Below are 60,948 nucleotides of genomic sequence, written 5' to 3'. Positions count from 1 at the left end.
GAATTGTTCCAGTAAAGCAATTCCATATTGTTTAAAAGTTTTTATGAAATAAAAGAAAGAATTCTTAGGGCTGAGCCCAGAGAGCGCTGGTGAATGGTGCCACAGCCAGCCGGAGGCCAGTCACCAGTGGTGTCCCCCAGGGATCAGCGCTGGGCCCCACCCTCTTTAACATGTGCACTGATGATCTGGATGAGGGGATTGAGTCAGTCAGCAGCACAACAGTCAGCTCCACAACAACCCCATGCAGTGCTACAGGCTGGGGTCAGAGTGGCTGGAGAGCAGTCAGGCTGAGAGGGACCTGGGGGTGCTGGTTGATGGCAGACTGAACATGAGCCTGCAGTGTGCCCAGGCAGCTAAGAGGGCCAATGGCATCCTGGCCTGCATCAGGAACAGTGTCGCCAGCAGGAGCAGGGAGGTCATTCTGCCCCTGTACTCCGCACTGGTTAGGCCACACCTTGAGTACTGTGTCCAGTTCTGGGCCCCTCAGTTTAGGAAGGAGGTTGACTTGCTGGAACGAGTCCAGAGAAGAGCAACAAAGTTGGTGAGGGGTTTGGAACACAGCCCTACGAGGAGAGGCTGAGGGAGCTGGGGTTGCTTAGCCTGGAGAAGAGGAGACTCAGGGGTGACCTTATTACTCTCTATAACTACCTGAAGGGAGGTTGTAGACAGACGGATGTTGGTCTCTTCTCCCAGGCAGCCAGTACCAGAACAAGAGGACACAGTCTCAGGCTGCGCCAGGGGAGGTTCAGGCTAGATGTTAGGAAAAAGTTCTATACAGAAAGAGTGATTGCACATTGGAATGGCCTGCCTGGGGAGGTGGTGGAGTCGCCATCACTGGAGGTTTTCAGGAGAAGACTTGATGGGGTGCTTGGTGCCGTGGGTTAGTTGTTTGGGTGGTGTTGGATTGGTTGATGGGTTGGACGCGGTGATCTTGAAGGTCTCTTCCAACCTGGTTTATTCTATGTATTCTATTCTATGTAAATTTACAGATGCCACCAAGGTGGGAGCAGATGTTGGTCAGTTAGAGGGTGGAAGGGCTCTGCAGAGGGACCACGACCGACTGGACAGATGGGCAGTGTCCAATGGGATGGCATTCAACAAGTCCAAGTGCCAGGTGCTGCACTTTGGCCACGGCAACCCCATGCAGAGCTACAGGCTGGGGTCAGAGTGGCTGGAGAGCTGCCAAACAGAGAGGGACCTGGGGGTGCTGATTGACAGCTGCCTAAACATGAGCCAGCAGTGTGCCCAGGTGGCCAAGAGGGCCAATGGCATCCTGGCCTGCATTAGGAATAGTGTGGCCAGCAGGAGCAGGGAAGACCCTTGTGCCCCTCTACTCTGCATTGGTCAGGCCACACCTTGAGTCCTGTCTCCAGTTCTGGGCTCCTCAGTTTAAGAAGGACATCGAGACACTTGAGTGTGTCCAGAGAAGGGCAACAAGGCTAGGGAGGGGTCTGGAGCACAGCCCTGTGAGGAGAGGCTGAGGGAGCTGGGATTGTTTGACCTGGAGAAGAGGAGGCTCAGGGGTGACCGCATTGCCCTCTACAACTACCTGAAAGGTGCTTGTAGCCAGGAAGGGGTTGGTCTCTTCTCCCAGGCAACCAGCACCAGAACAAGGGGACACAGTCTCACGCTGTGCCAGGGGAAGTTTAGGCTGGAGGTGAGGAGAAAGTTCTTCACTGAGACAGGCATTAGTCATTGGAATGTGCTGCCCAGGGAGGTGGTGGACTCACCGTCCCTGAAGGTGTTCAAGAGGAGATTGGACGTGGCACTTGGTGCCGTGGTCTATCATGAGGTCTGTGGTGACAGGCTGGACTCGATGATCCTCGAGGTCTCTTCCAACCTTAGTGACACCGTGATACTGTGAGGGAATCTCCTCTGCTCCAGCTTGCACTCCTTGCCCCTTATCCTGGCATTGGAGACCAGTGAGCAGAGCCTGGCTCCGTGCTCCTGATACTGCCCTGCACATCTTGATCAAGATGAATGAAGTCACTCCTCAGGCTCTTCTTCTCCAAGCTAAAGAGCCCCAGCTGCCTCAGCCTTTCCTCAGAAGGTAGACATTTCACTGCCTTCAGCAGCTTTGTGCCTCTGCACTGGACTCTGCCAAGCAGTTCCCTCAAGGCCTTTCTTGTCATCAAAGGCTCGAAACTGTATTCCAAGGGTGGCCTCACCAGTTCTGAGGAGAGAGGGGAAAAGCACACCCCTTCACCTGCTGGCCACCCTAGTGCTAGCCCAAGCCAGGATGCCACCAGCCTTCTTGGCCACCTGAGCACACTGCTGCCTCACAGTCCTATGCAGGCCTTCAATCAACCCCCAGAGGTCCTTCTCTGCTGAGCATCTCTCCAGCCCCAGCCTTCCTCCCAAGGCTTGGAAGGGACCTCTGGAGACCATCTATTCCAACCTCTGCTATGCTTTTCTGGTGTCATCCAGGTACACTTGGATCTATCCATTTCTCTCATGATGCTTACAGATTTTACAGCACAGAAAGAGAAAGCGACTTGGGGAGGAGGGGAGGTGGGGAGGGAGCAAACCAGGAGAAAGGGAATACAGGGAGGCCTAGTCCACCCCATCAACCTGAAACTCATCTAGCCAGAGGGATAATTTTCATAACTGAAAATCCTTTCTTCGACATCAAGAGGAAGGTGGGAACATTGGATGATACATCCCTTGATACAGAAAGGATAAAAATGCAGAAGCAAAAAGAAAACCCAGGCCAGCACACATCTTAACGCCCTGGGGAAAAGCTCTGCGTGCCCAGATCCTCCCTATCCTAACAACCAAAGAGCAAAGCCCAAAGAAAACAAGCCTCAGCATTTCCCCCTGCAGACATTTGTTCTGGGTTTCACCTGTTACCACACAGGATCACTTTGGGGGTTGCTACCATTATGGGAGAGGAATGAAAAAAGCAGAATTCAACTCCTAACCCCACCACAGGCCATGGCCACAATTCACTTCTGTGCAAGGTGAGGAGATGGGGGTGCTTTCCCAGAAATCCACGTGGCCCAGGATCCCTTGGCCATGGGCCGGCAGAAGAAACCATCCAACGCTTTGGCCCTTCAGCTGGGTGCAGAAGGGAAAATCAAGTTTGATGTGATTGCTCGACGAGGGCAATGGAAGGACAAGGTCATTCACAGCAAACACGCTGACCTTGTGCCAAAGGAGGTCAGCAGCGTGGATGATGCTGAGCTGCAGAGACCAGACGAGGAGGCTATTGTGGAGATCACAGCCAAGACAAGAGCAGCCTTGGAGAAATCAGTCTGCCAAAAGCTGGCGGCAGCCATGCCGGTGCCAGCGGCCGGCAGAGCGGCTCCGGCACAGTACATTCGCTACACTCCGTCTCAGCAAGGGGCTGCCTTCAGCTGCGGAGCAAAACAGAGGCTCATTCGCATGGTGGAAGTGCAGAAGGACCCTCTGGAACCTCCCCGCTTCAAAAGGAACAAGAAGATTCCACGGGGACCACCTTCTCCTCCTGTGCCTATAATGCACTCTCCTACTAGAAAGGGAACTGTGAAAGAGCAGCAAGAGTGGAAGATTCCTCCGTGCCTGTCGAACTGGGAAAACACAAAGGGTTACACTGTGGCACTAGACAAGCGTCTGGCTGCCGGGGGCAGAGGACTGCAGGCTGTTCATATCAATGAAAACTTTGCCCAGCTTGCTGAGGCTCTCTACATAGCTGACAGAAAAGCTCGGGAGGCAGTAGAGATGCGTGCCCAGCTGGAGAGGAAGATGGCCCAGAAAGAAAAGGAAAAGCACGAGGCAAAGCTGCGAGCAATGGCTCAGAAAGCCAGGGAGAGCAGAGCAGGGCTCCAAAGCCATGCTGGAAAAGAGGCTGCAGAAGCCAGAGCCAGAGATGAAGCTCGACACGAGCGGCACCAAGAGAGGCAGCGTGACAGAAATCTTTCCAGGGCAGCCCCCGGGAAAAGGTCAAAGCTGCGAGGAAATGAGACCAGAGACATCAGTGAAGTGATTGCCCCAGGGGTACCCAAGCCCAGCACATCCCAAGAAATCCTGTACGACCAGAGGCTGTTCAACCAAAGCAAGGGGATGGAGAGTGGCTCTGCAGGAGGAGAGGATGCCATTTATAATGTTTATGACCAGCCCTGGAGAAGTGGCAAGGCTATGGCCCAAAGCATCGCCAGACCAACAGAAAACCTGGAGAAGGACATGGATGGGCATTATCTAGAGGCTCAAATGAAGACCAAGAGGGTTGCTGTGACCGTTTGAGGCTGTGCCTTTAAGGAAGGGGCACACTGGCTAAATGTTTATAAAATATTTTGTATTCTAAACGAATTTCATTGGTGGATGGACGAAATGCAACTTAAGTTATCGGGCAGCTGGGACTTTCCTTCAGTCTTCCTTTCTTCGCTGTCCCTTTCAGCTGGACTGCTTCTGGGCTTCTTGGCAAGAGACAAGAACTCACTAACTGCCTGTGCTTGGGCCTCTGTCTGCTGTGCTAAGTCCCCTCTTTTCTCTTTTTCTACCTCTTTGGGGGAGAAGGGAGGTAGGGGGGTGAAGGGGGCACAGGGGGAAGCCCCCTCTGTGGGGGGACTGGTTTCTGACTGTGTTTATTTGCTGTACATTTCTGTAGAGATTGTAAAATACCTGTTGTATTTGTTGTGTTACATATAATCTGTTTCCTTGTGAAATATAGTCTCATTTCTCCCACTGGGTTTTAGCCGCGGTTTCCTTCTCAGTGGGGGAGGGAAAGCAGAGCCTTTCCTTTCAACCTCCCACAGTTGTTCCTCAGAGAGAGTTTTCTAACTCAGGTATGAGAGGGAAGGGCAGAGATGGCCCAGTTCAGTTTGAAGAGGATCCCTTTGGTTTGGACAAGTTCCTGAAAGAAGCTAAGCAACGTGGTGCTTCTAAACGCCCATCAGAATGCAGCTGTCCAAAAGAGCATGGGAGCAAGAGGAGCAGGAAGGACTGAATGCCTCTGCCCCTTGAGAGGCAGAGAAATGGACTACAAGCTTGGGCTTGACACAAGAAGGCATTTTTAAGAGCAGGTTGTGGTACTTTGAGGCTGTGCCAGGGACAGAAAGTGACAGAATGTCAATTGCCATTGGATGTAGAAAGGAAACTAAGGTTGAAATATTCCCACTGGTCTGATCACCAACATCAAGGTAGTTGTATCCACTGACTACTTTTTCTGCACATACTAACTGCTGGCTTTGCTGACCTTGGCTGCATTGCTTTGTTGTGGCCAAGTACTAACAAGTGACTGTATGGTTTTGTCCAGGGGGCTTCTTGTGTTGTGTATAAATGGTAAGCACACAATAGTGTGTGTCTCTCTCTATATTTATATATTCATCCGTATTAACTGCATTCCATGTTTCCAGAGTGTAGTTTTGCTTCTCCATACAGCTTCATTTGCTTTCAACTGAGCTGGTCTGACAATTTTTTGTTGTGGGGGGAATTTCAACCCACCACACAGGTGAACCACAGCATGTTAGGGGTTGGAAGGGACCTCAAATGCTCATCCTGTGCAGGATCACCTAGAGCAGGTCACACAGGGAACACACCCAGCTGGGTCTTGAATATCTGCAGGGAGGGAGACTCCACACCCCCACAGGCAGCCTGTTCCAATGTTCTGTCACCCTCACAGATAAAACATTTTTCCTCATGTTTCCATGGAACTTCTTATGTCTCAGCTTCCACCCGTTGCCCCTGTCCTCTCTTTGGGCATCACTGAGAGCAGCCCTGAAGAACAGGACTTGGGGGTCCTGGGGGATGAGAAGCTCAACATGAGCCAGCAGTGTGCACTTGCAGCCCAGTAAGCCAACCTCATTGTGGGCTGCATCAAGAGGGAGGTGATTCTGCCCCTCCCCTCCACTCTGCCCCTCCACTCCACTCTGCTGAGACCCCACCTGGAGTACTGCGTCCAGTTCTCAATCCCCTCTTACAAGAAGGATCTGGAGTTGCTGGAAGCTGTCCAGGGAAGGGCCATGAGGATGAGCAGAGGGCTGGAGCTCCTCTGCTAGGAGGACAGACTGAAGGACTTGGGCTTGTTCAGTCTGGAGAAGAGAAGGCTCTGAGGAGACCTTCTTGTGTCCTTCCAGTATCTGAAGGGGGCTACAAGAAAGATGGAGAGTGGGGTTTTTTCAGGGTGTCAGGGAGTCACAGGACTGGGGGGAATGGGGAAAAAACCAAACCAACCAGCCTAGGAATGGGTAGATTCAGATTGGATGTCAGGAAGTTCTTCCCCACGAGGCTGGTGAGACACTGGCACAGGTTGCCCAGGGAGGTGCTGGAAGCCTCATCCCTGGAGGTTTGGAAGGCCAGGCTGGATGTGGCTCTGAGCAACCTGCTCTAGTGTGAGGTGTCCCTGTCCATGGCAAGGCCTTTGGAACTGGATGATCCTTAAGGTCCCTTCCAAACTTAACAATGCTATGATTGAGAAGAGCCTTCTCAATGATGCCCAGTGCACAGGACAGCTGAGCCTGGGGAGCAGAGGCAGAGAGAAGAGGAGCCAATGGAAAAGGTCTTACCGCGGGAAAACTTGTGTAAAACAGTGGGAAAGTCTGATGATGTTTTAAAGCAGATGCCCAACCGGCACATAAAGTCCCTGAAAAAGGCTCTGAGGGGAAAACCAAAACAAACCAAACCAAAACAACCCAGAAAAGCAGCAGAGGCAGCAAGAGAAAGCGACCGGAGCGGCAGCAGAAGCGGCGACACTCCCCCCGCAAAGCAGCTTCCCTCCGCTGCTTCTCCGAGCAAGAAAGTTAACCCTTTCACACCTCCTCGGCAGCCAGCTACAGACTGCACAAAAGACTAAATGCACAAAAGACTAACGGCGGTGGTGATTGCTCCGGGCCTCTCTCTCACCTCTTTGTTAAATTCATGTCAACAGCCTGATAATCCTCAGCCTTTGATTTGTTGATTCCAGTGGGACCCAGAAGAATTGCTGCTGGAGGTGAAGGGGTTCAATGGCTGTTGCATACCCCAAGATTACCCACGGGCAAATGGCCTTCTCAAAAGCGAGCGACTGGCCCAGGTGGCTTTTCCCCTCAACATCCCCTTCTTGAGTTTGCTACAACGACAGCTGTGGAGCTCCCACCCTGCTCGCTGGGGAAACTCTGGCTCGACTCGCTCAAAGCCTCCTTTGAAAGACTTCAAACAGAAATAATGGCACATTGAACCCTGACTTGCTTGTTCAGCCCTTGCTCTGCACACAGAGGTTTGCTTTGGTCATTATGCAGAAAGGGAAAAAGGGAAAAGGGAAAAAGGAAAAATAAAAAAAAAAAACAAAAAAAAGGAGAAAAATAAAAAAGGAAAAAGATAAAAATAGAGAAAAAAAAAGAGAAAAAAATAGAATAGAGAAAAAAGAGAAAAGAAAATTAAAGGATATTGTCTGCATTAAAAAGAACCAAAACCCAGCAATAAAATCTAATGCAAAGCCTAAACTTGTACAACTTTAGCAGCATTTTACAGTCCTTCATACAGTAAAACACCACGAATGAATTCCAAAGGACTGTCTTCACCCACCTCATTCTAATCAAATCCCAAACACCACGGGCAGATAATTGCTGGAGGCAGCACAGTTGTTGTAATCAGTAAAAAAGAGGAAAAAGGAAGACTTTGGGGTCGAGCACTGCCACAAATAGATCAGATTGAACTGCTCTGGTTTTGTTCCCCTGGCACAGTAAAACATTTACAACTCTTCTGTACAGCTTTTCGGGACTTAGAAAACGGTGGAGAGCTTAGGAAGTTGTGTAAGGCCAAGCCTGGAATTTAAAAAGACAAAACAATACAAAAAACCCCAAACCATAAAGAAGAAAATGAAAATGAAATGAAATGAAATGAAATTGAATGAAATAAATAAAGTAACATAGCATAACATAACATAAAATAAAATGACATAAAATAAAATTATATAAAATAAAATAAATAAAATAAAATAAACTAGAAGCACTTGTCCAACCACTTTGGAGACGCTTTGGCATGCCCAAAAGAAAATCAATGCCTTTTTGTTGTTGTTGTAGTTCGTTGAAATAGTTGTAAAAGCAGCAGCTAGAAAGCATCAGTGAGGCCAGGTGTCCTAGAGGCAACATAGGCAAGGTCTCTGCTGCTGTGTGTCTGATGGGAGCTCTTTGGTGAGCCAATATCCCAGATCATCCACTGTGATCTTTGTGTATAGAGGGTATTTGTCAGTCCTTAACACCTTGTAGGAGAGCGTGTTTAAGCCATCCGAGTTCATTGTCTCCCTCGTGTGAGCGATTCTGTCGAACCTGCAAAGGGGAAGGAAACATTCCCCCCCACCCCAAAAAGAAAGAAAAGGCCAACCGAAACAAAGGGAGAAGGAAAGAGAGAGGGAACAAAAAAAGAAACAAAAAAAGGAAAAATAAATCCAAACAAAGAAAGAAAGAAAGAGGGAAAAGGTTTAAACAAGCCAAAGTTGGCATGATGTTTTTATAACCTCTCAGCTGGCATCTGCACCTGAGAGTCCAGGTAAGCATCCAGGCAAGTCTCCATCTCCGGAGTCATTCCAGTCTCACCTGGATGCAATCCTGGGCAACCTGCTCTGGCAAGGGGGGTTGGATGGGAGGATCCCCAAAGGTCCCTTCCAGCCCCCACCAGTCTGTGATTCGCTGCCATCTCTGCCACAGTCTAAGAACAACCTGAGTGTCAGTAAAGGTCCCATAACCCCCCAGACCTGAGCAGCAAGCCAAGGCTATGGGCTCAGATTGGAGCCAGGAAACAGCAGCCAAGCTTTTCCACCACCAGGCTTGGTTTTCTACCCCAAGGACAGGCTGGAAGCAATTGCCTGGACCTCACTTTGCTGCATTACACCCAAACAGGTGAGAGCTGCTCAGGCCATAGTGGTATTTTTTAAGGGGGTGAGGGGAAATAAAAGGGCAGCAAAGCTGGTGAAGGGTCTTGAGATTAAGCCTCCTGAAGAGTGGCTGAGAGAACTGGGGTTGTTCAGCCTGGGGAAGAGGAGGCTGAGGGGAGACCTCCTTGCTCTCTCCAACTGCCTGAAAGGAGGTCAGAGTGAGGAGGGTGTTGGATTCTAGTGTTAGATGGCAGAAGAGGAAATGGCCTGAAATTGTGCCAGGGGGAGGCTTAGGTTGGGCATTAGGAAAAATTTCTTTCTGCAAGAGTGGTCAGGCATGGGAAGAGGCTGTCCAGGGAGGTGGTGGAGTCACCGTCTCTGGAGCTGTGCAAGAAACCTGTGGCCATGGCACTTTGGCAGATGGTTTAGTGGGCATGGTGGTGCTGGGTTGATGGTTGGAGTTCATCTGAAGAGGTCTTTTCCAACCCAAACAATTCAGTGATTTCTATGGTTCTGTGCAAGGTTCATGATGAGAATAGAATAGAATTAAGCATGTTGGGAAAGACCTTTGAGATCATCAAGTCCAACCTATCATCCAACACCATCTAATCAACTAAACCATGGCACCAAGCACCCCATCCAGTCTCTTCCTAAACACCTCCAGTGATGGTGACTCCACCACCTCCCTGGGCAGCACATTCCAATGGCCAATCTCTCTTTCTATGAAGAACTTCTTCCTAACATCCAGCCTAACCCTTCCCTGGAACAGCTTGAGTCTGTGTCCTCTTGTTCTGGTGCTGGTTGCCGGGGAGAAGAGAGCAACCCCCAGCTGGCTACAACCTCCTTTCAGGTAGTTGTAGACAGCAAGAAGGTCTTCTCTGAGCTTCCTCTTCTCCAGGCTAAGCAACCCCAGCTCCCTCAGCCTCTCCTCACCGGGCTGTGCTCCAAACCCCTCCCCAGTTTTGTTGCCCTTCTCTGGACACGTTCAGGCAGAAAGGGACCTGGGGGTACTGGCTGACATCTGGCTGAACATGAGCCAGCAGTGTGCCCAGGTGGCCAAGAAGGCCAATGGCATCCTGGTCTGCATCAGGAAGAGTGTGGCCAGCAGCAGCAGGGAGGTCATTGTGCTCCTGTGCTCAGCACTGCTTAGGCCACACCTTAAGTCCTGTGTCCAGTTCTGGGCCCCTCAGGTTAGGAAAGATGTCGAGATGTCGATGAGGTAACAACCTGGCAGCTCTTGGGAAGAGAGAGGTAGGCAAGGGTGGAGGCGGCTGCAGGCGGTGCACAGCCGGGCCCTTTGGCACAGCAAGGAGAGCACCCAGCAGCGGAGCGCCAAGGGCAGGAGGCTGCCCCCCGGCGGTGCTGCAGGGCAGTGGGGCAGACTCACCTCTCGGGGTTGGGCTCGTTCTTGCGATCCCGGGAGTGCCGAATCATCCTGCACTTCCCGACCACAGCGTCCGGGCGGGAGATCCCCATGCCTTTGAACACCAGCCTGTGGAGGGCAAGCACATCAAACACCCCTCACAGCTGAGCGGCGTGGGACGGTCTTCCCACACCTCCCACCAACGGCCACTGCTTTTGGGAGCCCAGCGGTAGGGCTAGGGGGAAGGGATCCCAGCTAGAGGAGGGGAGACTGAGATTAGACGTCAGGAAGTTCTTCCCCAGGAGGGTGGTGAGACCCTGGAACAGGTTGCCCAGGGAGCTGGTGGAAGCCCCAGCCCTGGAAGTTTTTAAGGGCAGGCTGAACTCGTGGCTCTGGGCAACCTGATCTAGTGGAGGGTGTCCCTGCCCCATGGCTGGGGGGTTGGAAGTAGATGATTCTTGAGGTCCTTTCCAAGCCTGACAGTTCTGTGATCCTGCAATCCCAAATGCGTTTGCAGGCTTGTCAGCACCAAGCTGGGGGAAAGCCAGTCCTTTCCCAAGCAGGCACATCAGCATGGGGAAGAGGAGATGTGCCCCTGCTAACACCAAGGATCTGCTCATTCACCACACCCTCACCAGCACCACCAGTTCCTCCAACACCCCCAGCAGCCTCGCTCCAGGCTGCAGGCTGGAATCTGAATGGGAGGCAGCTAGCTTTTAACCCATCTGGAACGGAGCCAGAAGAGCATTCATTTGGGGGGAATGTGAAGGAAGGAGTGCTGGTAGAAACTGGAGTGAATGGTGGTGAAGAAGTATGGGGGAGGGGGGCTGCATGGTCAGAGCCACAATGGTCTCAGCTGGGAGCCACTGGGCAAGGGGCAGTCTGTCTTTGCATGCTCCCTGCAAGGCACCTTACAGCTGGAAAAGTGTCTGGTTTCACCCTCCTTGTGTCTCCCTTTTCATTCCTATTGAGCACTTTCTGCTCCTCAGAGCCTGAGATCCCCCAAAAGAGCAGGCCACCACCTTGCTCTGAATGCTCTGCCCCACCAGAAGGTTGTCCCCTGTTTGATGTATTAAACAGAAATGCTGAACCTCAGGGATGTTCTCAGGAAGACCCTTCCTGAAGCACAGAAGGACTTGGGAAGCCCAAAGAGAAGACCATGCAAAGTGCTTTATTTCCACTGAGAAACATGAAGAGGACTTTCCAAATCTGGCCTCTCCTCAATGATTTCTGACAGCAGCTGCCCAGGGGGATGCAAAGCTGTGATGTAGCACAACCCCACATCCACCCCCGGCCCTGGGTCTTCAGCCTGTCTCCTGCAGCACCCTCCTCCTCTCCTGCAGTTCTGAGCCTCGCTCAGCTTCCTCCCAGGCAGGAACCCACGGCTCGTGATTTGGAGCCACTGACAAACGAAGCTCTCCTGGGAACAAAGGGCTCCACTACCAGGTTGCAGACTCAGGCAAGACTCATGTGCTCTGGGGCTAGGGGGGTCAAAGCCTTCTCCACCCTGCCATGAGCCCCAAATCCCCTCCCTCTGGGTGAAAGACGAAGGACAGTGCTGCTCCAAGCTCTGCACCCATGTAGGTGTTTGTAAGGCTGCAGAGCCAACAAGTGATGTGCAGCTGGGGCAGGGGTTGGACTTTGCCAGCCAGACCCACTCCCCGGCACACCCCGGGGGCCAGCACCCAGCTAGGAAGTCACCCACACCTCACCTCTGCCTCCCAGCCAGAGGGGAGGCCTCCAGAGCCAGGGTGAAAAGACCCCCCGTGCCTCCCCCAAGACCCAGGTGAGAGCAGCAGGTCTGTGCTCATCCCCACCCTGGAGGCACTCCAGGTGCCAAGGAGCAGGGCAGTCTTTACTTACCTGTTGTAAATGTCGTCATCTTCACCACCCCAGCCCCAGTAGTTGTTTGGGAACCCGTTGATCTTTGTGAACTGCTCTTTACTCAAGGCAGACACACCTCCAAAATACTGATTGTAAGGCAGCCTGGGAAGCAGGGAGAAGAAAAGGCATCAGAGAAGGAGAGGTGCTAGCCAAAGAACAGCCTGCCCACACCAACAGGGCTTGGCAATGGCCTTCACCCCAGCCCATGGCAAACCAGTACCTGCCACAAGTCACCTGCCTGTACTCTGGCGCCTAGGACTTGGCTGAGGTGCAGGGAGCTGCCAGGCTCAGGCCCAAGTACTGCTAGGAGGCATTCTGCAAATGGCAACAGGGGCAGCCTTTCCCCAGGGAGGGCACTGTCCTGCAAGGACAGGCCAGTGAGATGCACAGCACCTTGCCAAAGGGTGGAGGGCTGACACGCATGTCCCAGGGGCAGCAAGAGCCTTCTCCTCCAGCGCCTCCACCACTCGCCTCCACATTCCCCAGTGCTCCAAAAGACAGCTTAAAACTCAAAACTGAGCTGGCAGCACGACCCTGCATGCTGAGAGCCAACCACCTCCTGCTCAGAACAGGGAGACATCTGGAGACAGCACGGGCAGAAAACCAAGGCAGGCATCACCAGGATCTACCACAGACCTTTGGCTCTGCTTCAACAAGCAGAAGAAAAACCTGGAGGCTGCATTTCTGCTCTAAGCTTCACCTAGCTGCAAGAAGGAAAATAAAACTGCAGCTGACAGGGTGCCAGTGCCAGTCCTGCTCCAGGCCTGGCTTGGCTCTGGAGCAGAGACCTGCAGGGGTGCCACCACCAACACCACTGCCCTGTCTTCAGCACTCCTGGCCACCACGGGTGGCTACAAACGTGGTCACAAATGGCCTTCAGTTTATAGATGAGCTTTTAAACTGTCCCTTGGGGATCTGGGATAGAAAAACAAAGAAGAAAGAGGGGGGAAAGAAAGCAAAGCAAGACAAATGTCTGTGTGCAGCAGCATGCTGACCCCAAATGCACAGCGAGAGGCTTCTCGCCTTGTGCTGCTCTCAGACACCAGGGCAGGTCCCTCAAGTGGCCCGAACCCAAACAGCCCAAAATATTACACTGAGCTCTTAAAATAGTGCCTGAGGCAGTCTTTTCAAAGCTGCCCATAACTCTCACTGTGTGAGAGTGTCTCACTTTTCAGACTGGGTGGAAACACTAGCTGCCTTCCAGCTCCCAGCCTGAAGCACAAGAAAAGGGCAGGATGGGCACGGGTGGAGCTCTCAGTTTCCCCCCTCACCCTACCTTTCACTTTTCCAGAAGCTGTGAAGTTTAATACAGTGCTCAGCTCAGCCTTCTCCATCCTCCTCCCCCCCAGCCCATCCCTCTCCCTGCAGGGACTCAGAGGCCAAGGCAGGATTTTGCCAGAGACACTTTCCCATGCTCACAATGGATGGGTGGGGACGTGCAGCCCCGTGCCTCGGCAGCGTTTTAGGCTCAAAAGGCTCCCTGCAGAAGGGTGTCTCACCGAAATCCAAACTTATCCATGGATACAGAGAGGTGCCTTGGCTGGCTGTAACATTTGTAGGTGTTCCTGTCATCCATGGGGATGAGGTCTACGTCACTAAACACAAAGCAGTCGTAGTCATACTCTTTCAAGGCTTCTGTGAATCCTATATTCAGCAGCTTAGCTCGGTTAAATTCCTCTTCTCCATCCTAATTTAAAAACAAAGAAAAAGCAGTTAAGTGACTCAGATTCAACTGTTGGCATCCACAGCTTCTTACCTGTCACTGGACTTGAGCCCAAGCACTCCATCATCCCTGCAGCACTCATGGGATGTCCACAGCATGGTCCCCCTGGCATCCTGCCCATGGGATGGCCACAGTGTGTCCCTCACTGGCATGCTGCCCATGGGATGACCACAGTGTATTCCCCCTGGAATGTTGCCCATGGGATGTCCACAGTGTCCCCCCCCACCAGAATGTTACCCATGGGGTGACCACACTGTGTCCCCCCTGGAATGCTTCCCATGGGATGAAAGCATCCAAGCAAACCATGGGGGCAGGCAAAACAGCTGAGGAGAGGCTGGACCTCTCCTCTCTTGTTAGGAGGCTCCACGAGGGCAGGTTTGATACCCAGTGGTCCCCTCCATCCCAACCCCATGCACAGGCATTTCAGAGATGAATTTCTGTGACACAGTTGCTGAACCACCTGGGCAAGCAGCTGGCTACCTCCAGAGCAGCAGAGGACAGCAAAGAGAGATGAGGTCCCTCTGGAAGAAGGGACCCATGCTGTGGACAGAAGCCTGGGCACTGCTTTAGCTTACAAGCCTTTCTGTGGCCAAGGTTTTGGTACCCTCTCCTTAAGCTCTGCCACCAGGCAGCTGTGGGAGCATGGCACAGCCTCTGCTGTGCAGCACGTGCCAGACCCGGTTTGCAAAGCACAGGGTGACACCAGGAGCTCAAGTCTGACACTTTTCCCTGGCTCCTGCTCCTGTGCCAAGCCCTGAGCAGTCATGTAGGTACAGGGGCAGGATGCTCCCTGTGCCCTGGAAAGGGTGCTGCTCGTTTGGGACCTGGCTGTGACACACAGCCTTGCTTGGTGGGAGGCAGGCTGCTGCCAGCTGCATCCTGCAAGGGCTTCAGCTCACACACCAGGTGCCAACCTGTATGCCAAAAAATGTTTCCAATAAATGTCTATAAATATCTGAGGGCTGGGGGTCAAGAGGGGAGGGGACAGGCTCTGCTCAGCTGCACTCTGTGATAGGACAAGGGGCAATGGATATAAACTCTGGCACAGGAGGTTCCACCTCAACATGAGGAGGAACTTCTGCACTGTGAGGGTCACAGAGCACTGGAACAGGCTGCCCAGAGGGGTTGTGGAGTCTCCCTCCCTAGAGACTTTCAAGGCCCATCTGGATGTGTTCCTGTGTGACCTGTGCTAGAGTCTATGGTCCTGCTCTGGCAGGGGGGGTCGCACTCCATCTCCTGAGGTCACTTCCAACCCTAATATGAGCCTGTGGCCCTCTGCTGCAATGCACAACCTTGTCTTTGCTGCTCTGCTGCCAGCCAGAGGACAGCATGATCCCAGGGACCTCACTAAGAAAACAAAGCCAGGAGGGCTGTCACCATGATAGGGAAATTGCTGACTCCACAGCCAGGCACAGTTAATGAAGGGACCTGTAGGAGGGAAGGGACTTGCAAAGAGTGGGGCAGGAAACTCACAGGAAACTCACAATTTGAGTTGGAAGGGACCCTTGAAGGTCATCTAGTCCAGCTCCCCTGCAGTAAGCAGGGACATCTTCAACTAGATCTCTGCTCTCCTCCCTGGGCAGCAATGCACCTGAGGAGAATCAGTTTGGCCTCTCTCAAGCAGAAACGTTTCAAAAGCACATGTGGCTTTGGAGCACAAGCATGGGCTTGCAAATCTCTTGAGTGCTTGCACAAACCCAGCAGGATCACACCCACAAACTTAAGACTACCAGTGGTTTGAGCAGGGATTTCCAATCCAGGACCCACCTCTGCAGCAGCAGCAGCAGCTTCAAGTCCTAACCCTGTGCAGCAAGGGCAAGGCATGGGGGAAGGTACTCAGAGGGCACTGCTGAAGGAAGATGAAGGGGTTTTTTGACAGCCTGGAAACCAAGACTGCCAAATTCTCTCTCTCCTATCACTCCCCACCTCTCCCTCTCCATGTAGAGCTGAATTTCTCCCCCACTGTGCAAAGCCATCCCCCCCTGCTGCTGTGCCTGCACCCAGCGTGGGACACAAATCAAGGACAGCTAAAATACTGTGCCCAGGGAGCAGCAACATAAAAACAACACCTCCTCACAGACTGGTTAATAACTAATCAGTTTGGAAACGGTTTAACCCAGGCTGGCTAATGGATCTGAGGCTAGCAGAGCCAAAGCAGGCTCTTGAAACAGCCACAAGCATCTTCCAAAGGAAGGTTTTTAAAATGCAAGTGTCAAAGCAAGGTTTTCAGAAGCAGTCATCACCTGCCCCGGGGCATAAATGACTTCACAGGGAGGGGTGAGCTTTTGTGGAGGAGGAGCTGAGCAAATTCTTAGCACCCTCACCCAAAACAAAAGGGATCACCCAATAACTAAGGCGGTGGGAAGATGATCACCATCGGGCACAGGTAACAGCACTGAACACTCAAGTGCAGAAAAGGAAGGCAAGTCCAAAGAAGAAGACAGAGGCAGGGAGCAGCTGAGGCTATAGGATCAGAGGGTTTTCTTCTCCTGGTGAAGGGGGGCTGCCCAGCACTGCCTAGATGCCAAGCACTTCTCAGCTCCCATGGCACCAAACCCAGGCCTAGCTCCATAATCCCCAGTGCTGGTGCAAAAGGCTCCCGCCTCAAAGCACAGGCTGGCTCCAGTCGAGGGGACACAGTCTCCACACCCTTTGGTGGCTCTTTTCATAATGAAATTTGAAGGCCAAGGACACTTCAGATGGATTCTGCTACCAGCAGCACTACAGCTGTTATTAACCCACGCCTTCAGGTAGCCTCTGCCTCCTCTGGGTGACACTTGGGGATGAGCAGTGCTATGAGGAGCTGTGTTTTTAAGCTTCTCCCCAAAACATCCCAAAGCACAGCACAGTGACTCAACCACGAGCACCAGGACCCACCCCACTGCTTCACCCACCAGACCCCAGCAGAGCCCATGCTGGACCCCCGTGCATGGAGAGGAACCAGACACTTGGCCAACAGTCCCCATCCCAGATGGCCACACAGCTTCACTCTTCAAAGGCTTGGGGAATAAACCCCCCCACAATATCACAGCCAAAACCAAAAGAAAAGCCTCCCCCCAGCTCCAAGGCACTCTTTAGTAACTGCAGTGCTTTGGCAGGTAGCTCCTGCAGTAAACCCCTGCAATGCTGTTATCAGCTGCAGCTCTTCCAGCTGCAGGAGGTTGGTTTTATGTCCTAGGAGGTATGCAGAGCTTTGCAACAAGTAATGGAGGAGAAAAACAAAAGGCAGATAAATGCTGAGAAGAGGTTTTGCTTCTTGCAGAGAGCTCTGCTCCATTACCTAAGGCAGTGTGGAAGTGCTGTGCAGTCTCTGAGATTCCTATCTCCCAGAACTCTGAAGCGTGCTGCAGGCTTCCAGCTTTGACTGCTCCCCAGCTTTGTGAAAGGAAGCAACAAAAAGCCAGAGCTGGGACACCTTCTGTGCTGCTGCTCCTTTAAGGTCAGCACAGGGCACACCACCACAGGCAACTTGAGAGAGAACAGATAAAGCAGAACTGAAGAAACCTCCAGCCCTCACCTCTGCCTGGCAGCTCCTCAGCCCTTGGAGGCTCCCTGTTATTTGCTGCAAGGAAATGGATTTGTTGGGACTTGCTTGCATAAAGAGGAATCATCCTGAGGAGCAAGGCAGTGCACAGGGGACTGCTGCTTTAACAATGGAGGTGCAGCCTCCATGCTTACTTCCCAGGCTTTCAAACAGAAAGGATGTAGTCCTGCACTTTTTTTCTCCTCCTGACAATTTTCTCCCTATGTGCTCTTACCCTGAAACTCAACCCATGTCCAGGTTCAGTGCTGCTACCCAGCACCTGCTTCTGGCTCCTGATTTTACTCTCTCTGTCTCTCTCAGCATGTCCAAGTCCATCTCCTAGTCTGCAAGAGACTGGCTAAGGAGGAGCAACCTGCTGCCCCAGCCCTGCAGGGCCTGAAGCTGACTCCTCCTTACACCTGGAGATGATCAGCCTGAGCAAAAGAACATCCAGGCTTTTTCATTTCCTACCCTTAGCTCTGCTCAGCCAGACTTACCAAAGGAGCCAGGCAGATAAAATCATGCTTTTAGGAAGTGTCACTCAAGCTGAAGGGCTTGCAAACCAGCAAGAAGCCATCTGTCCAGCTTCCCTCCTGCCTCCCACTTCCATTAAGGGGGCAGCTCTGTGACCCCTCCTACGGAGAGCGCAGCAGTGCAGAGGACCTGTGGCTGCATGGATCCTAAACTTGCCAGGTCTCAGGCAGCTAAAGGTGAGGATACACGTTTCTGGCTGGCTAGGAGAGAGCCATCACCTCCAATGAGAGGTTGCTAGCTTAAGTCAGGGATCTACCAGCACAGCCTCAGCCACACACACACAAGGCCCATGTGAAAGTCCATGCTCCAGTGGACTTGAGCAGGTAGAGGCAGACTTCCAAGGCCACAGACAGAGACACCAGGAGACATCTCTGCAGGTTCTTTGTCAGAGGGTGTTTTGAGATGTCAGCACCATTACATGGGGCAGCAGGACAGAGCTACCACAGGGAAACCTGCTCTCTCATCAGTGTGAGGGGGAGCAGGAGCCAAGCACCATTTCCTCCTTCACCCACACACCTGCAGGAGCCCTGATACCCTCTGCAAAATGACATGAATAGGTGTGACACCCCAGCCACCCTGCACTCAACACACACACATGCTGGAAAGCTGCTGCTGAGGGCACTGCAGGCGATGCCAGGGGCCGGTGGCAAACATGTGGACAACTGCACCCTTCTCAGGGAGCCTGCTAAGGCTCCCCCATCCCAGACTTCAGCCTGGCTGCTTGCACAGGCTGAAGTGCAGCGAGGAGAAGGGCTGGGCTAGATGAGCTCCAAAGGTTCCCTTCCAAACCCTACCATGCTATGAGGAAACTCATTTCTAGACCTGAGCAGCCAGGAGGCAATGGCTGAAGGCCCCAGAGAGCATGGGGGCAGCGGCAGGAGCAAGCAGGACTGAAGAAGACAGACACACAAAGCCACTGCTACCTTCTCATTTCCTGAGCCAGGCTTGCACAGCCTCAAACAGGTGCTACAGGTGCCCAGACCCTGTCCTCAACTCAGACTCATCTGAAAGACTACTCCAAGCACCAAGGCTTGGGTCTTGCAGGGGATGGAGCTGCAGAGGAAGGGGAAGCATAACAGATGTTTCCCACTGGCTCCCCTTGTTAGACACCGGACACCTTACAAACATCACACCTCTTGGCTTCTGCCACATCCTGCTCTGAGGCACCCAGGCACACAGGGACAGCGTGGTGGAGACACAGAGGGACTCATGAGCTGAAAGGAAGAAGTTGGACATTACCAGTGCAGCAGTAGCAGGGCTCAGCGCTCCTCTTTCTTTCTATTGAGATGCAGAGCACAGAAGAGCACGTAGGCAGCGTGTAAGAACCAGATCACACAGGCATTCTCCTTGCTTCATTGAGTGATATAGACAGGATTAACAAGTAAAGGTAACATTTCCCCACTAGAAGGAAAAAAAATAAAATAACAAAACAGGGGAAAAAAAAGGAACAAAAAAAAAGGAGGGCAGAAGCAAAGGGAAGGACAGACAAGAGAAAGAGAAAAGCAATTGTCAAGACAGCAGAGAAATAAGACCATTTTCCTACTGTACTTCTGGCAGAACTAACACACACATTTTCTGGCAGCTCTCCCTCTGCCACATTCCCTCTCACCCTGGAGGGATGCATCCAGTGGGTCCCAACCCTGACCACTCTGCCTCTTCCAGCCACAGCTGGTGGGAGGAATGCAGAAGGAGAGGGTTTGTTTTACAAACCAAGCAGCCTTAACTGCTAGCCACATCTGAGTGCTGGCTGTGCCCTGTGTGCTGCGTGTCACTCTTGCTCCAACATTGCTCAAGGGATGAGGAAAAGAAGCACAAGACCCCAGCATCTCCTTTGGCACTTTCTGTGAGGGTTAACTTCAGAGCACACACACAGCCCTAGCACTGAAGGACAGGACCAGAGAAGAGAAGGAGCCAGCCAATGCAAGCCAGCCTTCAGGAGGCTGGAACATCAGCAAGTAAAAGATGGGAGAGTAAAAAGACAGCTGCAGAAGATAGAGATTTAACAGATGCAGAGTCTTGAAGGCTGCTGGTGAGAAATCATCTGTACTGCTCTGACCTCCAGTTAGCCAAATCAGTTCTAAAGGCAGCACAAAATGCTGCCCTGAGGGATGCAGCCAATGTGCAGGTCCCCAACAGCAGGGTCTACTCCCAACACGTCCAGGAGGCTGGCTGCTTCTGGGGCAGGCTTGATGTAAATCCTCTAGGTGACACAGTCATGGGAGTCAGTAAGAATATCAAAAAGCATAAAACCTGCATAGGCAGCTTCCAAATACAGAACAGCTACAGCAAGACAGACCTTTGTAAAGCCATGTGGATGAGAAAACCAACAACAAACCCAACAGGAACCTGCCACCCACTGCAGCCTGACAGTTCTTCCCAAGTTCACTTCCCCAAGCAGGGTGGAGGCTAAAGTCAAACCTGTACATGGAGGTTTTTCCACCTGGTCACCAGAGTCAGAGTGCCAGCTGTTAATTTTAAATCATTCTGACCAGAATTTGACTCCCTGGGTAGCAAACAGCCCCAAGGCTGTTGTCTCCCAAGGAAGCTGACTCAGGACATGATCTACTGATGCCCAGAAAGCGTGTGAAGTATGCTGCGAGTGCTGTCCCACCAGCCAAAACTCTATGCCCTCTCCATGTTTACTGGGAAAACTTTGCAGCCTGATAAGCTCCAGCTGAATCTTTCCTGCTTCTGTTCAAGGTGACTGCCTGACCTAGGTGGCTGCTGGAACATGGAACAACAGCCACCAAGGCTAGCCTGTGGTGGTGGTGGGGTCAGGTAGGACAGGACTGGGGGGAACCTCTTCCCCTGGAGCCTAGTACAGCAGAAGGTGGGAAGGAGAGCAGCTGGGCAGGTTGAGAGAGGTGATCCAGCAAGTCTGAATCACCCTCTGAAGCACTTCACTGGGGAAAAAACCCCAGCAAAATTCACTTGCACACTGACAGGTGGGTGCAAATCTCTGCTATTTAATTAACTGAGTGAGAATGAATGAAAAAGTAGGCAGCATGTGGGGGTGGAAAATCTCTCCCCAAAATCTCTCACTGCCATGCTCAGACAAACCTCCTGTGAAAAGAAAAGCTGGAAAAGAGAAGCAGAACTCACAGAAAGGGGGAGGAAAAAAAGAAAGAAACCCAAACCCAACCCAAACTCCTAAAACCCAACCAACAATCTCTCTTTGCAGGGGCCCAGCAGAAAAGGGAAGGGCTCACAGGCTGCACCGAGTCCAACCTGGCTGGGAAACAACAAACTCATCTCCACCCTGGAAAACGTGGGGGCAAATCTGTCCCCTCCCCACCCCCCCAACTCCAGGCTGTGGAGCAGGGCTCGTCCCAGCCCCCACAGCTACGTGGCAGCTGCAGGGCAGGCAGGTAGCTGCATCCCACAGCTCAGGGAAGCAAAGTGCTTCCTATCAAAATCAGCCAGAGCTCCGAGCCGTGCCAGCACCCACGCAGGCAGCACCAGCCAGGCTTCAGCTGGGGCTCAGCCCCGGGCTGGGGGGAGGGAACTGGGACTGGGGGAAGGGACAGCCCCATCACCCCCTGCCCAGCTGGGTCTCCCCGGCTTGGCATGTGATCTGCCAGCCAAACCGGCCACGTGGACAGCTCTGCCTCCTTGCAAACTGCTTGGCAGCTGCTGCCCCTTGCTGCCTGCAGCCCTCACACACAGAGCCACACAGCATCCCAGCATGGAGGGGGTTGGAAGGGACCTCTGCCATCATCCAGTCCAACGCCCCTGCTAAAGCAAGGTCACCCACAGCAGGTTGCACAGGATTGTGTCCAGGCAGGTTTGGAATCTCCCCAGAGGAGGAGACTCCGCAACCTCTCTGGGCAGCCTGCTCCAGGGCTCCAGCACCCTCACAGTGGAGAATTTTTTGCCCAGTTCCTAACAACCAAACAGCAAATCCCAAAGGATTTGCTCTGGCACCCTCAGGACAAAGAAGTTCTCCTCACACTCAGGTGGAAGCTTCTGTCCTCCAGTTTGTGTCCCTTGCTCTTTGTCCTGTCACTGTGTACCACTGAAAAGAGTCTGGGCCCATCCTCTTGACCCCCACCCTTTTTCTCCTGCTGAGCATTGATCAGATCCCCTCTCAGGCTGCTCTTCTCCAGGCCAAGCAGCCCCAGGGCTCTCAGCCTTTCCTCCTCACAGGTGCTCCAGGCCCCTCAGCAGCTTTGGAGCCTCCACTGGAATCTCTCCAGTAGTTCCTTGCCTCAAACTGGAGAGCCCAGAACTCCAGAAGCAGCCTCACTAGGGCAGAGCAGAACATTAGAAAACCATAAAAGAAATCCTTCAGTCTGGCTAGAAATATCCCAGTGAGGGAAAAAAACCAACCCAACAAACCTTTCCCAAGGACTAGGATAGGTGTGCTTTGGCTGCTCTACACTTGCAAAGTTGCATACCCCTAGCACAAGTCGGCTATGCTGATGTAAGGGTTCAGTCTGCTGTACCAGCTCGTGCCCTGTCTTGGCCAGGCTCACACAGTGCCTGGCACCTACAACTGTGGTGCCCCCAAGGGAGAAGAGGCTGAAAACAACCAAAACACACCCGAGGATGCATCACACTGCACTGGCAACACCAGGTCTGCTCCGTAGGAGGAGAGGTTTGCATGAATAACTGGGCAACTGCAGACAGGGAAGGAAATCTCCTGACCCACCCCCAAAGGCTGCCTATTCCAACACAGGGTCTCACACTAGCACATGGCATCCTAGACACCCCCAAAATGATACAGAAAAATCGGGGTTTGCACAGAAGGTGCTTCTGGGAGAGAAGCTGAGTCCTCACTGGTGGCTCAGGTCCAAGCAGCTTTGAACTGTCTCCCTCCGAGCTGGGCAATCTGCATGCAATTAGCCTTTCTCGCTGCCGCCCGCGAAATTCAAGTCCAGGTCCTCAAAGAGCAAGCTCAAAACAAACAAACAGAGAGGCCTGGAGCAGAAAAAGGAGGAGCTGCCCCCCACACCGGGAGCCTCCCCCACCCGCCCTGACAAGGGGGTGGGATGGCCACAAAGGAACTCTCCTAGGCTGAGGGGCATAGAGAAGCAGCCCCAAAATGCAAGGCAGACCCTGCCCTGCCCTGCCCCATCCCCATTCACCAACCCATCCCAAGTTATCCCATCCCACCCTCTGGATCCCAGCGCTGCTCCAGGGCAGCAGAGATGAGTGCAGGGTGTCAGTCAGGCAGGGGTTTGGCCAAAACTCAGCCAGGGCTTGCACACACACACCCCACCTCCCCTCCCCCCAGAACGCATGGGGTGCTACCAGCAGTGGGGAACACAACACAGGAGGCTGAGGCAGGAGCAGAGTGAGCTATGGCCAAGCAAACATCTGCTCCTGAGCAGTCAGGCTTGTGGAAACCCATGCCATGAGATCTTTACAGGGATCTTGTCAGCTTCAGCAAGACACATTTGCAGGTCAAGTGTCTTCCAGGCAAGTCCAGTGGCCTGGGGACTGGTGCTGGGGGAGGTGACACAAGCTGCCCTCTTTCAGACAAACATCTGCAGGGGCTTGGGGGCTGCCCTGGGCTCCTCCAGCAGCAGGAGGGAGACAGATGGAAGCACTGTTCGCTGCGGCCCAGCATCACTGGTGGCCACCACTTGCCCAGCCAGATGTCTTGATGCACACCTGGCTCACCCTGCCTTGCAGGCAGGGGCTCTAGACACCCATTGCACAAATGAAAACACTGTCCTGGTAGGGACTGCTGAGCAGCAACTCCCTCCCTAGCCCAGAGAGACAGGGGCAAGCCAGACACTGACACTTTGCCACCTGCACTGAAGAAAAAACACCCCAGATCTTTGCCCCCACCACTGCAGCACAGCTCCCTCCTCAAAAGTTCTGCAACCAAACCCCCTTCTGCACTGAGGAGGGAGAGAGGGAGGGAGGAGAGCAAGACTGCTTGCAAGATTGCTTGCAAGGCTGGAGGGGGGAGTCCCCCAGCAAGGAGGGGCAGCGAGTGGCAGAGTGCAGCAGCTCAGTGCCTTAAGCTTGCTCTTAGGGCCACCAGAAGACCCAGAGCAGCACAGCATGCTACTCTTTGGGGCTGGGGAGCCCCTCTGCACAACTGATCGTGCTGAGGAAATTCAGACTAAGGAGCTGAGGAGGAAAAGCCAAGAGCTTAACCCAGTCCCGCATCCAAGCGCCAGTCTGGGCAGCCCGCGAGCGTCTGTCTCTTTCCAAACCCAAACTTGGGTTGGGGTTGTGGTAGGGGATGGAGAATGGAAGCTGGTTTGGAAAGGTTAAAAAAACATAAACAAAACAAACAAAAGCCAACCAACAACAAAAGGCAAGTTGGACAACAGCGAGTCCAGGGAGGAGAGGGAGATGCTGTGTGCAAAGCAAACGTTTTTGCCTCTGCATGGTGTCCTAAGTGTTTCCAGAGGTTCAGCCCCCAGGTTCTGGGGCAGAACTGCCCCCATCCTCCCAAGGCCATGAGAACCCAGGACCACAGGTGGCTGAAGTGAGAGGAACCAGACTCCAGGCATGCCAGAGCTACCTAACCACTCCAGCACAGTCACCACCAGAAGCCCTCTTCCAAAAAGTCATGATGTTTTCAGCAAGCCTTAGCTGATCACTTTCTCTCCCCACATTACACTCCACTAGGATCCTGCCAGTGCTGAAGCATCCTCTACCCCTGCCCATGAAATGCCCACATATGCAGGGGCCTCAAACTAGTTATTTGTGAATTCACTGACCTCCCAGGCAGCACATAACCTCTAAACCCTCCTGGGACACAGGCACTAAGCATCACCACTGACTTGACAGGCTGCCTCCTGTCTCCTGCAAACAGACCTCAAAGCCTCACAACATCCTCAGCACTTATCTTCAGCACCTACAGCTTCGAGTGATTGCAGGCCTCAGAAACAACACACTTGAAGAGACATAGGTCCTGCTCTCCCCTGGCTGCTCAGCCACAAGCTGGCCAAAGGAGCTCCTTTCTCTCAACCCTTGTTTCCTCAAACATGCCTCACTAACAGTGGGGAGCAGCAGTTTCTAGCCAGGACTATGGCACCTCGAAGAAACCTTGAAGGAAAAAAGAGGGCCCTCCAAGGAAGCTGAGAAGAACTTTTTAGTAGAGGGAATTTTTAGTGATGGGATGAGAGGGAATGGATTGAAGCCAGAAGAAGGTAGATTTAGACTGGGTATTAAGAAGAAATCCTTTACAGTGGGGGTGGTGAGACACTGGAACAGGTTGCCCAGGGAAGCTGTAGATGTCCCCTCCCTGGAGCTGGTCAAGGCAAGGCTGGATGAGACCTTGAGCAACCTGGGCTAGTGGGAAGTGTCCCTGACAAAGGTAGCGGAGTTGGAACTGGATAATCTTGAAGGCCCTTCCAACCCAAGCTGATACATGATTCCACGAAACAGGTGCTTTCCTTGCAAGCCTCAGACCTCCCAAACCCCAGACACTTGGAAATGGCATTGTATTTTTAAACCAAAAGGGGGAAAAAAAAGGAGGAAGGGAAAAAAAAGAAAGAAGGTCTCTGATTTGAGAAGGCAGGAATCAGAGCAAGTTCCTTGGTGGTTCCTGCTTGTTACACTTGCAATGATAACAAGTTTTTGCAGCAAAAGGAAAAAAAAAAGAAAGAAGAATTCTAGTGAATTGTGGTGGGTGAATTACGCATCAGAAATAGCCACGGAGTGTACACTCCTCCATCCCCCACGCTGGCCTTGGGAGCAGCGAGCAAGGCAGGGAGCAAACAGCCCGCCCGATCCTTCCCGTGAGATTGCGCACGGGGAGTATTTTGGGTTAGAGTTCCCAGAGGAAATTACCCAACCTCGCCGGCAACCAGAAAGAAACCGAGCCGGACGGGGAGGGAGCACTCAGCGCCGGGCAGGGGGTCTCGGCTTGGCCGACGGCTCCTTCCTTGAGAGAGCATCCGTGCCTCGGCAGCCCCATCCACACCGAGCTCCCCGGCGATTCTCCCACAATCCCCGTCGGCACGCGTGGACAGCCACGCCGCTGTCACACCCGCCCCACGGGGACAGACACCTAACGAAGAGACATGGGGAGCTGCCCTCGGGGCGGGGGCCGCCCGCGATGTCCGCGTCCCTAAACCCGCGCCCCTAAATCCGCGCCCAGCCGCGGTGCTCGGCAGCGGCTGGCAGGAGAGGAAGCGGAGCGAGCCTTCCCCCCCGACTGAAAAACCGAACCCCGACGGGCTGGCACTCACCTAGCAGCGGGGAAGGCTCGGGGCAAAGGCCCGACGAGGAACCGACGAAGCGGGGCCGGGGGCGGGCGGCGCTCGGCAGCGGCGGGCGGGAGAACGGCAGCGAGAGGTTGGCGGGCGGAAGGCGGCGGGGAGGGGGCTCCGGGTTGCCCGGTGGCCCCAGGGCGCTGCCCGCCAGGTAGTAAAGCAGCGTGGCCGAGAGATGGAGGGCGCAAAAGGCGACCAGGAGGCGACAGGCCCGCTGCAGCGAGGTACCGGGCAGCGACGACTCCTTCAGGCCGCTTGCGCCGCCGGGCAGTGCCTCCGGGCAGCGACGACTCCTTCAGGCCGCTTGCGCCGCCGGGCAGTGCCTCCGGGCAGCGCCGCCCGCGCCGCGCCGCGCCGAGCTGAGCCGACGACGGGGAAGGGACGGGGGTGGGACAGGGGGCGGGGGCGGTTCCGCCCGCCCCGGGGGTGGGGATCTGCGTCCCGTGCCCCGCCCGCCGTTTCCCACCGACCCGCCCCGGCAGGGAGCACCGGCGGGACCGCCCTCGCCAGCCCGATCCAGCATCCCATCCCTCCCCGCCTCTTCCTCGGCATCCTGCCTCGGCATCCTCACCCCTGCCGCATCACAGCCCTCACGTCCCGGCAATTCCCCGGCCCCCCGGCATCCTGCCCCGGCAATTCCTCCATGACACCCCGCCCTGCCTTCCTGCCCCGGCATCCTGCCCCAGCATCAACCCCGTGTGACATCCTGCCCCAGCAACCCCCCCCACAGAATCCTGCCCCAGCATCCCCCCCATGACATCCTGCCCCAGCAACCCCTCCACTGAATCCTGCCCCAGCATCAACCCCGTGTGACATCCTGCCCCAGCAACCCCCTCACAGAATCCTGCCCCAGCATCAACCCCGTGTGACATCCTGCCCCAGCAACCCCCCCCACAGAATCCTGCCCCAGCATCCCCCCCATGACATCCTGCCCCAGCAACCCCTCCACTGAATCCTGCCCCAGCATCCCCCCCATGACATCCTGTCCCAGCAACCCCTCCACTGAATCCTGCCCCAGCATCAACCCCGTGTGACATCCTGCCCCAGCAACCCCTCCACAGAATCCTGCCCCAGCATCAACCCCGTGTGACATCCTGCCCCAGCAACCCCTCCACTGAATCCTGCCCCAGCATCAACCCCGTGTGACATCCTGCCCCAGCAACCCCTCCCGGGAAGCACCGGGATGTAAGTGAAAGCACCTAACAGCACACCTGCTTTGGGTGCAGAGGTAAGAGATGCCCTCTTGAACCTGGGAAAGAGGAAACAGAGGCACACAGGACCTGGAGGGGAAACGCAGGCGTGCACGCCCTCGGGCAGCGGCCGGCCGTGCGGCTTGCGCCTCAGCCCTCTCCAGTTTCTCACCGTTGCAATCCCCACCCCAGCCCGACCTGGGCAGAGTTCTTGGAGATCTCACTTTTCCACTCACACCTGAAGCAGTTTCCTTGTGGTGGTAGTGGTGGTGATGGTGTTCTTTGAAGCTGTTTTTAGCCCTTTTCCTCCCTTTACAGTAGTGTGACTGTACTGCTCTGCTGCACATGAATATGTCTGTCCCTCCACCATGCCTAATGACTTGGAAGTCTGATTTTAATCAAACCTGGCAGCTGGAAGAGATCATAAACCTCCAAAATAGTTGCTGAAACAAGCCATCAGGGTGTAGCAGAGTGAAAGTCCACCAGTCATGTGGCGAGACATTTACAGCTAGGCATCAAAGTGTGAGTGGGAAGAGGGAAGTCTTAAGCCCTGTACCCTTAGAAGAAAAGCAAAGTTCTCAAGGAGGATGACAGAATCCAGGAAAGGATGTGGCTATGTGCCAAATGTCTTACCCATGGAGGGAGCATCAACTCCTGCCAGGTGGCAACCACTCCATGAGGGGCAGCATGTGGTCACCACCAGCACTGTAGGGGATTATCCACGTGGAAATGCCCTCTCCCCTGGACCACAGCAAAACTGCCTCTCTGAGTGTGTAGCCTCGTGGAGATGAAGGTGGCTGGGACAACAGAGGGGCAGGAGCTGGTCTAGTCCTTCTGTATATCTGTGTCAAGCCTCACAAGCCCTTTTCTGTACAGGGAGGACACAGAGAAGTACCTGTGCCTACAGCACCTCTCCTACCAGCTTACCCCAAGCTCAGCATTGACTTCTCCAGGGAGAGCGGGAGTCTGGGCTTGTGACCTCGCTATTTAGTGTGGCTTCAACAGGTCTAAGCAGCCCTGGGGGCAGCATCAGGCCCCAATAATGTGAGCATGGTTTTTCTGAGAGAGACAAAACCACGCAGGGCACCTCCCAAGGGCATGAGAGCAGTGCCTGGAATGAGCACGGCTGGAGGAAGAAGCAGGCAAGATGAGAGGTTGGAAGGTAAGGTGGGCATCTGGGGAAGGGGCAGCTGAAGGAGTGCACTTGGGCAGTGGTGAGTAGCAATGGGGCTCTGCACCCTGCCCTGGAAGGAGTGCCCTGGTTCACAAGTGCCCTCTGCTGGCACTGTGCACCTTGACCCTGCGTGTGCAGGCTCTGGACTCAGCCCACACAGGCTCTGGGCTCGGCCCGTGCAGGCTCTGGACTCAGCCCATACAGGCTCTGGACTCAGCCCATACAGGCTCTGGACTCAGACCACACAGGCTCTGGACTCAGCCCATACAGGCTCTGGACTCAGACCACGCAGGCTCTGGACTCAGCCCATACAGGCTCTGGACTCAGCCCATACAGGCTCTGGACTCAGACCACGCAGGCTCTGGACTCAGCCCATACAGGCTCTGGACTCAGACCACGCAGGCTCTGGGCTCGGCCCGTGCAGGCTCTGGACTCAGCTCATGCAGGCTCTCAATTCTGGTCTCCAGAAAATTTTAATGCAACTCTCCTAGCAGAAATGCTTCTTCCAGTGGAGTGTCCCCTGCACCTCTCCAGCAGCCTGGGACAGAGGGAACCCTCTTTGAGACCATTTCTCCCTTCAAGGCATGCAACCCCCCCATGGACATCCCCTGTCTCTCTCTCTGCTTCACTCTGGGACATGGTGAGCATCACTGGTGTGTAGCAGTGCACCATCCAGGCACATTTCCCCCCTCACCATCGTGGCAGCAGCATGGAGCAGCACATTTCTGCAAGGCAGAGGCCATGGCTCCATGCTGCCTGCAGGTCATTCTGCTGCAGAGCCACAGGGCTGGGTGTCCCAGCATGACCTCCTGCTCTTTGGATCCTGCTTTGCAAGGCCACTTGCTTGCCACTCTGTGGGCTACAGAGCTCTTCTGCCAGGGTGCTGGTTCATGAGGAGGGTTGGAAAGGGCTGAATTCAGTTGAAAGGAGAGGCAGCAGGCAAGGCAGGTAGACAGCAGAGGAGCAAGTGAAGAGAGGTGGAAAGCTCTGGAGATACAATAGCAGTATCCAACTGCCCTTTACTGAAAGCCCAGAAGAATCAAACCAGGGTCAGCCCTGCCTCTGTGGAGAGAAGTTGCATGAAAGACCTGACAAGAAGCTTCACCTGCAGTTTGCAGTGCTCACTGCTTGAAACAAAGGCTTGAAACTGGTCCAGCTTGCCAGAGTGCAAGGTTCACATCTTAGAGACCTGGAAGCCCTTTTGCACAGCTCCCTTGTAATTTCTGCTGCCAACAGTGACTTGCTTTTATGAGGTGGTTTTGCACAAGGAAGCAGACTGGGAAGGGTGTCAAGGAGCCCTGCAATAGCAGGTGCCGACACAGACCACGTCCTGCTAACCTTCCTGCCCCTGAACAGTGCCAGCAGGTGCTGCCACAGATGGAGGCTGTGCCACACCTGTGGCAGGAGAGGTTTATGAGGCTCCATCTCCTTATCTGCTCGGGGGTGTTGATTGAAGAGAAGCTCACCATGAGCTGGCAGTGTGCCCACTAGCCCAGAAGGCAAATGGTGTCCTGGGCTGCATCAAGAGGAGCTGGCCATCAGGGCAAGAATCATAGAATTGCTAGGGTTGAAAGGGGCCTCAAGGATCACCCAGTTCCAACCCCCTTGCCATGGGCAAGGCCATCTCACATTAGAGCAGGTTGCTCAGTTTTACTCTGCCCTTGTGAAACCCTCCCACCCAGTTCTGGTGTCCCCAGCAGAAGGACACAGAGCTGTTGGAGTGAGTCCAGAGGAGGCCACAAAGGTGATCCAAAGGCTGGAGCACCTCTGCTGTGAGGATAGGCTGAGGGAGCTGGGGTGGTTCAGTCTGAATCGGAGAAGAGAAGACTCCAGGGAGACCTTAGAGCTGCCTTCCAGTTCCTGAGGGGTTCCTGCAGGAAGGCTGCAGAGGGACTTGGCTGGAGGGTGTCTAGTGACAGGACAAGAGGGAAGAGTTTGAAGCTGAGGAGGAGTATGTTCAGACTGGATCTTAGGAAGAAGTTCTTCAGTAGGAGGGTGGTGAGACTCTGGAACAGGTTGCCTGGGGAGGTTGTGGATACCTCCTCCCCGGGGGTGTTCAAGGCCAGGCTGGAAGAGGCCTTGAGAAGCTGAGTCTAGCTGAGAGGCAACCCTGCCCATGTCAGGGAGGTTGGAGGAGATGATCTCTGTGGTGCCTTCCAACCAGTCTGTGGTTCTCTGACTCACTGGATTGCTCTTATTTCCATCCCAGATGGTTTAGTTTCTTTCCTATCTGATCAGTCTCTCGCCCTTTTCCCTGTACCTTCCCCTTGGGAAGGGAGAGAGGTCCATAAAAAGCATCTGTCACTCATTTAGTAGTCACACCAGGCCTGACCCTTGACAGAGGCCTCAGAGAAATCTCTGCTCTGCAAACCACAAAGTTCACTCTGCAACTTTGGAGAGAAATAGAAGCCAAAAGCTGCAGGAACACGCTGGATGGAACAGGGTGGGTGTAAATCAGGGGTGACAGTGTCCCTCTGGTCAACAGTGCTGGCTGTGGCTCCCCCCTGGTGCTAATTCATACACAGCCAAGTAATTAAGAGGCATTTGGAGAAGATAATACCTGCACAGTAGTGGGCTCTGAAATCAGAAGTGGCAGGCAACCTCAAGGAGACACAGTTCTGCTTCTATTATCTGTCTGAGACCTGCTTCTTCCTCCTCTGGCAATTCAGTGAGAGGGAAAATGCTGAGCATAGAATCATCACAGAATCACAGAACTGTTGAGGCTGGAAGAGACCTGTCAGCTCATCAAGTCCAGCTGCTCACCTAGAGCTCACAATCCCACCACTGCTGCTAAGCTGCTGCCACCAAGCCACATCCCTCAGCACCACATCCATGCATCTTTTAAACACCTCCAGGGATGGAGACTCCACCACCTCCCTGGGCAGCTTGTTCCAGTGGCTGAGAACCCTTTCTGTGAAGGGAATTTTCCTAATCTCCAACTGGACCTCCCTTGGCACAACCTGGGGCTGTTCTCCTCTTGTCCCATCCCTGGCTGCATGGAGACAGACACCCACATCAGTCCAACCTCCTTTGAGGTAGTAGTAGAAAGAGATACACAGAGAGCTGTAAAAAGAGATATACAGAGGTGATGTACTTCCTCTGGGCAGAGTTCATGCACCTCAAAACCTTTCATCTCACTTGACTCTTAACTTGGCCTCAGTCCTGTACAGTGTACAATCAGCCAAGCTGAACAGCTGCAGCACACTGGTACTGCCTGAGACAAAGGAGCAGTTGGTGTGGTGATTACACCCTTGTACAACACAGAGTGAATGGGCTGTCAGGAAACGTGTGTGGCACGAGTAATGCTTCTCTCCCAAGGTAGGGGTGGCACTGACTCATTTCATCTCTGCATTCCTTAGCAGTTCACAAAGTAAGCAGAACTATCACAGGATGTTAGGGGTTGGAAGGGACCTCCAGAGATCATCCAGTCCAACCCCCCTGCCAGAGCAGGACCGTAGAATCCAGCACAGGTCACACAGGAACACATCCAGATGGGTCTTGCAAACCTTCAGAGAAGGAGACTCCACAACCTCTCTGGGCAGCCAGTTCCAGTGCTCTGTGACCCCCACAGTGAAGAAGTTCCTCCTCATGTTGAGGTGGAACCTCCTGGAATAGATGCACCACTTGCACAGTGCCATGTCACTTTGTCGGTGACATGGAGAGTGGCATTGAGTGCACCCTCAGCAGCTTTGCTGACACCAAGCTGTGTGGTGCAGCAGACATGCTGGAGGGATGGAATCCAGCCAGGGGGACCTTGACAGGCTGCAGAGCTGGGCCCACGACAACCTCAGGAGGTTCAACAAGACCAAGTGCAAGGTCCTGCATCTGGGTCGGGGCAATCCCAGGCACTGGTACAGGCTGGGCAGGGACTGGCTTGACAGCAGCCCTGAAGAAAAGGTCTTGGGGGTGCTGGGGGATGAGAAGCTCAACAGGAGCCAGCAGGGAGCACTTGCAGCCCAGAGAGCCAAGCAGAGCCCGGGCTGCATCAAGACAAGTGTGGCCAGCAGGTCGAGGGAGGTGATTCTCCCCCTCTGCTCCACCCTGCTGAGACCCCACCTGGAGCACTGCGTCCAGCTCTGGAGCCTCTGTTCCAGGAAGGATCTGGAGGTGCTGGAAGGTGTCCAGAGAAAGGCCATGAGCATGAGCAGAGGGATGGAGCTCCTCTGCTATGAGGATGGACTGAGAGAGTTGGGATTGTTCACTTTGGAGAAGAGAAGGCTGCAAGGAGAGCTTATTGTGGCCTTCCAGTATCTGAAGGGGGCTACAAGAAAGCTGGGGAGGGACTTCTTAGGGTGTCAGGAGTGATAGGACTGGGGGGAATGGGAAAAAAAATCCTAGAAATGGGTAAATTAAGATTGGATGTGAGGAAGAAGTTGTTCCCCATGGGGGTGGGGAGAGCCTGGCACAGGTTGCCCAGGGAGGTGGTGGAAGCCTCATCCCTGGAGGTTTTTTAAGGCCAGGCTGGAGGTGGCTGTGAGCAACCTGCTGTAGTGTGAGGTGTCCCTGCCTGTAGCAGGGGGGTTGGAGCTGGATGATCCTTGAGGTCTCTTCCAACCCTGACAATTCTGTGAGTCTATGTGTCCTGTCAGTGGTCAATCTTCCAGTGTTAAAGCCCACATTTCAAGCTATGGTTTGGTATAATCACAGCCACCTTGAAAATGTTGGAGCTGTGTCTTTCAATTGCTACACTTCTGCTGCAAGGTCATTGCTGTTAGTGCACCTTCTCTTCTTAATAGTAATGCAACTGATTCTGCAGTGAGGCCTGTACTAAGTTTAGAAGTTGTAACAAGGCCACAAGGCCGAAAGATTAGGAGAGGTGATTACCTGCATCTTTAAGCTGCATCTTGGTTTGTGGGTGCTGGAGAAGAGGAGGCTCAGGGGAGACCTTACTGCTCTTTACAGCCACCTGAAAGCAGGTGGGGGTTGTTCTTTTCTCCCTGGCAACCAGAACAAGAGGACAGAGTCTCAAGCTGTGCCAGGGAAAATTTAGGCTGGAGGTGAGGTGAAAGTTCTTCCCAGAAAGAGCAATTAGCCATTGGAATGTGCTGCCCAGGGAGGTGGTGGAGTCACCATCCCTGGAGGTGTTCAAAAAAGGCTTGGATGTGGCACTTGGGGCCATGGTTTAGTTGTCAGGATGAGTTAGGTGTTAGGCAATAGGTTGGACTTGATGATCTCTGAAGTCTTTTCCAGCCTGGTTGATTCTATGATTCTGTGAACATAAAGGCTCCACCTAAACCTCAGTGCTGCAGTGAAATACAAACTGCACACAGCCCTGAGATGATGACAAAGACCTGAGTGCCAGGAGGGGTTTTGTAAGTGAAACTATATGCTAGAATGTTGACTTGAAAGAATATCTATCTTACAGATTTATAAACACATTTGTTCTACAGGTGCTCTTTTGTCTTAAACATCACTTAGGAACAGGTTCTTTCCTATGAGGGTGAAGGAACAGGCTGCCCAGGGAGGTGGTTGGGACCCTGTCCCTGGAGATGTTCAAGGTGAGGCTCGACAGGGCTCTGGGCAGCCTGATCTAGTTGGGGATGTCCCTGCTGACTGCAGAGGGGGTTGGACTGGATGACCTTGGGAGGTCCCTTCCAACCCAAACCATTCTAGGATTCTAGGATTCTGTGACTCTATGATTCTGTGATTCTATCTATGATTCTAAGAGACTGAATGGGGCACTTGGTGCCATGGTTTAGTTGATTATAAATAGTGTTGGATGATAGGTTGGACTTGATGATCTCAAAGGTCTCTTCCAGCCTGGTTAATTCTATCCTATCCTATCCTATCCTATCCTATCCTATCCTATCCTATCCTATCCTATCCTATCCTATCCTATCCTATCCTAGAGGGTGATGAGGTCTTCCCTCAGCCTCCTCTTCTGAAGACCAAAAAAGCAGTGTGTCTGCACATCCAGTCTGTAAACAGTGCATTGCACAGTGTGCTAACTCCTTGAGTTTTCTTCAGACAGATGTTGCTGGACACATAGAAGGGAGTGGAGATGAGTGCCAGTGTTAGCTGCAGCAATGTGGGAAGCTGGCCAGGCATGGCTGGGTGAGCCTGCTGCCAGAGATCCATGCAAATGCAGCATCACTGAACAACAACCCCTAAATGCATGGAGAAAGAAGAAGACTTCCCTGATTCTCTTGCATCCTTCTTTACATTCATTCATTCTGGGGTAGCTTCAGAGGCTTTAGCACCTGGCAGACCAGGAAGGCCAAACCTTTGCTGCAAAAGCCTCCTCCACAAATTCTTGCTGCTATCACTATGAAGGGGAGAGCTGGGATCCCTCCAGCATGATGAGGGATGATGGCAGCATTCAACCCTCCATAAGGTGGAATTAGCAACACTGTTCTCAGAAGGTGTAAAAGACCCAGGTCCCCGTGCAGGTTTGTTCATACAGAAGCAAACTCCAGGGAGAAAGAGACTCAAAATAACTGAATTTTTGGGGGGGAGTAAATTACAGTGGGTACAAGGCCCCAGATTAATGAAAGTGAATACTGATATGCTGCTACATCTACCTGTGCTCCAGTATCCAGGTTAACTGTGTCAGCTGAGAGCAGGAGGACATATATCTGCAGCAGGACCTGCCCAGCTAGCTCAGAGCTCTGCCCATCCAGCCCAGACACACAGATCCATCTCCTGCCTTGTGTCAGCACAGTGGTTTGGTTTACTCTATGCTGAGCACTTTCTGGAAGAAGGAAAAGAGTAAAATCCACAGGTTTTTGCTGTTTCATTAGCTGCACTGGGGTTCTGGGCACCAGCCTGAAGGAGCAGCAGCTGTCCTTGGATCAGGGCGAGCCACAGCTTCGACTCCGGCTTGCAGACGAAGCAGGGGATAAGGTGTACAATGGATGCTCTCCCTTTGCCTGCTGCACCTCTAGGCCTAGCACACAGCCTGGCTTGGTGGGAATCTCTTCTCTTCTCCAGATCAGTGCCACCTTGGCCCTGTCCTCCCTGCTGGTGTTGATGTCAGCAGGCAGGAGCACACGTCCGTGAAGTGACCCCGTCTCACACGCCTGCAGCCAACGGTGTGGCCGGGACATTGCTGAATGACCAAAGAAATAATGAGCATTGCTCACTGCCTGCCACGTGGGAGTATTTACCCACAGGCACAAAGAGAGGAGGGAGGCAGCCTGAGGTGTGGTCTGGCTCCAGCAAAGCTGGCAAAATGGAAGGGAAGAGGTGATGGCTGGCTGGTCCCTGCCCTGGTTACTCAAGGAGACCTCCTCAGATGTGAGGCTTTGGCTCACCTATAGATGCAAAGCAAAAACCTCTGTTCACCTGCATGCCTGCTTTGTGTTTGTGTGTGTGTGTGTGTGCATGCAGAGGAGAAGAACAAACCAATCTCCTTCTTACTTGTTGGGAAACCTCAGGGTGAGCAGAGAGACAGAATGTCAGAAACCATCAGGAGGCAGGGAGGGAGCTGAGGGTGGAAAATGAGTGTGCTGCTTGCACCCCTCTCTGGCTGTGCCCCTCGTTCAGTGGGACTGCATGCTCTGGGCTTGGCTTGCATGGGCAAGGAAGCACTCTGCTCCCTGGCTTCCCGTGGTGCTGGTGGGTCCCTGGGAGGAGCAGCAGGACAGGGGTTAAAAATATCGGTGCCAGCACAGCGAGGGAAGAGGTGGAGAGCGGCCATGAAATCCAGGAAAGGATAAGAGCCAGGAACTGGCAGGTGCTGAGTGGAGCGGTGACAACACCAAGGCCACAGGGCAGATAAGGGCCAGCAGGCAGAGGTGGAGCAAGAGAGATGTGGTGCAATCCAGCCTGGTCTCCTGCCATCTGTGCCCAGCCAGATGGAGAGCCTGCAAACAGCAGGTCACCCGGGAGGCAAAGGCCTGGTAAGGGCTCACGATGAGACAAGTGACCCAAGAAGGCCAATGGTCTCCTGGGGTGCATTAAAAAGACTGCAAAGAGTGTGGGTCCTCCACCTCTGCTTGGCCCTAGTGAGCCGCACCTGGAGTACTGTGTCCAGTTCTGGGGTCCCCAGCTCCAGAGAGAGAGGAACCTGCTGGAGAGAGTCCAAAAGAGGCTAGGAAGCTGCTGAGGGGACTGCAGCATCACTCTGAGGAGGGAAGGCTGAGAGACCTGGGGCTGTTGAGCCTGCAGAGGAGCAGACTGAGGGGGGCTCTTCTCAATGCTGATCAATAGCTAGAGGGTGGGGGGCAAGAGGATGTGGCCAGACTCTGTTCAGTGGTACCCAGCAATAGGACAAGGAGCAGAGGGCACAACAGAAACCCAGGAGGTTCCATCTGAACAGGCTGCCCAGCGAGGCTGTGGAGTCTCCTTCTCTGGAGACTTTCAAACCCCACCTGGACACCTTCCTGTGCAACCTGATCCCTCCATCATCCTGGTAGCCCTCCCTTGGACTCTCTCCAGCAGATCCCTTTCCCTCTTGAACTGGGGAGCCCAGAACTGGATGCAATGTTCCAGGGGTGGCCTCACTAGGGCAGAGTAGAGGTCAAGGAGAACCTCCCTGGATCTGCTGGACACACTGCTCCTAATGCATCCCATGCACCCCTGGCCACAGGGGAGGCTCACCAAGCTGCTCCCTCCTGTCAGGGCTGGGGCCAGTGTGTGCCTTTGTAAGCCTCAGGAAAAAAGACTCTGGGGAGGAAATGTCCTGAGCACCATCCTGGTCAGATCCTCAGCACATGCAAATGTAGATGCTATGGGTGTCTGGAGCTGCCTCAGCTCAGTGGTGGTTTCTGTAGGACATCTACCCCCTGCCCCCTGCTTGTGTACACAGCACCTCCTACCCACTCCCAGGGTGAAGGAGACCCTCTGTCACTGCTGGCCCAGACTTCAGCTCATCAAGCCTATTCCAGAGGAGTTTTTAGGTCCACACAACACCAGCCTTCTCCCCAGTGGTTCTCTCCTCCATCCCTCACCCTTCACCAACTGATTTTGGCTCACCAGAGGGACAAAGGGACAGATGTGGAAACTTCATCTTCTCAGAAAGAGGAGATGAGGATGCTCCTGTGGAAACACTGATGCTGAGACTCCTTGTGGGCAAAGCAGAGGAGATCTTCTGCGTGGTGATGCTTGCTGAGAAGCCTCTCACTGAAACGTTACCTCTTAGCACTGATGACCCTCTCTGTGCCCTCCATGTGTGTGTGTGTGTGTGCCAGCTCTGGGTATTAAAACTGGGCACCCATGCATACAGCCCCCTTCCATCACACTCAGCTTTCTGAAGATGATTTTTCTCTCTCAGCCTCATGTGCAACCCCTTCTGTGAGCAAGCTGGTGGTCAAAGCAAGGTACTAAACCACCCATGATGATGGCTAGAGCAGCACAGGCTGTACCTGTTGCACCCTACTCCCACTCAGCTGACTTTTCCCCCCCTCCAGTCCCCTCTGCACCACTCAGCAATGGGCTGGGCTTTCCATAGCATGCTGCAAGGCCTCCTGTGTGCTCAAGATCACCCTCCTGGGGTCTTGCCCAGTGTGTCAGGCAGCTGAGGATCCCCCTGGACAGGTCTCACAGAATCATGGAATGGTTTGAGTTGGAAGGGTCCTTAAGGATCACCTAGTTCCAACCCCCCTGCCATGGGCAGGGACACCTCCCACCACACCAGGCTGCTCAACATCTCATCCAGCCTGGTCTTAAACACTTCCAGAGATACGCTGGCCACTACTTCTCTGGGCAACCTGTTCCAGTGTCTCACCACTCTCAGAGTAAAGAACTTCTTCCTAATGTCCAATCTGACCCCACCCTGCTCTATTTTCAAACAAATGCTTCTTGTCCTATCACCACAGACCCTCCCCAGCTTTCCTGTAGCCCCCTTCAGGTAGTGCAAGGCCACTGTTAGCTCTCCCTGGAGCCTTCTCTCCGCCTGTCCTCACAGGCGAGGTGTTCCAGCCCTCTGACCATCTTTGTGGCCTCGTAGTATAACACTCAGGCCACAGCATAGCCGCCCTAACCAGCCTGGATCCTCTGGTTTCCCCATGTCACAGAATCATAGAATTGACAGGGTTGGAAGGGACCCCAAGGATCATTCAGTTTCCCCACCCCCTGCCATGGGCAGGGACACCTCACACTGCAGCAGGTTGCTCACAGCCACATCCAGCCTGGCCTTAAAGACCTCCAGGGATGAGGCTTCCACCACCTCCCTGGGCAACCTGTTCCAAGTCCCTCAGCCCCAGTGGAGATACCTGCCACCCGTGAAGAGCAGCAGCCACAAAGCTGGAGGGCTGGCTCAGGCAAGATGCACCCAGAGGGAAGCTGGTTGGGTGGAAAGGGGAAGAGCAGCCCTGCTGTGGTGGGTTGAAATTAACCCCCCCAGCTAAGGTGAAAGAATTACCCCCCAAAACAGAATTTGCCAGACCAGCTCAGTTGAAAGCAAATGCAGCTCTATTTACAAGCAAACCTACAATCTAGAAGTATGAAATGCAATGGATAAGTACAAAACATGCAATGGCTACAGGTATTTACAATTTATAAACAACACAAGAAGCCCCCTGGACAAAACCAGGGGCTACCAACAGCTTCCCCCTCTTCCCCTCCTCCCCCCATGGACAAAACCAGGGGGCTACCAACAGCTTCCCCCTCTTCCCCTCCTCCCCCATGTACAAACCAGGGGGCTACCAACAGCTTCCCCCTCTTCCCCTCCTCCCCCATGTACAAACCAGGGGGCTACCAACAGCTTCCCCTCCTCCCCCATGTACAAACCAGGGGGCTACCAACAGCTTCCCCCTCTTCCCCTCCTCCCCCATGTACAAACCAGGGGGCTACCAACAGCTTCCCCCTCTTCCCCTCCTCCCCCATGGACAAAACCAGGGGGCTCCCAACAGCTTCCTCCTCTTCCCCTACTCCCCCCATGTACAAAACCAGGGGGCTACCAACAGCTTCCCCTCCTCCCCCATGTACAAAGCCAGGGGGCTACCAACAGCTTCCCCTCCTCCCCCATGTACAAAGCCAGGGGGCTACTAACAGCTTCCCCCTCTTCCCCTCCTCCCCCCATGTACAAAACCAGGGGGCTACCAACAGCTTCCCCTCCTCCCCCATGTACAAACCAGGGGGCTACCAACAGCTTCCCACTCTTTCCCTCCTCCCCCCATGTACAAAACCAGGGGCTACCAACAGCTTCCCCTCCTCCCCCATGTACAAACCAGGGGGCTACCAACAGCTTCCCCTCCTCCCCCATGTACAAACCAGGGGGCTACCAACAGCTTCCCACTCTTTCCCTCCTCCCCCCATGGACAAAACCAGGGGGCTACCAACAGCTTCCCCTCCTCCCCCATGTACAAACCAGGGGGCTACCAACAGCTTCCCACTCTTTCCCTCCTCCCCCCATGGACAAAACCAGGGGGCTACCAACAGCTTCCCCTCCTCCCCCATGTACAAACCAGGGGGCTACCAACAGCTTCCCCCTCTTCCCCTCCTTCCCCATGTACAAACCAGGGGGCTACCAACAGCTTCCCCTCCTCCCCCATGTACAAAACCAGGGGGCTACCAACAGCTTCCCCTCCACCCCCCATGTACAAAACCAAGAGGCTACCAACAGCTTCCCCTCCTCCCCCATGTACACAGGACAAGAAAAAGAGAAGAGCAGATGGTAGCCTGTTAGTAGTTAACCACAACAAGAACACAGCCAAGGTCAGCATCAGCCAAGCAAAAGCCACCAGCTAGCACCTGCCAGAGCAAATAAGCTGGGAAGAGAGAAAGCTAAATTCCTACAGCTGACTTCATCTTATTAATTCAGACCAAGGGGATTATTCAGGCCTTCTCATTATTTCCCTCTGCCCTCCAATGGTCATTTCTCTACATTCTACCACTTTTCTGCCCAACCCCTGGAAAATTTCCCTGGGCATCAGCCCTAAGCTGCCACACAAGGGCCCAGCCCAGACTATGGCCCGAAGGGATTGTAAAGCAGCCTCCAGTGCCAGCTCCTGGAGCTGGTAAGTGGCACCTGTGTGACTTTATCAGCTGCATGAGAATGCCCAAGTGATCCCTCAGGGAGCACAGTCCAGCTGTTCCCCGGCCGCACCGAACGCTGCTCAAAGTGCTGCTTTTCCCAAGGGCTGCTGAGATAAGCTGGGGCCCTGCTCTATAAAGCCAGCCAGGAGCAGAGCCACGGGCACAAAGCTGCGCACCTGAAGTGACCATGCCTGGGAAGGAGCTGCTGCCGTGGCTGGGGGTGGTGGTGGTGGCTGCTGCCCTGGTGGCTGCTGGAGGTAAGCTCAACCTGCTGCGGCAGCCGGGAACCACAGAGGGGCCGGGAACGGGTGGGAGGGTGCAAAGACACAGAAGCTGTGGTTTGGAGAGGAGGTAAGGTAGGCAAACAAAGGCAGTGGCAGCGTGGTGGAATCACAGAATCACAGAAACATTCTGCTTGGAAGAGAGCCTCAGGATCACCAGGTCCAACCCAAAACCCTGCTCTGCAAGGTTCACCCCTCAGCCATCTCCCCAAGCCCCACCTCCAAACCACCTCTGAACACATATCCAGGGTTGGTGACTCAACCACCTCCCTGAGAAGGGATGGAGCAAGCACACCATGTATTACTAGCAATTTGGGTCAAGGGTTACAGGCTGGTTCAGCAACTGCATTGCACTCGGGAGAGGGATGGGGCACAGGACAGCCCACAGCACATACACCGGGGTGGCAGCTACCTTCCTGCCTCCATGAAGACCTCTTGCCCTTGCAAGAGCACTAGGTGCTCAGCATATTTCTGTGGCAAGCAGCTGTTTGTAGGCTCTGGAAAACCTGTGCTGCTTAGGTGCATGTGGTGGTGGTCCTGCAAGCAGCCTCCCAGGACGTTTGTGCAGTGCACAGATGAGCTGTGAACTGTGGCTACTGCTCTGCCTGACCGCAGAAGAGGAACCCACCCAGTGCAGCACTCCCTGGGGGTGGCTTTTGCCTGGCTGTGCAGCACCATCCAGCCTCTGAAGATCCTACACGTGCCCCAGCAGCACTACAGGGGTTCACACTTCTGCCTTGGATGCTCTGTGGAGCTTCTGGTCCAGAGAATGGATGAAAAGGCTCTCAGAAGAGGGACTGGGAAGCGGGAACAGCTTTGTGCCAGCTGGCTCAGCTGTGGATGGAAGGCTGTGCACTGTGCTGCTGGGGTGGCTGAGGAGGTGCTGTGCTGCAGACTGATCACCCCCCTCCCCCCCAAGCACCACACAGCTAATCCAGGGCCTGAGTGGGACCTGCACAACCCTGCCTGCCCTTTGGTTTGGATGTGACCTTCTGTTGATGCCTCATGTTCCTGCCAGCAATGTCATACTCAGAGGTCTCTGCTCTGTTTCAGGGGCACAGCTGGATGAAGAGAATGGCCTGAGAAGGGTAAGAGGTTGCTGAGTTTCTTTGCGTATGGCTTGAGAGGGGATTTAGTGCCTGTCATGCTTGGGAGAAAGGCTGTTCCCAGCAAGCATCCCCAGCCTCACCAGTGCTGGTGCCCCAGCACCAGAGCTTCATCAGAGGCCAGGCTGTGAGTGCTACTGAAAGATGTGGTGGTCTCTGTTCCCTGCTTGCATGCTCTGTGTGCACAGCCTGGGAACCAGGTCACCACTGGCACTTGCTCCTGCCCTGGGTGCTGTGTGAGGGAAAGAAGGGGTGTTGCTGGCACTGAAAGGTGCCCTGCTGTTTCTCTTTCCCAGCCAGTGTGTGGAGACATGAGGCAGGTGCAGGCCTGCCCCCTGCTGTACCTGCCTGTCTGTGGGACTGATGGCAACACCTACGCCAACGAATGCCAGCTCTGTGTGCAGCAAATGTAAGCTCATGCCCTTGGCAGGGACCTCCAGGGCTCTAAGTTTGGCTGTCTGAAACTGGGCACTTGCCACCCAGGCTCCCCCACGCTCGTGTGTTCCAGCTAGCAGAGTGGAAGAGGACTTTTCCAAGCCAGCTCAGCCAGGTGCAGGGCTGTGAAGCCTGTGAGCTTCATCTTCCTGTGCTGGCAGTGCCCGTGGATAGGTGCAGGCATGTCCCCAAGGCCTTGCCTGCAGGTTCCTGTCCCATCTTTGACATCATGCTTAGTGGCTGCTGTGCAGCTGCAGGCTGAGGGAGTTAGTGCATTGTGCTAGCAAAGGACTAATCCCACAGAAGAGCTGAATATTCATCTGTTGGATCAGCTTACTAAATCAGACCACCCTGTGGCTGCAGGATCAGCATATCCAAGAGGTGAGGTCAGGAGTCCATGGCTGGGAGACTCTCCAACATGAGTGCCTGCAAGCTGGCAAAAAACCAGATGCCTTGCAGAGGGTGGGAGAAGGTCCCACCATCTGTGCTGCCTGCCATTAGGGGACATTTGCACTTAGATGAGCATCAAGGTTGATTAGGCATCTAGTCTGGACAGTCAAATAGCAGCACTAAGATCTTCAAAGAGACTTATGGGAAGGCAGATGCCCAATAATGTGCCTCATTGCTCTTTTGGCAGGGCTTCAAACCAAAGGTACCATCATAAACCTGAGAATTAGGGCAACAAGGACCTCATGGGAAGCACAAGGGCTGCTTTGGGGCAGTGAATCATAGAATCAGCAAGGTTGGAAAAGACCTCAAAGGTCATCAAGTCCAACCTGTCCCTCAACACCTCATGCCTACTAGACCATGGCACCAAGTGCCACGTCCAATCCTCTCTTGAACACCTCCAGGGACGGTGACTTCACTACCTCCCTGGGCAGCACATTCCAATGGCTAACAACTCTCTCTGGGAAGAACTTTCTCCTCACCTCCAGCCTAAACTTCCCCTGGCACAGCTTGAGACTGTGTCCTCTCCTTATACAGGCTGGGAAGGGACTCTCTGAGCAGAGGTTCCTGCTAGAAAGGGACAAAGGCTGAAGATCAGGTTGGACACAGGTCAGCAGTACAGCTGCATGGCAAATGACACAACCTGTGTGCCGGGCTGCAGGAGGGTTAGTTTGTCAAGGGAAGCTGTGAGGAAGTGCAGAGGAGCTGCACTCAACTAATCTGGGAAAGAGGAGGCTTGGAGGATCTAGCAACAGCCTATGGTTGCAAGTGAGACTGACCCATGCTCCTCTTAGTAGTGGCAGGTGAGGTAACACGGGGCAACAGGCATCAGCAGCAGCCACAGAAGGTACAGGCTGGACACAAGGGAAGCATCTTCCCCAGGAAGGTGGTGCACCATCAGCGTAGTGGGGAGCCACCATCCTTTTTTGAGGCAGAGTGTGGAATACAGAGGGAACACATCCCTCCCGAGCTAATCTTGCTATAGAGGAAGCCAATTTTCACTCACTTAGGCACCCATGAACCTCAGTTTAGCCTCAAGGAGAATCTAAATCCTGCTAGCATGAGGCTGTATTTTTGTGTGCATGTGAAGAACAGAATTCTTTACTCTGAGGGTGCTGGAGCACTGGCACAGCCTGCCCAGAGAGGTTGTGGAGTCTCCTGTTCTGGAGTCATTCGAAAGCTGCCTGGATGCCAACCTGTGCAACCCACCCTGGGTGACCCTGCTCTGGCAAGAGGGCTGGCCTAGATGACCTCCAGAGGTCCCTTCCAACCCCTAGCATGCTGTGATTCCGTGGCTCAGAGCGAGCCAGGGCCACCATCCCCCACTCACTGGGGACAGCCCTGCTGTGGGCAAGTGAGGCTGCAGCCCCACCACCGCTGCTGCAGACCCAGGGAGAGGACACTCGTGGGCCAGAGCGGCTTGCAGCCACCTCAGCCTTTTAGACAGGAAGAGGAGCAAGCCAATTTGAGAATGGTCAGCTCTGTCCCATGAGCTGGACAGGAGCCAAAGTTTGGCTGGGGAGAATCTTCTTGGAGCTTTTACATTTCCCACCCCCTCTCCCTGTGTCATTATTCCAGGAGAACCAGGCAAGACATCCGGATTTGGAGGGATGGGGAATGTCAACAGGTCTGAGCTCTCCAGTAGCTTCCCTCCCTCAGCCTAGAACCAGGTGATTAATCGACCCTGTGTTCCCCAGTGCTGATGGCACGTTCAGGTTAGCCATGCTGGATAATAAAATGATGTGCACAAGCATATTTCAACAGCAGCTTTTTTCCTTCTTCTTTTTTTCTCCCCCCTTCCCCTCCCCCCTCCCCCCCTTATTTTTTTAATCCAAGGCTGAGGGAAAAGAGGCAGGAGCCAGTTCCCACAAAGGGCTATTAAAAGCCTGCAGTCAAAACATCCATCTCCAATCCTCCTCCCAAAACAGGGCTCTGCACTGTGACTGTTCCTTCACCATGGTGAACCACACAAGCGCCTTGCCGCAGCCCGTTGCTGTGAGTGCCCTGAGAGCCACAGCTGTTTGTTAGCAGAGGCCAGGAAAAACCAACACAAACAATTTGGAGGCTCCTCTGAAGAAGGAAACCACAGGCCTCCAGCACAACGTGGAGTGTTTACTCAGGAGCTTGAAGGGCCAGGCCCACAAGCCGAGGCGCGGGCAGTCTCAGGACAGTGTCGGCATTGACTCTGCACACAGCAAACTCAGACACCGGTCCTCCCACCCTCCCCACAGCGACTGAGGGCTTTGCCTGTTTATTTCACACGGCTCAAGGGCAAGTGACAGACCCCAGGAGTGATTTAACACCACCGCCACAGACCTCAGGGGCCAGTGGAGGATGGCTGGGGCCAGCCCGGTGCAGAGAGTCTGGTTCTGAAGCCTGGCAGATCTGCCTCTCACAAGGTCAGGTGGGACTCAGGAGGCAGCTGGTGGGCAAGAAGATGCCTGCCATGCAGGGGCAGGTGGCATGCACATGGGTTGGGGCTTTTGCATACAGTTTTGTATCCATTCCCCATCCTTTCATGCTTCAGCCAAGGCAGAGGAGGAAGCAGGCAACCTGCTTCCACAGGCACCACAGCCGGTCACACAGAGCTACTGGTAGTCCTGCTCCCAGAGGAGAGTGTGGCAACCAGGCAAGTTCCCCCCAGACATGCCTCAAGTCAGGGAGCGAAGGACAAGCCTGAAAATAGCTCCTCTGTCCTTATCATGCTATTTAAAACTGGAAGAAGTGCCCTGACACCCTGCCTGAGTGACAGCAGCATATCTGCTCCAGCTGCCCATGTTGATCCCCCAGATAACCTTAGGATCAGGGCTGCATTCATGACTGCAAGGAGGGATAGGCAGGTCTGTGGATATTGCCTTGCCAGACAGGGGTAAACAGAGCTATCACTGGGGCTCATAGAGCTTTGACTTAGACACAGATACCCAGCCTGGCATTGCTGTGTCTGCAGTGACAGCACCAGCAAAGAGAGAGCCCAGGTCCAGCTGTCACTTGGACAACACATTCCCAGGGCTTTTGGGTAGTTAAAGCCAGGTGGGCCTACTGAGAAGTTCCAGTAGCTCTTCAGTACTCTGTCACACTGGAGCTGCTCAGCTTGCTGCACACCTGCTTGAGCTCCTCTGTAGTAATAGACAGGGCAACCCCCCTCCAGACCCTCACCCATGAAACTGGAAGCATCAGTGAAGGTGACTCCCAGAGAGTTGAACCAAAGTATAGAGAGAAAGGTGATGGAAGCAGCAGCTGGCACACTCTGAAAACAGTCCAGCTGCAACAGCCCATGGCCAGAAAGCTCAACCCACTTGCACCAGTTCAGCCACAGCAAAGGGGACACTAGCAGCTCTTCCTTTTACAAAGGTTCCAGACAGTTCCCTTGGCTTCTACCTAGCTAGGAGGTGGCTGGAATGAAGAAAACATTCACTGTGTGAGCTCTGCAGTGTCATATGGCAATGTTTTGCTGAGTCAAGAGTCATTTATCAGACCTCACCAGGTTTTGGAATGACTGAGGAGATGGCAGGGAGCAGGGGGTGGGGGGTGGTGAGTTTGCCACAGCCCTGAGCATGCAGCCAGTTTCCATGGAGCACTGAAGCACCCAGGGCCTTCCACTCTTTCCCCCTTGCTTTGTGTTACTCATAGGATGCTTTAGGCTGGAAGGCACCTTTGTAGAGGCAATGAGGCTGGGGAGAGGTCTGGAGCACAGCCCTGTGAGGAGGGGCTGAGGGAACTGGGATTGCTTAGCTTGCAGAAGAGGAGGCTCAGGGAAGACCTTCTTGCTCTCTCCAACTCCCTGAAGGGAGGCTGTAGCCAGGTAGGGGTTGGTTTCTTCTCCCAGGTAACCAGCACCAGAACAAGAGGACACAGTCTCAAGCTGTGACAGGGGAAGTTTAGGCTGGAGGGGAGGAGAAAGTTCTTCCCAGAGAGAGTTGTTAGCCACTGGAATGTGCTGCCCAGGGAGGTGGTGGAGTCACCGGCCCTGGAGGTGTTCAAGAGGGGATTGGATGTGGCACTTGGTGCCATGGTCTAGTCATGAGGTGTTGGGGGACAGGTTGGACTTGATGATCTTTGAGGTCTTTTCCAACCTTATTGATTCTATCTGTGATTCTATGTCAGATCATCCAGTCCAACACCCCCACAGTGAGCAAGGACAGCTTCAACTACAGCAGGTTGCTCAGGGCCCCAAACAGCCTGAGCTGGAATGTTTCCAAGCATGGGGCATCACCCACCACCTCTCTGGTCAGCCTGGGCCAGTGTTTCACAATGCTCATCATAAAACATTTATTCCTTCTATCTTCTCTGGATCTCCCTCTTCTAGTTTAACTCACCACCCCTTCCTGTCACACTAGACCCTGTGAAAAAGTCTGTCCCCAGCTTCCTCCTGAGCCCTCTTCAAACACCAAAAGGCCACCAGAAGGTCTCCCTGGAGCCTTCTCTCCTCCAGGCTGCCCAAGCCCAACTCTCTCAGCCTGGAGCCTCCCAGCAGAGCCCTTCCAGCCCTGCCAGCATTGCTGTGGCCTCCTCTGGCCCTGCTCCAACAGCTCCCTGGCTGTGCTGAGCACTCCAGAGCTGCCCCAGCACTGCAGGGGGGGTCTGAGCAGAGCCCAGCAGAGGGGCAGAATCCCCTCCCTGCCCCTGCTGCCCACACTGCTGGGGATCAGCCCAGGGCAGGGCTGGCTCTGGGCTGGCAGCGCTCGGTGCCGGCTCATGGCCAGCTCTGCACCCCCAGCACCCACAAGGCCTTCTCCACAGGGCTGCTCCCCAGTCCCTCATCCCCCAGCCTGGACTGATGCTGAGGATTGCTCTGACCTGTGTGCAGGAGCTTGCTCTTGGCCTTGCTGAACTGCATGAGCTTCACACAGGACCACTTCTTGTGCCCATCCAGGAGCTCTCTCTGGATGACATCCTGTGCCCCAGGTGTGCCAACCACACCACTGCAGACCTGCTGAGGTCTCAATCCTCCAGTCTGTGTCATTGATGAAGACATTAAATAGCATTGGCCCCAGCAAGGACCCCTGAGGGACACCACTTGCCACTGACCTCCATCTGGACATCCAGCCATTCACCACTACCCTCTGGATGTGACCATCCAGCCAATTCTTCAGCTCCCCAAAGAGCTCATCCAACAATTCCATCTGTCTCCAGTTTAGGGAGAAGGGTGCTGTGGCTGCCTCGAATCACCTCCCTGTCTCCCATGTGCCCTCAGAGCTTCTAGGAGGGTCTGTTCCCTCATCTTCCCAGGCACAGAGGTGAGGCTGACAGGTTGGCTGTTCCCAGGGTCCTCCTCTCCACCCTTTGTGAAAACAGATGCAAGGTTTCCATCCTCCCAGTCACCAGGGGCTTCACCTGACTGCCAGGACCATTCAAACATCATAGAGAGTGGCCTGGCAGCTCCACCAGCCAACTTCCTCAGGACTCTGGGGTGCATCTCATCAGGTCCCATAGACCTGTGTACGTTCAGGTTCCTCTGGTGGTCACTAACCTGATCTTCTCTTGCAGTGCAATGGATTTTACTCCCCTGGTGTTTGTCTCGTGGGCCATCAGCTCAGGAGGTGTGAGGAGAGAGGCTGGCTGTGAAGAGCAAGGCAAAAGAGCTGTTGAGTATCTCAGCCTCCTCCTAGGCTGTTGTCTCACCAGTTCTGCTCGTTAGTGGGAGTTTATTTTCCCTAACCTTCCTGTTCTGGCTGATGTACCAGAAGCAAGCAGACCAGAAGATGCCAAGCTCTTTGTAAGAGTGGTTCCAGATGAGATATTCCCTGCCATGTCCAGGCATATAGAGCCACAGAATAGAATCATTTAGGCTGAAGAAGATCATCAAGTCCACCCCTAAACCATGGCCTCAACTACAATGTCCACACATCTCTTCACCTCCACAAATGGTGATCCAGCCATGATCCTGAGCAACTTGTTCCAGGGCTTGACAGCCCTTTCAGTGAAAAATTGTTCCTTATGTCCAACCTAAACCTTCCCTGGTGCAGCTTGAGGCCATTTGCTCTTGTCCTGTTGCTTGTTACTTGGGAGAAGAGACCAACCCCCACCTGGCTCCAACTCCTTTCAGGGAGCTATGGAGAGCAAGAAGGTCTCCCCTCAGCCTCCTTTTCTCTAAGCTAAACAACCATTCACCCAGTCCTTGTAAGACTTTTTCTCTAGACCCTTCACCAGCTTGGAAATGTTCCAGCACCTCAATGTCCTTCTGACAGCAAGGGGCTCAAAAGTGAACCCAGTATTCATGGACTCATAGAATAGTCACAGAATCAACCAGCTTGGAAAAGACCTCAGAGATCATCAAGTCCAACCTATCACCCAACACCTCATGACTACTAAACCATAGCTCCAAGTGCCACATCCAATCCCCTCTTCCTAAACACCTCCAGGGACAGTGACTCCACCACCTCCCTGGGCAGCACATTCCAATGGCCAACTACTCTCTCTGGGAAGAACTTTCTCCTCACCTCCTGCCTAAACCTCCCCTGGCACAGCTTGAGACTGTGTCCCCTTGTTCTTGTGCTGGTTGCCTGGGAGAAGAGACCAACCCTCTCCTGGCTACAACCTCCCTTCAGGTCGTTGTAGAGAGCAAGAAGGTCTCCCCTGAGCCTCCTCTTCTCCAGGCCAAGCAACCCCAGCTCCCTCAGCCTCTCCTCACAGGGCTGTGCTCCAGACCTCTCCCCAGCCTCATTGCCCTTCTCTGGACATGTTCAAGAGAACTGTACACAGGACTCAAGTTTTCCTCCTCCCCAGGCAATGTCTTTGCCTGGTAGAACATCCTGCAAGATACAGGTTTCAGGATGTTTGCATGAGGCAGGGTGACCCCAGTGATGTGCAGCACCAAACATTGCTGGAACATGGACACTCTCACCAGCAAGGGACACCTTGACTTCATGTCTGAGTGAGCTACAAGAAACTCCCCTGTGAATGACTTGGAAGCCTCACATCTCTTTATGCCATCCATGCTCCTGACCCACCATCCCATATCAGAGCCTTCCCACATCTGTTCTGCTGCCACCACCCTGATGCTTCTTTTGGGGCTCTTAAACCTGCCCCACCTCTCTGGGGGTACCATGTAATCTGCAGTGGACACTGGGGAGGAACCCTAGAGCAAAGTCTTACTCAAGGGATAAGCAGAAAGGCAGCAGAGATGACCACAGCCCTCCCAGGTTACAGCTTAAGAAATCCACATGCAGGAAATTTCAAACTCTGGAGCTTCCAGGAACTTAGAGAGAGAGACTGCAGGGAGCAAAAGCTGTACATTAAAAAGACCAACCAACCACAACCTAACAGATACTGGGGGCAGAGCAGATCTACTCACCCCTGAGGAGCTGCTCTGCTCCAGGGCAAGTTTGGAGACTGCACAAAGAGGTGGGATCATCCCTGCCATGAAAGGCAGGCAGGTCACAGAGGGTCTGGCTGTAGCCATGTTGTTGGTTTCCTCTACCAGCCTTGAAGCTGCTTTGAATTCATTGCAGGGGGAAGGATTTAGGGGCACCTGCACTTCACCAGAGCATAAGCAGCTGAACATCTCATGGAGAAAAGTGATGGTGGAAGCTGAATCCTGAACAATTTGGTGCTGAGCATGTTAGAAACTGGCTAAAGTGATATGTCTTGGGTCCAGCAGAATTGCTAAGCACATGCATAATCTTCAGCTTTTCTGTGCTGTCCCAGCATGAGAAACCCTGAGGGCAGTTTGCAGAGGAAGCCAGGGCTGCCTCCTCACCTCACATGCAGTAAACTGAGGCAGACTACCCTGAGGGCCTGACATGCAGACCACAGAGCAGGGAGCAAGATCTCAGGATTGAAGCCACTGTACCAAGCAGAAGCTTTCTCTTTGCAGCTGTTCTGACCCCAGAGATGGTCCTACAGAGGCTGCATGAGCCTGCATGCTATGCAGGTGTGGGGCTGCAACAGGAAGCCAAAAGCAACCCCTAAAGGATAGGTTGCTGTGGTGGTGAAGGACAAACTAGGTCTTCCCCCTGGTTTTACTGAAGCTGTCCATTGCCAGCCTGCTTCATGAGTGAAATGTTTTGCTCATAGCCATGATCCACTGAGTCCTGGACCAACAGGGGGGCAGTTTGATCAACAGGTAGTTGAACATGGGCCAGCATGTGCCCAGGTGGCTAAGAAGGCCAAGGGCATCCTGGTCTGGATTAGGAACAGTGTGGCCAGCAGCACCAGAGCAGGGATTGTACCCTGGTACAGAATCACAGAATGATAGAATGGTCTGGGTTGGGAGGGATATACAAAGGTCATCCAGTCCAACCCCCTCTGCAGTCAGCAGGGGCATCCTCAACTAGATCAGGTTGCCCAGAGCCCTGTCGAGCCTCACCTTGAGTATCTCCAGGTGTGTGACCTCAACTACCTCCTTGGGCAACCTGTTCCAGTGTTCCACCACCCTCAGGGTGCAGAACTTGTTCCTAACATCCAATCTAAATCTGCCCTTATCTAGTTTGAAGCCATTGCCCCTTGTCCCCTTGTCCTGTCACTGCAGCCCTTTGCAAACAGTCCCTCTGCAGCCTTCCTGTAGACCCCTTCAGGTACTGGCAGGCTGCTATTAGGTCTCCCTGGAGCCTCCTCTTCTCCAGGCTGAACACCCCCAGCTCCCTCATCCTGTCCTTGCAGCAGAGGTGCTCAAACCCCCTGATCATTTCCATGGCCCTCCTCTGGCTCCACTCCATCAGGTCTGTGTTCTTCCTACATTGAGGGCTCCAGAGCTGGACACAGTACTCCAGGTGAGGTCTCAGCAGTGTAAAGTGGCAGAATCACCACCCTGGATCTGCTGTCAATGCTGCTTTGGATGCAGCCCAGGCTGCCACTGGCCTTCTGTGCTGCAGGCTCACGCTGCCTGCTCCTGTCCAGCTTCTCATCCACCAGCACTCCCAAGGGATGCTTTCTACCACCTCCTCCCCCAGCCTGTATTGAGAGTGAGGATTGTTCCAGCTCAGATGCAGGACCCCGCACTTGCTCTTGTTGAACCTCATGAGGTTGACCTGGGCACCACCTCTCCAGCTTGTCCAGGTCCCTCTGGATTCCATCCTGTCCCTCTGGTGTATAAACAGCACCTCTCAGCTTGGTGCCATCTGCACACTTGCTGATGGTGCACTGGATCCCACTGCCTATAGCAGTGATAAAAACATTAAACAGCACAGGTGCCAGTATGGACCCCTGAGGGACACCACTGTCACTGCTCTCCATCTGGACTGCAAGCCATCAAAGTACTCAGCACTGGTCAGGCCGCACCTTGAATACTGTGTTCGATTTGGGGCCCTCACTCCAAGGACACTGAGGGGCTGGACTGCATCCAGAGAAGGGCAATGAAGCTGGTGAGGGGTCTAGAGCACAAGTTTTAAGAGGAGCAGCTGAGGGAACTGGAATTGTTTAGCATGGAGAAAAGGTGGCTGAGGGGAGACCTCACTCTCTACAAATCATTGAAAGGAGGTTGGAGGCAGGTGGGGGTTGGTCTCTTCTCCCAGTTAGCAAGTGACAGAGTGAGAGACAACAGCCTCAATTTTCATGAGGGGATGTTTAGGCTGGACATTAGGAACAATTTCTTCCCTGAAAGGACTGTCAAGCCCTGGAACAGGCTACCCAGGGAAGTGATTGACTTGTCATTCCTGGACGTATTTAAAGGACACGTGGATGTGGTGCTGAAGAACATGGCTTAGCATCAGACTTGGTAGTGTTAGGTTAATGCTTGGATTCATTGATATTAAATGTCTTTTCCACCTTAACTGATTCTCTGATTCTATTACTTTGAGTCACTGGGAAGCCTCAACATCCAGAGGCCCTTGGCTGGAGTCCTGGAATGGATTAATTATTCTTGCTGTATTTCCCAGGAAGATGGTGCAGCCCTTGGCTGAGTCTTATGAATTTGTCAGTCTCCATCCTCAGGGATTTCCAAAGCAGATGATGTCACATCCACCCTGACCTCATGCAGCAGACAGTCCTGCTGTGAGGTACACTGGCTTGGAGACAGAGGTCCCTTCCCAACAGCACTTCTAGGGTGTTGTGCAAACACTTTTCAAGCAGCATACATCCCATTTGAGAGCTTGCAAGGGGTCCTCAAGGACTAAGACCACCTCTCTACACCTCTGGCAACCATCAGTGGGGCAGTGCCACATCCTGCCCCACCACGACAGCTTCTCTCTGCCATAAAGGAGGGCAGCTGAGACTCAGTTTAGCAGCAGTGTCTGAGCTGGAATTAGGTGCTGTATAAAAGCACCAATATGTTTTGGAATCCACACAGTAGATCCTGGGCAGAGACTCACACACCTTTGCACTCTGATAAGAGGAATATAATTACCCTGCTAGTGGCCTGGCCAGATAAGAGGTTTTTGGGCGGGCAGTCTGGACTCTTTTTTTTTTTTGGGGCTTAAGCTCTCATTATGCTGAACCAGTATCTCCAGATGCTGTTCCCAAGGATCTAGGCTGTTTGCTATTTAAAACTGCAAAGAGCAATGGAGAGTTTAGGCAAAGACCACCCTTACTCGGACTCTTCTCTGCCACCTCCTGCAGCCCGCAAGGAGTACTCGGTGCCAGGTAGGTAATGATGAGACCACTCCTAACCTCAGCTTTCAGAGAGAGGACAGCAAGAATTTTGTCACCTCTGGTTTCTAAAAAAAAAAGCCAAAAAAATTAAATTGGTATTAATAGTCATGCTTGGGGGGTAGAGGATGCAAATTTAGCTGTCAGTATGTATGGTAGAAGGACCTAAAAAGGCTTTTCAACTCAGAAAACGTCCCTCTGGCAGCATCAATATGTTGTCTGTTTGCAGTCCAGCAACAGTGGCTTCATTGTCCTCCTGGCTTGAAGGACTTGGTCTCATTTCATTTTTGCCTCTGTAACTCTGTGTCCTCTGCTCAATGATTTTCCACCAGGATGCAGGTGTTTTGATGTGGCCTTTCCTGCCTAGCACTAGCAGATGACAGCTTTGCAGCAGCTGTGGGAGTGCTCTCGTAGACCAGTTAGAAACGAATCAGGGGTGCTTGCTACCTGTGCACAGGGACTTGCTTGGGATGGTTTGGAAAGGAGGATGATTGCAAGCAGCTAAAAATGCTTTTATGGCTCACAAGATGTTTTGGAAAAGGAGAGAGAGTGAGCTTGGCAGCAAAGGGATGTGCAAGAGATTACACACTTCGGTAGCTAAACTGAAGACCTGTGCAGATCCTGCCACTGCAGCTTGTAACCTCATCTTCCCAGGCAGCTTCCTTCCTCTTGCTATGTGGATGGCATCTCCTGCTCCTTGTGCCCTGCTGCCTCTGGTACTGCTTCATACTGGGCTCCTGTTTGGGGAGCATCTGTTTGACTGAGGGTTGTGCAATCCAAGTGCAGCATTTTTGTTGTCTCGGAGGCTGACACCATCGCTGGTCGTGCTGAGATGCCCCTGCCAAAACTGAGGTCCTCTGGCACTGCTGTGGCATGTGGCTTTCACATCTGTGCCACATCCTGTTGTGCTCTTTTTCTTTGGTCTGGTTAGGCTGGCATTTTCTTTTTGAGAGGAGCTGTCCTCTCATGTATGACTACTGCTCTGGGAATAAAGGGGGCTCCTGGAACTGCCATTAAAACAAACAGACAAACAAAAACCCCAAAGACAATAAAAGAACAGAAAAGACAATGAGAGAAAGTAGGATTATTTTGCATATTGTGGTTGTGGTGGTGGAGGTTGTTGTTATTATTAGGCAGCACTTGGAACACCATGCCCAGATTTGGACAACTCAGCAGATGAAAGGCAAAGGCATACTGGGATGAGTCTGGTGCAGGGCCACCAAGACTGCTAAAGGCTGGAGTAGGTGGCACAGGAGGACAGGCAGAGGAAAACAGGGCTTGTTCAGCCAGGAGAAGAGAAGGCTGAGAGGGAGATCTTGTTGCATCCATCCTTTGCCTAACAGAGGTTGCAGAGAAGGGAGAGCCAGAGTCTTTTTTGGGGATGCAAAGAGAAAGGACAGGAGGCACCAGATCTGTGCTGCAAACATGGCTGAGTAGAAAGGCAAAGAAAAATAACAGTGAGTGGTGTGGAGACCAGAGGGGTGGTCTTTGAGGTATTCCCAGCTCCCCTGGACAAGATCCTGGACAGCTTGCTTTAATTTTGACGCTGGCCCTGGCATGGTGAGACAGGGATGAACAAAAAAGCCTTTCCAAGCTACATTTCTGCAGGGCTATTATTAATTATCAGGAGTGTCTTATGCACAACAAACAACTACTCTGGGTAAAAGCTGGCTCCTGCTGCCAGTTTTGCTTTTCTTCTGTTATGGAAAATGCTTTTGCCTTGCTTGTCTGTCACTCAACAGACATCTGGGATAGAAAAGCTCTAGTCCCAGCTCAGCCTCGGAAGTCCTTCTCACCTTGCCAGTTCTCCCAGCTGCACCAGGGCACTACAAAATGACCACTCTTCACTGATTTGACCCTAATACTTTCAGTGTGAGCTGAGGCTCTTTGTGGAAATAGCTGGATCTGATTACAACTTGAAGGAGTAGGTCAGAGTTTTGCTTTTTCATTGTGTGGGTTTTCTTGAAGCTATGAAAATCAGCACTTTTGTGACCTACTTTGTGTATGTGTGGGAAGAGGCTCCTCTCCCTCCAGGCACTGGGGCAGTCAGTGGTGCTGCTCCTCAACAATGCCCTTTGTCTCAATGGAGCAGTCTTGTGCTATTTGATCTAAACCAGGTCCTTATTATCACAGCTTGGAGTCCAAGCTAGAAAACTCAGGGCTGGCTGGACCAGAAACCACAAGAAGTCTGTTAGGACAAGAAGATAGTGGAGAAAGTTCAGTGCTGGCTCCAGTGAAGTTCAGGCATGTGTTCATCCAGAAGTAGACAGCTGGGATGTCTTTGCCTCAGGAGGCCATTTGGAGACCTTTGGAGCCAGTGAAATTGGCATAACTCAACTTTTCCTAAGAAATCATTGAACAGAAAGAATGGGATCTGGAGAGTGCCCTTTTCCCCTGGTGGCTGTAGGTCACCTGCACATCTTCTCCTTCTCTGGAGACTTTCAAAACCTGCACCTCCTGTGCAGCCTGCCCTAGGTGATCCTACTTTGGCAGGAGAAGTGGACTTGGGGGGCCACCTCTCTGGATCTCTTTTCCAACCCCTAACACTCTGTGATTCTGAGATTCCCCAAGTGGCAAAGTCAGCATTGGAGCTTTTTCACAGGAGTCTGTCTTCAGCCCCACCATGGTCTTCTTCATAGCTGCAGGCCAACTTGGGGTTGTTTGTGTGGTCTTTGGGACCCATCTCCTCAGACCCAGAAGTACTTACTGGTCTCTGGTTGGGTCACCATCCCCTACAGGGTCTCAGCCTAATGCACATGAGCATTTATCTACAGAAAAGCCTGTGCCCTGCTGACTACCTCCTCATCCCAACAGACCTGTTCCTACATTGTAGGGCTGGATGCTCTGCAGGGCTGAGCTTTCTCCTTAGGTGGTCAGTTAAAGAAGCATCTTAAGGTCAGTGGTGGCCAGGTGCAGCAGCCTGTGGAAAAGGGTAACAATGGAGCAGACATGAAGAATTTTCTCCTGGCCAAGGTATTTCATAGTGGCTTCATGGCAGGGGATCCCTGCCCCATGCTTCCATCAGGTCTCAGGTGGCCACAGTGGTGAGCAGGTTGGACAAGGGTCACTCCAAGGCTGCAGCAGCAGGAAGAAAACTGCAACAAGGATCTCGGAGCAGCTTTCAGCGGAGCAACCTGGGAGCTTTGAGCAGTGTGTCACCACAGCCCTGCTCACTGAGGATGAGCTGGAAGAACCCAAGCTGTTTCACACCAAGAGCCCCTTCCTGACAAAAAGAGCATGGCCTCTTGCATCAGTCTCCAGACAGGGAGAGGTCAAACTGCCTCTAGTCCAGGATGTCACACTGACTCTCTGTTTGTCCTTGCAGATGTGATCATCACCCACCGCCTGAGAGACCGGGAGCTTCTGCGGAAGAGAAAAGCAGAAGCCCAGGAGAAAGACTCCATTCAGTGGGATCTGAGGTAAATCTTGCTTCTGCTGTGGTGTCATTGCCTTGGTGCACTTAACCTGAGCCCAGGCACAGCAGCCCAGCCCCTCCATCTTCACACAAGGACTGAGCCAAGCTAGGCCTCATTAGTCTTCAGTGAAAAGAAGTGACCTGCACTGGGCAGCTGCTGAAGGTCTAGGCAGACGTTGTGGGGCAGAGGTGGGCAGGTGGTAGATTACATATGGGGTGTATTGGATGTCAAGCAATCACAGAATCACAGAATGTTAGGGGCTAGAAGCGACCTTGAGAGATCATCCAGTCCAACCCCCCCTGCCAGAGAAGGACCACCTGTGCCAGGTCACACAGGAACACATCCAGGCAGGTCTTGAATATCTCCAGAGAGGGAAACTCCACAACCTCCCTGGGCAGCCTGCTCCAGTGTTCTGTCACTCTCACAGTGAAATAATTCTTCCTCCTGTTTCCATGGAACTTCCTATGCCTCAACCTCCACCCAGTGCCCCTTGTGCTGTCATTGGGCACCACCGAGCAGAGCCTGGCTCCATCCTCTGGGCACTCACCCTGCACATCTTTATAAACATGAATGAGGTAACCCCTCAGGCTAAAGAGCCCCAGCTCCCTCAGTCTCTCCTCGTAAGGAAGATGTTCCACTCCCTTAATATGAGTGGGTGAACCCACTCCTCAACCACAGCATGGTTGGAGCAGTCATCTACCATGCACCAAGCTCTTCACTCCTGTGAAATCCCCTGGCAGGGAGCAAGAGAAGAACAAACGACAGAGGAGAGGCAGAGGAGCCAGGAGAGGACGAGGCCGCCAGCTGGTGGTGGAGCCCAGCCTGGAGCCAGAAGCGGAGCCAGAACCCCAGCCTGACCCTCAGAAGGAGGCTGAGGCAGCGCCCTCCGAGCCGGCACCACCCGAGCCAGTGGCTCAAGAGCAGCTGCCCATGCTGACCATCCACGACCTGGTCACTGGGATGCAACCAGGAGTGGCGGAGGAGAAGCTGGCAGTCAGGAGCCAGGATCCTGTGGGTGAGCTGCCAGACAGCTGCTGGCCCCGTGAGTGCTCGAGGGGCAGTGCAGTGCCACCTCTTGAGGACTGTCAGCCAAGGTTGTCTATGCATCTTATCAACAGCCAGACCCTGGCACCCCCAGGGCAAGGGTACCTACCCCACCACACGTGCCTTGGGTAGCTGTGACAAGGTGGGGTAGATGTTTGGGCTGGGAGGGCAGATACCATTCTCCAAGTCATGGAGACTGATAAAAAGCCCACTGCTGACAGCAGAGTTGTTGGCATGGGTTCTGTGGGCCCTGTCCTCATTAGCTCCTTGTCCCAAGACACCTCTGCAGCTCTGCCAAGAGCCAGGATAGGGCAGAGCTGCTGTGGGGAGAAGATGCAGTCTGTTGAGACCCAAAGTGGCTAGGAAGTGTCAAAGCCCTCAGTCCACTGGGATTGGGGCTGACACCAGGGTAGAGGGGAGGGAAAAGTGGGTATTAGGGCAAGGCATGGATGTCTGCAGGGGACTACTGCTTTGAAACCTGCCAGGCCTGGGGCATCATGGGCACAAAGCTGGTCTGAATGGCAGACTGGCATCTGGGCTCAGGATGCTTATTTACAGCTAACACAGCTTGGGCCAGCAGGAGATCTGGCTTGGGAGGAGGAGGGCACATAAAGCGGGCCAAACATGCAGGCTGCTTCAAAACCAGGAAGTTCCAGGAACAGCTTCAGAGGATGTGAGCATCCTCTGATCCCAGATGCTGCATTTCCAGACATGTCTGTGCCAGGGGAGAAGAGGCCTCTTGCTGCAAGGTGTGCAAAGTCCTCATGCCATGGAAAACAACCATCCTGCATCTTGGAAACTGGTGCTGGTTGGGGCACATTTCAGATCCTGAAATGGGCAAGCATCAGGACCATGTTTATTTGCCTCCTGCCTTTAGCCATGTGGCCCTTACCTTCTCTCTCCCCCCGCCCCTCCCCTACATCCCCTTGAGACTGCTATGTCCTTTGAAGAGCAAGGAGGCCAGCAGGAGCTACCTAACATCACAGGAGGTTTAGAACAGCATGGAAGGGTAAGACATGACTCTCCCACAGCATGAAATGACCTCTCTCTTACATGCCTTACAGGTGAAGAGGAGCTGCTGAAACCAGCAGAAGCAGAAATACCAGAAGTTCTGAACACTCCTCTGGAATATGACCACCAGGATAATGAATTCCACAAGCACATTCTATTCTAATTTTCTGATTCCTACCCACCCCCAACCCCCTCACCCCCCACCCCTCTTCCTGTTCTGCTTTGACTCCTGCCTGACAAACTCTTGATATCAAAGTATTGCACAATGCTTTTGGCCAGCTCCTTCCCTGTGAGTAATAAAGTCTACACTCTCCTGGTCTCTCTGGTCTCTGTGCTTCTTTCAGGTTACAGAATCATAACATCACAGAATGGTGGAGGGCTGGAAGGGACCTTTGGGGATCATCTAGGTCAATCCCCCTGCTAAAGCAGGTTTGCTTAGAGCAGGCTGCACAGGAACAGGCCCAGGCAGGTTTGGAATCTCTTGAGAGAAGGAAGCTGCACAACCTCTGAGGGCAGCCTGCTCCAGTGTTCTGTCACTCTCACAGCCATGCTCTTCCCCATGTTCAGGTGGAAGCCCCTGTGTTCTTGTTTATGCTTGTTCCACCCTGCCCTATTACTGGCTGCCACTGAAAAGAGTCTGGCCCCAACCTCTTGAGCCACACCCTTTAGATATTGATAAGAACTGAAAAGATCCCCTCTTAGTCTTCTCTTCTCCAGGCTAAACAGCCCCAGCTCTCAGCCTTTCTGTCAGAGACATGTTCCAGGCCCCTCATCATCTTCATAGCTTCTATTGGACTTTCTCCAGCAGTTCCTTGTCTCTCTAATGATGAGGGGGGACACAGTCACTTGTGCAGGGGTGATCCCTTAGGAGCTGCCTGTCACCTACAGCTCCTGAGCCCCCCTGCCCTCTCTGCTGGCAGGCTGTTTCGCCTGGGTGGTGGTCCCATGGAGAGCTGTATGGTGCAGCTCAGGCACATAGATCAGCACCCATCTGTGTTTCTGAAAGGCATTTCTAACTGGCAAAAACATGAGTGGCAGTGCAAAGCTGAAATCCACCAAGACTGTCACCTGTCTGGAGCTGCCCATCTCTGGCTTTTTGCTACACCTTGTGTTCCTATCTTCAGTTTGAAGGCCTTCATAGAATCATAGAATTGTCAGGGTTGGAAGGGACCTCAAGGATCATCCAGTTCCAAAACCCCTGCCATGGGCAGGGACACCTCACACTACAGCAGGTTGCTCACAGCCACATCCAGCCTGGCTGCAAAAGCCTCCAGGGATGAGGCTTCCACCCCCTCCCTGGGCAACCTGTGCCAGGCTCTCACCACCCTCATGGGGAAAAACTTCTTCCTCACATCCAATCTGAATCTACCCATTTCTAGTTTTGTTCCATTCCCCCCAGTCCTATCACTCCCTGACACCCTAAAAAGTCCCTCCCCAGCTTTCTTGTAGCCCCCTTCAGATACTGGAAGGCCACAAGAAGGTCTCCTGGGAGCCTTCTCTTCTCCAGACTGAACAGCCCCAACTCTCAGTCTGTCCTCATAGCACAGCAGCTCCAGCCCCCAGCTCATCCTCATGGCCCTTCTCTGGGCATGTTCCAGCACCTCCAGATCCTTCCTGGAACAGAGGCTCCAGTACTGGACACAGTGCTCCAGGTGGGGTCTCATCAGAGTAGAGTAGTGGGAGAGAATCACCTCCCTTGACCTGCTGGCTATGCTTCTCCTGCTGCAGCCCAGGCTCTGGTTGGGTTTCTGGGCTGCAAGCACACTGCTGGGTCATGCTGAGCCACCATGGTCATCATGGTTCTCCTGGTGAGCAGCTTGCTTTCCTAAAGCCTGGAAAGCATTTTGTTTTGAGTTCCTGGGCAACTTCACCCCAACCTTGTTGAGCCACTGTGTTAGGCAGGCAAAAGACAGCTGGAAACAGCTGAGTGTGACTGCCTGAAACTTGGCTGAACCTCATAGTTTTGACAAGGACATGTCATTTAGGGCAAAGATAGGAGCCACTTGGCACAGCTGCTGTGTCTCTGACTCCCCAGCTCTGCACCCAGAATTTCTCCTGCAGCCAGGAACAAATGGAACACCCTCTCTCTCTTCACACACTTTGGGTCTGGTGGTCTTCCTGTGGTGGTCTCTCCTGTGGCTGGCAGGAAGGGTGGCTGTGTAATATCCTGACACAGAGGGCCTTTCTCCTCCTGGGATGGGGTGAAGGTAACTCTTTTGCCATTATCTGACTTACCAAAGGCCTGTATCCCAGGGCTGGCCAGGCCTCAGTGTCACACTCAATTTGGGTGATTTAGGGGTGTTTTTTATGGCTCTGGAGACACTGCTGTCACTTGTCAGTGACACCAGTAACATCATCTCTCCAGTGACAGGATGGACATCACTGACTCCTGCCCATACTCTGGCCCTAGGGATGTCATAGGAG

General features: G+C 53.4%; 4 protein-coding genes across 4 annotated transcripts; 3 read left to right on the top strand and 1 right to left on the bottom strand.

Moving 5' to 3' along the window:
* The first annotated feature begins 2,405 nt into the window (after positions 1-2,405).
* LOC128899466 (SNW domain-containing protein 1-like) lies at positions 2,406-4,924 on the top strand. Its single transcript, XM_054178740.1, is given in 3 exon segments — positions 2,406-2,427; positions 2,966-4,225; positions 4,734-4,924. Coding segments are annotated over 3 exon segments (1,473 nt in total).
* Positions 4,925-8,004: 3,080 nt separating this feature from the next.
* Positions 8,005-26,542, bottom strand: LOC104300430 (beta-1,4-galactosyltransferase 1). Its single transcript, XM_054178739.1, is given in 8 exon segments — positions 8,005-8,109; positions 8,111-8,222; positions 10,155-10,259; positions 11,994-12,116; positions 13,514-13,701; positions 25,558-25,772; positions 25,954-26,270; positions 26,448-26,542. Coding segments are annotated over 8 exon segments (1,260 nt in total).
* A 13,897-nt stretch (positions 26,543-40,439) lies between these two features.
* On the top strand, positions 40,440-44,162 carry LOC128899493 (chymotrypsin inhibitor-like). Its single transcript, XM_054178845.1, has 4 exons — positions 40,440-40,517; positions 41,595-41,629; positions 41,944-42,056; positions 44,108-44,162. Exons 1-4 carry the CDS (start codon positions 40,448-40,450, stop codon positions 44,160-44,162), a joined length of 273 nt encoding a protein of 90 aa, XP_054034820.1. The 5' UTR covers positions 40,440-40,447.
* An 8,739-nt stretch (positions 44,163-52,901) lies between these two features.
* On the top strand, positions 52,902-58,687 carry HEMGN (hemogen). The gene is made up of 4 exons (XM_054178843.1): positions 52,902-53,047; positions 56,379-56,472; positions 57,210-57,484; positions 58,578-58,687. Exons 1-4 carry the CDS (start codon positions 52,966-52,968, stop codon positions 58,685-58,687), a joined length of 561 nt encoding a protein of 186 aa, XP_054034818.1. The 5' UTR covers positions 52,902-52,965.
* Positions 58,688-60,948: the final 2,261 nt, after the last annotated feature.

The sequence above is a fragment of the Dryobates pubescens genome, chromosome Z, assembly GCF_014839835.1.
Source record: "Dryobates pubescens isolate bDryPub1 chromosome Z, bDryPub1.pri, whole genome shotgun sequence".
In the NCBI taxonomy this organism is placed as follows: domain Eukaryota; kingdom Metazoa; phylum Chordata; class Aves; order Piciformes; family Picidae; genus Dryobates; species Dryobates pubescens.
The sequence above is the reverse complement of the archived record's forward strand: the minus strand, read 5'-3'. Positions and strand labels throughout refer to the sequence as shown.

Bases quoted from the DNA above. Each gene is read 5' to 3' on its own strand.
- LOC128899493 (XM_054178845.1), top strand. From the start codon at position 40,448: ATGCCTGGGAAGGAGCTGCTGCCGTGGCTGGGGGTGGTGGTGGTGGCT. The intron at 41,630-41,943 runs GTAAGAGGTTGC...TCTCTTTCCCAG, and splicing joins AAGAGAATGGCCTGAGAAGG to CCAGTGTGTGGAGACATGAG. The intron at 42,057-44,107 runs GTAAGCTCATGC...TCATTATTCCAG, and splicing joins CAGCTCTGTGTGCAGCAAAT to GAGAACCAGGCAAGACATCC.
- HEMGN (XM_054178843.1), top strand. From the start codon at position 52,966: ATGGAGAGTTTAGGCAAAGACCACCCTTACTCGGACTCTTCTCTGCCA. The intron at 53,048-56,378 runs GTAGGTAATGAT...TTGTCCTTGCAG, and splicing joins CAAGGAGTACTCGGTGCCAG to ATGTGATCATCACCCACCGC. The intron at 57,485-58,577 runs GTGAGCTGCCAG...CATGCCTTACAG, and splicing joins CAGGAGCCAGGATCCTGTGG to GTGAAGAGGAGCTGCTGAAA.